Genomic DNA, 70,680 nt, shown 5'->3' on the forward strand with positions numbered 1-70,680 from the left:
TGTAGAAGTTGTATCGGTACTGCCATTATGCTGTACTTGGCTAAAAGGTTTTCATAATGGATGTGTTTATTATTGACTTTCTTTTTTTCATTCACTAAACACAAAGAAAGCAAAGCAATAATACTTACACCAGCAAATACTCCTTTGTTCTTATTGATCCTACGATGGTTGAGCTGCAAATGCGGTCATGCACAAGCTTTGATCCAAGCCAGGCATTCCGTTTCAGATTTTAGAAATCTGTGAATTTTAGTTCCACAAATACGATCAGAATACCTGACATCGCCTGTACAGATACCCCACTGACGGTGGAGAACCATTCTTTTTCGAGTCCTGACACAAAAACTTTCTGCCAGTCTGCTAGTCCACAATGTACATTAGCATGTGTTTACTTCTGTAGCTTGTGTTTGTGAGACGGTCATGCACGTGATAGCTGCGCTGTGACGTAAAATGGGCATTAGCCAATGAAACGTGGCCCCTGTGGTAAGGTCCATGGGCCGCGTTTCATTGGCTAATGCCCATTTTACTTCACAGCACAGCTATCACGTGCGTTACCGTCTCACAAACGCAAGCTAATGTCATTGTGGACTAGCAGACCGACAGAAAGTTTTTGCATCAGGACTCGAAAAAGAATGGTTCTCCACTGTCAGTGGGGTATCTGTACAGGCGATGTCAGATCCTGACAGATGCCTGATCGTGTTTGTGGAACTAAAATTCACAGATTTCCAAAATCTGAAACGGAATGTCTTGCTTGGATTAAAGCTTGTGCACAACCGCATTCTTATTGATCCAACCGCATTCTTATTGATCCAACCGTCGTAGGATCAATAAGAACAAAGGAGTGTCTGCTGGTGTAAGTATTATTGCTTTGCTTTCTTTGTGTTTAGTGAATGAAAAAATAAAGCCATAATCAACACATCCATTATGAAAACCTTTTAGCCAAGTACAGCATAATGGCAGTGCCGATACAACTTCTACACTGTGAAGCCTGTCTGATACAGCCTTATGTTAGCTCAACAGATCAATATGCAATGTGTACCGTATCTGAAATGCGTTAAAGATTTTATTTTACCTGAAAAGGCTTTTTACTAAACTGTAATCGTGTTAGCTACGCTAGCACCGAGTACCGTGTATCAGGCCTAGGCACACTCGAACCCTCAAAACCATGAATGTCCGACTTACCCAGCCTTGCAAGAACAATAGGCATCAGCGATCTTGTCCACAGCTATATTTATGCTTAGGGTGTGAGGATCTGCTGTTTTTCTCATCGACCGGTATTTAGCTGCAACGCGCACAATGTTGGAGGCATCGCGTGGCTAAAACACCTTGATGTTGTCCAAAAAGGATGACATGAACTTGTTGGTTCCCCTGTCCATTATCGTGGCTGATATTTTGTGAAAATCTGGCAGAAATGCTAAACTAATCGACTCAGAAATACTCTGCAGAGAGTCAGTCGAAATGAAAAATGCCATGTTCACACATAGAGGCTAAGCACTGCGAGGCTCTGCTTGTGAGACATGTAGTCAAGTGGGACTTTCGAGGGGCGTTTCTGGGCCGAGCTTGGTAAGGTCCATAAAACTCGAAAAGTGCTCCTTTTTTCCTCCTCCTAGCTTCGGCTAGCTGTTTAGCTTAGGAGTTACTCTATGGTTTTTATCTACATTCCTATTCCAGAGCACCCCCTGCCTGTAGATTCTTTAATAACGACCATCATTACAAATGTGTTACTAAAAAAAAAGAGGAAATACACAAGGAAAGTGGAATGCAGTGATTCTGACAAACAGTAAGTTTCCTTTTTCTCTCAATAAATAGATTTTAAAAATAGTAGAAGAAATAGAAGCTTGTTTTAAGTCAATATTTTTTTAATATCAATGAAAAAGCATTTGTTCCACTGGCAGATTATTTCACTTATAACTAGTAATTTTTCATCAGTATTAAAGAATTACTGACTTAAAACAAGCTCCTACTTCTTGCTGAAAAGTTACTTGTCAGTTTTGTTTTATTTCAAGTGTACTAAGATATTTGCACTAGAAACTGGACTAAAAATACTTTTTTGTGTTTTTAGTGAACAAGAGCCAATCCATAAGCTTTCATTGGAAGTTAAAAATCTTGCAATCTTAGTTTTTATTCATGCCATCACTCCTGATGCAATGAAAAAAAGCAATTTTTGGTTGTTTTTTTGCATCGTTATTTTATTTTGTCTGAATGTCTTGACATTTTTTCCGTACTTATCTAACAAGAACATATTTGTTTTTTCCCCCCTCAGTGCAGGGAGAAGTAATTTAATGTATTAAATGGTGGACACTAACCCAGTCTTTTTCTTATTTGCAGCTCACCGACAGCAGTCAGCAGTCAGAACAGGTTACTGGAGCCAGCTGGTGATTGGAGTGCTGCTCGGCCAAATTCCCCCAACACCCCAGTGGGGCGGGAGTCCAGAGGGAGAGAAAACCTCATCGAGTGATGCCCCTCCATCAGCGCAGGGTCCTGCACACACCAAACCTGCACACTTTAAGTACTTTTTGATAAGGATGTCTCATAAGGAAGGAAAACTACTTACACTCTTTACCCTGAGGTAATCACCTCTCTCTCTATCTCTCTCTGTACCTTCACTCAAGCAAGACTCCAAGAAAAAAGCAAGTGAGTTGAAGATTCTAGCAGTTAGAATCTAGCTGCTTCTCTGATCGCCTCCTTTTTTAGAGGTTTCATTAGTCATAGTTACTTGAAAAGCCTACACCTAGGTTAGTGCTTTCAAATGCAAAACAGAAATATTTTGACACTTTGTGTATCTAAGATAGATACATTTATTTTCTGCCAATCAGTATGTGTGTGATCTTCTAGTTGTGCATGTTACTGTTTTGATAACTGATTGCAAAGTTTTTTTGATTGTGGAATCCCAAAAAACCAAATAGATAAAATATTTGTTTCAGTGTCCAACATCTTAATTTTTTAACTTAACCACAAAGTAACCCAATTATTTTGTAGAATGAATAAAATAATCTCTTATTTCTCGAACCATTTAATTTAGTAACAACTGAAAGTCTTACAGTGTGTCTACCAGCTTTGCACATCTATATATTGAAGTACTGCCTATTATTTGTTACAAAACAACTCAAGCAGATTGGATTGAGAATGTACATGAACAAAAATGTTTAATTATTGCTATAGATTCTTCTATAGAAATAATTCTAGACTTTAACTAGGCCTTTCTGACACATGGGTTAAGCTTTGAACTCAACCATTGTAGTGTAGCTCTGGCCCTATGCTTAATATGCTAAAAAAAAAACAGGTGATTCAACTTTTTTTTTAATTAGTTAATGTGTCACAAGTAATAAAATCAAGTTATTGATGTAAACATAGTAAGTTTATTAGGTTGTCAAGTTAAACGAATGTAAAATTTGACTAATTTAATTTGATTACGTATAACAAATTAACTCTTTTTTTATTATTCAAGTTGGAGCGCCTTTCTCTCACACTCTCAAAAAAAAAATTTTATTTCACCCCAAGCGAAAAAAAAACACACCCTAATTTGCACAGCTAATTTTATTAGTTTTGCTCAGGTTATAATTCTGATTTGATTTCAAATCAACTTTGATTTCTTATGGATTTCTTTCTGCCATTCTTCAATAAAAACGCAGATTAACAGAGATAATAGTTTTCCAGTCAACAAGTCTTACAGCAACTCTTTTAGAGTTAGAGTTTTTTTCATGACCTAACTTTAAACTTATAACATCAATGATTAGCAAAGCCTTTTGTAATTGGCGACAAGTTATTTGACTTGAAAGGACTGTGCGTAATTTCGGATCTGGTTTTACTACATTACGTCAAAAAAAAAAAAAAAAGTAATAAAAAAGCTTATCTCTAAATTTATTACGCGGACATATCAGCTCTGCCAGCCCTAATAAACTTGGGAAAACAACATCATTCAGTGACATTTAACATCTGGCCTGAAATTAGTCAAACTGCAGGCAGACAGTCACGACCCCGGAGATGTGATGTCATCCTGTCAATTACAACAAGTAAAATAGTACATCAACTCCCCCAAATGTCCTAAACTAAAACCTCCAGCCCACCAAACTCTAATGGGTTCTGAAATGGTGTATAATAGAATTGACTTTAATGTCTGCGGTTTGCGGTGGGTTAGGGCCGCGGTTAGTGCTGTTTGGATGAGGGCGGCGGGGTTGGAGGTACGGGGAGCTAAACGCTGAGTCTTCAGCAGGAGACAGGGCGGATGGCTGAGGCCCTCATGATGCGGGCAACCATTACAGCGAACTCTATTAAGTTGATGGCTTTAACAGTTTTATATGCAGGAGCTCATTACTGAGGCATGCCAGAATGAATACATTTTCTTTTATGGGATGTTTTTGGAAAATTATGCAATAAAAAAAGGGCATAGTTTCCAAGCTAATGGTCTAAAAAAAAAAACCAAACAAACAAACAAACAAAAAAAAAACAATGTGACTGGTACGGTTAATGTCCTTTTTGAGATGAAAATTTTTTCACAAAAACACCGAAAAACTGCTAAGATGTGTGAAAAATTTATTTATATTTAAAAACATAAGTTGGTTTGCTTTAATCTTTAGCCAAATATGTTAAGAGGGTTTATAAAAGGACCAAAAAGTCACAGGTTGCTCTACAAATTATATTAATCAAACCACTAAAGCTGCAGCATGTAACTTTTATAATACTTTTTTTTTTACATATTTATTAAAAATATCACTTTGTCGTGAAAGCATAGTATGAGACAAATAGTCTGTGAAAAAAAATCAAGCTGCACTGCTTTCTCCCTGAGAAATACACTGCTTGGTCAGAAACAGCCAATCAGAGCCAGGAGGAGGGTCTTAGCACTGTTAAATCAGATTGTGTACACATCGCTCTCACTCCTCATGCTCTCTGCTACGCTACAGGTTAAGCTAAGCTAAGGCTAGCTAGCATGACCGCTGATGACGGTGGATAAACTGTTTTCCTGGAATGGTAAGTTATTTCTCTGTTTTTAGCACATTTAGCAGCATGAACACAGGTTGATTAACTGCGCTAAAACGCTTCATGACACTGATTGGTTGATTGTCACCGGAAGTGTTGCATTTTTGCAGACAGAAGGCAGAGAAGCGCAATCTTTTCACGTCTTTTCTGTCTCACACCATACTATCACGTTATAGTGACAGTTTTCAAAAATATGTACGTTATTTTTTTAAACGTTTACGTACAGTAGCTTCAACTGAACACAAATGCCTGCCACACTTTTCAGATTCTCATTTTGAAAAAAATAATAAAAGTCAGTCTCCTTCTACTTCACAACTATTGTTACTGTGTTTCACCTTCTCACAAAATCTCTATTAAATAAATGCAACTTTGCAGTTGTAATGTAACAAAACATAAAAGTTACACTACAAAACTAGACACAAGCCAGCGGAAAGCAGCGGCGGCTCCATCATCGACTCCTTCTGCATCGACTCATGAACCCGAGTGCTTCCTGGGTCCACGGTGTTCAATATGGAAGCTGCAGGAGTTTGTTTGGTTCGTCTCACACATCACTCAGACAGGATTATTTTAAGACCTGACTCTGATGTAAACAGCAGGTTAGAGGTTAGGAAACAGCTTTCCTGGTGGTAAAACCAAACGTATTTAACTGTATAACCGATTCACATATGTTCAGTCTGCAGCCGCTTTCAGCTCTTTTTACTAGGAATGTTGGATTAGAGCCTGTGGCTGACTGAACTCTGTGAAAAGCTTTGAATATGCACAGCTTTTTAAATTCTGCACATGGCTGTAGGAGAAACAGTTAAAAGAGGGAAAACACAATAGTATGAGTTGAATTTTAATGCTAAATGCTATCATTTTTATTTTCTTAGCATGGCCCTAATACTCTAAGATCTTCCAGTGATAAAGAATGATTTTAAGGTAATACTGTACTTAAAAAAACAAAACAAAAAAAACACAAACTGCTCTTTGGATTTCTTCTGGTTTTGTTCATTATTATAAATTTTTAATGGTGCTGTATATTTTCAGCCCTAAGTCTTGATTCTTTTGTTTTCTGTTGAATTCTCCAAATGTTGCAATCTGAAGGGCTGCACAGTGGCGCAGTTGGTAGAGCTGTTGACTTGCAGCACAAAGGTTCTGGGTTTGATTCCCAGCCCTGGTCTTTCTGCATGGAGTGTACATGTGTTGGTTTTCTCCGGGTACTCCGGTTTCCTCCCACAGTCCAAAAACATGACTGTTAGGTTAATTGGCCTTTCCAAATTGCCCCTAGGTGTGAGTGTGTGTGCATGGTTGTGTGTCTCTGTGTTGCCCTGCGACAGACTGGCAACCTGTCCAGGGTATACCCCGCCTCTTGCCCGGAACGTTAGCTGGAGATGGTCACCAGCAACCCTCCCGACCCCACTGAGGGACAAGGGTGAAAGAAAATGGATGGGTTGCAATATGAAGACAAAAAATGTAATAAACGAATTTGAAGGACAGACTGTACTTTCATCATGCTTTTTAAAGATAGCATCTTTGAAAAAGATACTTTTTCTAGTTTTTTTCTATAGTTGTGTCTTGCTTGGATTAAATAAACTCAGCTATTGGCTAAGCTTACTTTAAGTTTAACTATAAGAAAGCAACTTTTTTTTATAAAGTTTCAATTTCTTTTTTTGTTGGTTTGTGTGTGCTTTGTGTAAAAGGTGAAACTCGAGCCTGTACCAGCCAGAGACCTTCCTATTAATATTCTGCTGACCACAACTTTCAGGTTTACAGGCAGGAAAGCGGAGATGAGGGGACACGAATGAGGAGAATGAAGACAAATGAGAGCATAAAAAAAATAGATGAGCTCCCAGAGTCAGTAACGGATACTAAACAGACAGAAAATTATTTTATCATCAGATATGCCCTTCCGTCCCAGCCTCATATGTAAAAGGATGTAGATACACAAAATGATGACAAAACAGGAACATGTGCAGCGAGCCTTTTTCGAAAATGGCTGAATATTCAGCAGACCAAACAGATTAATTATCTACAACAGACTCCTGCAAAGATACCTTCACTATCTCCACAATGCTGCATGATTTCGACCTACATTCTCAAGTGGCTGTACATGGATGTGATTTTGTGATTCAGGGTGTTTTCACACCAGTAGACTTGGTTGAATTAGGGACCAAAGTTGCAACATTTTCTACAGTTTCATTTGGTTCTGTGCTCTTTCACGCTGCACTATGTCAAACGATCTAAACTAAGTGAAAAACCTGTTCCCCTCCTTGCCTGTCGTGGCGCTGCAGCAAGAACGACTGAAGGAAGCAACATGAAAACCTCAACTTCCTTCTTCACAAAATGTAATCAAAAATGGAGTAGCGTCAGATTTTATCGGTTTTACGATTTCTCTTTTGCCTTTGGTTAAAGACCACGACCAATTTCTCCCGCTACTGCTAGACTTTTGTGTTTGTTTTGGTTGTTTTTACCCAGAACGCCTTGCGCTATAATTGACTTCCTGTGTTCGGAGCGGTCTCCGGTCCACTTCCTTTAGAACTGCAGAGTTCTTTGGACCTAGGTTTGTAGGCGGACCAGAGTTCGCTTTTGATTTGATTACGCATTCACACCTCAACAAACGAACCGGAGTTTCTAGGCAAACAGACCAGAGTTGGACTAAAGCGGACTAACCAGGTCTGGTGAATGCACCCTTTATCCGCTCCATTAAAAAAATGTTTGCACAACATAAAGTTCAGTCTTTGTAGATTCCTATGAAATGCTGCATTTTGAGACTTTTGTTCGAATTACTCTCGACATTATTTCAGCTGAAGAATCAAATCCCTTCTATAATTTCAGAGCCTTTTCACACTTTAGAGAGCGTTTATCCTTTTGATTAAGAGCTTTGTGCGACCCAGCAATTTCAGACAGCTGCAAAATGTGTTGCTTGGTTGTAAATTGACGAGTCTTCTGCATGTGTGTGTGTGTTTGTGGGAGAGTGAGAGAGAAAGCCCAGGCGGCTGAAGCGAAGCAACCAGGAAACACTGGTTGATAAAGTGTTTCTGTTCTCCGCTCGGCTGAATACCAATCACTTTCTCTTTCAGATAAAGCCTGGAGACGAATGGAAAACAGACTTGTCAGTGTATGTGTGCTTTTTTTTGTATGTAAGGATGTGTGACTGGGAAGCTTTTTTCCTCTGCATTTAAAGCTGAGTGTTAAACAGTTATGCAGCATCGCTGATCCAGCAGTCCTTGAGCCACGGTTCTCATCTTGGGTCTAACTGACCCAACAGGAGGGAGAAACGGCTCCAAACCACTGAGCTGGGCATCTCTCTGTCCCCGATGCTTTGACCTGCTGTCCTCCTCCTGCTTTCTTAGCTAATAGCTCTGACCTCTATTAGTGCCCCCTCCCCTACCCCAGCTCTAGCTTTCATCAGTGACTCACCTCCTCCATCCTCTTCCACAGATGGCTCTCACCTGTTCCTTCGCTTTCTGCTTCTAGAAAGGCTTCTTTTTCAACCCTCAAGTCATCACGGTGCACCGAAACTAATGACGATGTGAACAAAAAGAGCTTTTCTCTTCAATTTTCTTTTGTCAGTATGCCTGAAAAGAGAAACAGGCATGCATGATGTTAACCTTTAACAGTAGCTGCGTTTTCAATGATCGTATAATTGAGCAGTTTGACCATTTCGAAAATATATTTGCTTAATTAAGACACGCTAATTTAGAAAAAAATAAAGCATGTCTAAATTGGCTTATTTTGCAAAACTGCAACAAAAAAACTTTTTTGCAACACACGAGTCACATGATCAACAACCGGATGTTGCCACTGGCGCAAACCATGTAGAAGGCGACAGGAGTTAACAGGAGGATGACGACGTGGCATGTTTTCTAATGACTTGTCTGAGAAAAAAGACAATCTATTTTTTTTCAGTGGCCCTAATCCGCTTCCATTTTCTGTAAAAAAAATAAAATAAAATAAGAGAAAAAAATGGTACATTAATTAAAAGTGTTCTCTGAAATCCAAACCTATTAACGACAATTTATCTTTATAAGTGATAAAAACACAAAAACAAATCCTGTAACTGATACAGTTGAACTAATGTACTAATAGTATTGATAGTATTATTTGGTAGTAAAAACCTTTGTTTTACAGTCGAAACAAAGCAAATGTTTTTACAACGGACAGTATTCTTTGTAAAATAATTTCAAGAAGTCATGATATTGGTTTAAATTTGAGATAAAATGTAAAACATGACGTCATTTCAGTGCACAGATGGTTAACTGCAAGTTCTTCCAAAAATCAAGAATTTTACATTTTATTGGTATTTTTAGTTGTTGGCTGTGAATCCAGCTTAAATGCTTGGCCTTCCTTGGCCATGCTGGTTATGTTTTACATTTTTCCTTTTTTTACAGCTTTACCCCCACGCTGTTCTGAGTCATCGTGTGAGCACTTCGAGAGCAGACAAAAGAAGGAAAAGTGGACATGTCGAAGGTAAGAGGAAAATGATTCAAATCCAAGGTGAAGGCTACGAGCCAATTTCCACGCAACCTAATGTTCCTGAGACAGCAGCAGCTGCTGATACTGTTAGAAAGTTTGAGCTTTGCAGAGCCGTAGCCAATCTTCCTCGATGCAGCCTTCAGAGAGTAGCTGACCCCAGGTTGAGCAGAGGCATGGTCTCCATGGTGGAAAACGAATTAAGGAAAACTTTGAAATGCACACTAAAACAAGCTGTGACTGGTGCCACCAAGCGCAGCTTTTGGATTATAGTACAGGCCCAGAAGTACACCTCCTCTGAGAGGGAGATGTAGAAGATGAAAGCTTTTGGTCCAGCAGCTTTTGCAAAAAAATAAAAAATTCTAAAAGTCTAAAATTCCTAATGGACGAAAAACCAAACCTATGACCTTCTTGGATTAATTTAAAAACGAGCATGAAGCAAGATTATCAGTTGCAATTGTTGTGACATCCAAAAGGCTCGGCCCTAATCACTGATCTAAACATGCTTGGTTGGTTTATCATCCCCATGACATTCCCCACCATCCGGTCTACTGTGCTTTGCTTCGGTGGTTTATTTGTCTAGTTTGCAGACTGCGACCATTAAGATTATTTTCACAGATTTCCTCAAATATGACAAACTCAAAGCTCACATGCCTGCAATAATGGCTGCATCTCCATTGACCATAATATTACGCGATTTGACGTTTTGAAAATAAATTTGCTCAGCGGAAACACTGCAATTTTGAATTGCAATTTTTCAATTAAAAGGCTTTGGCGCCTTGTGGTTTTTTTGGCCATTTTTTAACCCAGAGTCCTTTCACATCGCTTCTATGTAAAAAAAACAAATGTCCACCTGGTTTCCCAGCATGTTGATTCAGACACTCGGCTCCATCAATGATTTATTTCCAGAAGCTGCCAGCTGTCCGGACGTTGACAGAACACACCTTATCCTGCATTAATCTCGAATGGGTTTTGAACCGGTGTGTATTTACTCTTAATTTTCTCTATTTCTTCCATTCATCTTGCTTTTTCCATCACTGTTCCACTAAACAGGTATTGGGCAGATTATTGATGCTAACCATAGCCCACCACATCAGTTCTGGCTATGAGTCATTCCTATTCTGCCCAATCGCAGCGCCACCCTGGCTCTCTTTCACGATTAAGAAGATTAGATGCAGTGACCCATAGGGCTGAAGTTATGGAGGAATATATTTATTCAATCACTTCCTCATAAGTTGGAGCTGATGCGGCCGTCACCACGGAGCTTTTAGTGGCTAATAAATCAGCCAGTGTGGTGGAGGTGTGATTGAAGCCTAATTGGATCCAACTTGAATGTCTGCTGCTAAATGAAGCTGATGACGTTGAGGGAGGCTCCTACTAAAGCTAGCAGTGGAGATCATGAAAACAGACATCCATCAAGCCTGTTTGAGATTTATAGAATAACTCAGTTGAACAGGAGCCGTCACTGTTGATTGCTATAAAGCCCTAAACCCGCTCACAGCATCATTAGGTAGGAGATGCCGACTGGTACCAAAGTCTTTTGTGTTTCAGTCATACCAGGTTTGATCTTGGTAAGACAGCTACAAAACTGCAGCCACCAGGTGGTGAAACTAAAAGACCAGAGTTATTTTGCTTAGTTTTCACTGGTTTAAGAACTGAACTGTATTTAAACACAGAGTGCTTTCTTACGATGGCAGTTGAACAAAACAATTTCTTCCTTCTCCGAGCGCACAGCAAGGAGGCACAACAGCACGAGGGACCTTCTCTTATAGAAAGTAATTAGGTTTTGTTGAAAAGGTCACAAAAATTATGTGAAACAAGAAGGAACATTGGTGGAAGTCTACGTCAGTATAAGCCACTGAGCAATTTAATGTTAGGGATACCTTCAACAAATAGTGTGATGAAACGCTAAAATATTTAAAACACTTCTAAAAAAATAACAGTCAAATGTCTGTAACTGTCATGGTTCGTATGTTTTTTTGATTCATTTGTGTGTGTGTGTGTGTGTGTGTGTGTGTGTGTGTGTGTGTGTGTGTGTGTGTGTGTGTGTGTGTGTGTGTGTGTGTGTGTGTGTGTGTGTNTGTGTGTGTGTGTGTGTGTGTGTGTGTGTGTGTGTGTGTGTGTGTGTGTGTGTGTGTGTGTGTGTGTGTGTGTGTGTGTGTGTGTGGGTGTGTGTTGGGTGCGTGCGTGCATGCGTGCGTGTGCGTGTATTTTTATGAGTTTTCTGTCTGGGGGACAAAAAAATGTACATTCACACGACATGTTTCCACTGTGCGCATTTTTATATGTTCAAGCTGGAGTATGCAAAAAAGAATGTTTTTTTTACATACTTGTTTACATTATCACCATATAGTGACAGTAAAGCATGACACAGATAATCTGTCCACTATTGCTGTCTAAAGAAATTAACCACTCCCAGCCAACAACAACCAATCAGAGCCAGGAGAAGAGTCTTAGCGCTGTCAATCAGCCTCAGGTATGCACTGCTCAATATGCTAATGGTTGAGAAATAGCGTACTGTTAGTGTAAAACCATTTATCTGCCATCATTTGTGGCCATGCTAACTAGCCTTAGCATCCATGGTAGGCTCCGTTGATGCGAAGAAGCATAGTGTAGGAGAGCACGGGGGAATGTGTGAATAGTGTGTACACAAGCATGATCGACAGAATAAAGACCCTCCTCCTGCTGTGATTGGTTGTTTCTGACTGAAATGTGCATTACTGTAGTTAGTACCGGAGAATGCAGAGAAACTCCATTTTTTTTCTCCCCCACAGATTATCTGTCTTATATTACACTTTCATAACATAGTCACAGTTTTAGCAAATATGTAAAAAACATATTTAAAAAAAATAAAAGTTATATACCCCAGCTTGAGGTTGTATTTGGTGTTCAAACTACTAAAATTGGTAGCTTTTTAGAGGAGGTCTCAAGTATTCATAGATTTTAGCTATTAGCAAATTATGGGGTTCCACTTCTGGAAGTTCCCTCTACTAATCTATTCTTAGATATAAACTATTCCCATTTGAATTGCTTTAAATTGAGTTAATATTAATGTCAGTTCAAACAGGAGTCAGGAGTTATTTACCCCATCTGTGATATTCCATCTACCTATTCTAGGTAAGATAATTATTACCAATAGTACCTTCACAGAACCTCACTTAAAACATCTGAACTATCCCTTTAAATTGATTTAAACTTTGCAAAGAGGCCTAGATGTGAAATCCTTGACGTGTACTCAGACATTGCGTGAAATCTAGTTCTGTTGTTTTAAAAAAGAACATCACTTCAAGAACATAATCCCTCATCACCCATTTCAGCTTTTCTTTCCATAATCACAACTGTGCTGCCATGTTACAGCAGACATCTGATTCATTTCAAACACTGTTGAGGACAGTTGAAGGCAATCCCCAACCATACCTTTTACAAAAAGGTATGATTACCAGCCTTTTACAACCAAATGGTTGTCGTGACACTGTCATCTTAAACAAATCTGTAAGTTTCGCCACAAAATAACATCTTTGTTTGTAAGGCCACATGCTCATACTTCCATATCCTCTCCTCTTATTGCAAAAAGAACTGGGCCAACCTTACCTCCCGGTACGATGGAGCCAAAACCAGGGCAAGTGGTGTTTGCTTGACACTCATTGTCCTGCTGCGGACTAAATTACTAACATTCCTAAAATATGCTGCTTACATTTCCAGTCCAGATGATGAAATGCCAGCATGGATGCTTGCTGGAAACGGAGAACATCAATTTTAGTATGACAAGCTGTTGCACTGCTCAGTCCACATAAACATTGTCAAATCATTTCAGATCCTCAGGCCCAAATAAATGACCAGACAGCCTCAGAATAAACAAATATATTATTGCAGTAGCACACTCTGTCACCAAGTTTGCATCTTGAGTGAAGACAGTGGAGATAAAAAAAAAAGACCCACAGCATCACAGTGCTTAATAGTGGGCATGAAATACTTTGCTTGACAAAATTTGCTGCCAAAAAGCAAATTTTGACTAAATCACACAATCCAGATTGAGTTCCATGTTTACATTTGCGATGGTAGGGCATCTTCCCAAACATCCTGCACATAATGGTTGCCATGGAGTCCTTAAGATGCCACTCTTCACTCGGATTGTCTAGGAATTGTCTATTTCTCTATGAAATAGTTAAATTCCGCAAAGGACGGCGGAGTCCTCTATAGTTAGTTAAATTCTGCAAAGGACAACGGGAGTTTGTTTATTTTTATTTTTATTTTTTAAATTTCTCTCTTTCTCACTGTTTATTTCTGTTTTTATTTTATTTATGTAAAGCACTTTGAAATGCCTTGCTGCTGAAATGTGCTATACAAATAAAATTTGATTGATTGATTGATTGAATGAACTTCTGAGAAATGTTTTCTTTTTTTTTACCTCCCTTACCATCCATCCTGCTTACTGTAAGCAGTAAGATAAATATGCATCAGAGTGCTTTCTTTCCATCGTAAGAAAGCACTCTGTGTTTAATTGGCCTCATAACCAAAGGTTAAGGATTAGAAGTTTCACCATACTAAGATCTATTTAAAAAAGTAAACCAATAATTGAAAAACAAATGCTTCACTTACAGCTATAAAGTGATTGCTAGAGTACTGCACCACCTCATATTTTATGAAAAATATTGATGTTTTTCTGAAGGTTTTCAGGTGAAAGGTGGGATTAGAAGCTCCTCCCTAAATAAATCCACGGAGCGTCAACAGATTGCGCCTCCATTTACCTGAGAAGATGGCAGCACACCAACTTTACTACATTTTGTCATGGTGTTAAACTTCAACAAGTCATTAATGATGCCCTACACCAACATCGACAAGGCCACGATCCTGGACTTGGAGCTTTGATTCTTGCCTCAAGGAGATGCTTCAGAATAAAAGTGATCTTTCCAAAGTTTTGAATCCCCTCAGACATACTTGCTCCCTGGTTTGAACTTTGCTCTTTAAAAATGAATAAAATTTTTCTTAATTCATATGTTTTACTATTATTTCATGAAGATGCATTTGTATGAGGGGAGAAATGTTAGCTAGGTGGTTATCAGTTTTAGTAGTACCCTATAGTTGGGTTGTTTTTAGCCCAGATGTGTCGGTGTGCTTTAAATAAGCATTTGGAGTGGGGGGTTTCTATGAACTAACACATGGTTGTGGCAGACGGTCCCCTCTGCCATCATCAGCTAAGACAGGAACGGGCGGCAGCAGTCGGCTGCATAGAGGAAAGGGGGCAGTCGCAGTAACCTTTTTGGCATGTCGGATGGAGGGAAAATGACATGTTCCCACATATTAGTGCATGAATCATGTCTGTGACATTTAGTCCATAAAGAGGTTTTCACCGGCAAACACAACTAAACAACATCATGGCACGGAGAAGAAAAGTTCAAGATAGTTTAGGATGGAGGAATTAGTCCTGCCAGTCAGCCAACGACCCATCAGGCTTGACATCGGATTGTAGATGCTTACGATAGGAGAAATGCTGGGAAAACAGAAAAACGAGGATGCATAGAGAAATAAGACAAAACTAACTTACAAGTAACTTTTCAGCAAGAAATAGGATATTATTTTAAGTCAATAATTTCTTAGTATTTATATTAAAAAATACTCATTAAATTGGCAGACCTTTTCACTTATAACAAGAAATTTTTTCCCATAAGTGAAATAATCTGCCAAGGGAGCGAGTATTTTTTTTAATCAATATTAAGGAACCAATTTGAAACAATCTATTTCTTTCTGAAAAGTTTCTTGTAAGTTAATTTTGTCTTACTTCAAGTGTACTGAGATATTTGCACTGGAAACTAGACCAAAAACACTTGGTAAGATTTTGTGTTTTTGCTGTGAGACAGTCCTATCAATCTTTCTCTTCAGCATAATTCTTCATGGGCATCTGGGCCTGTGACCCGTCTAAAAGAGCAGAAGCACAAGAGGCCCTGTTATTGCCTGGTGGTGAACCTGAGCATGAATGTAGCAGACACCAAGAGGCTTACCAGTGGCTTCCATCCATCCATCCATCCATCCATCCATCCATCCATCCATCCATCCATCCATCCATCCATCCATCCATCCGTCCATCCGTCCATCCGTCCATCCGTCCATCCGTCCATCCGTCCATCCATTTTCTGAACACCCTTGTCCCTCAGTGGGGTCGGGAGGGTTGCTGGTACTGGATGCCATACAACAGCAATTATATGAAAGTGTCTTGATGGAGCAGTAGGTGGGTTTGGGGTATCCATCTTGCTGAACCTCTTTGTAGAATAGAAAACATTTTCCTTTGCCTCAGGGTGGAGGAGTGGACAAAAAAAATAGGTTGAAACTCTCTCAAAACTCTCATTCTGAGTAAATCTCCTCTGTTGCACACAAATAAATGATTTTAAAAAGTGCATTGTTCCTTCAAGATGTTTACTTTGACAAAAAATAACACCAGGCCTCATCTATTCTGTCCTCCTTCTCCCTGGAGCCATTCCTTCAGGTGTAAAAGTCAATGAATTGTTTTAACCTGGTCTCGATTGGATCTGTTGTGTCGACGCCTGGTGGGGGGGAGATAAGGCCCGTTATCTCTTTCCGACAAATCTGCAACCTCTCGACGTCCTTTCTTTGACTGGACAGGAGGACGGGCAATAAGGAATAAAAAGAGGGGAAAACACAAAAATGGACACTTAGTGATGGAATGGTGGAAGTGTACTTCAAAACATAAAAGGCATGTTGTGACGTTACGTTTCCTAATAGGCCATACCGCGCATGCACAAGTTGCTGAATGGGAAGATGGAGCTGGAAGAGTGTTGTAAAAATGTATTGATCAGGGAATAAGTTGTTTTCTAATATAGTGATGCTGCTTCCCTCTTGTTTTAGGCAGAGACTCTGACTACAGGAAGATTACTGGTGTTACGTCGCCTCCACCCTCCCTTTCCTGGTTACATAATCATTGACTTCAGTTGAAATATCTGTCCAAAGCAAACACAATGACAGGTTAAAGGTTTGGAAAATAGCAGTGGGTTAAACCACTATGACGTTTTGTGAGAAGAGTGAGACAGTGGTAGTCTACTTTGACCTAGGCACTTCTCGAATTAGCCTTTAGCTTCAGCTTTCAAGACCAATAAACCAGTGCCCAAAACAATATCTACTGTACTGAATAGAAGTTTGAACAGTGCAAGCCTCATTCAAAATGCTGTGTAATGAAGTTCTCATCATGTTTGCTGCAGCCTTTGTGTGTTAATTGCCATTTTAAGTGGGAGTAAATGAGGGGGCGACTTAATTTATTCTTTGCCATAAATAGCTGTTGTATTATAACATTATTTCAAAATATATTCTTTCATATGGTGTCCTACTTTTATTATTAATATTTTTTTTTTTTTTTACAAATAATTGTGCTCAGATTTAGAGCAAAGTTGCATAATCATAATTATTATTATTTATATCCAAGAACAAGATTTTAAATACTAGCGAGAAAATTAGGGGCTTCTTTCTTTTCTTTTCCCTTAAATGTAAGTTCCATACATTTAAGGAACATACATTTCCTTAAATGTATGTTCCTTAAATGTTCCATTAAGTATGTAACATACTTAAATGTACATTTAAATGTACATTTTACGTTCCATACATACTTTTAAGTTGTTTTGATGCAGGCTAAAATAAGCATGTAATGTGGTCCTGACAAATGTTCTACTTAGCTACCAGCTATTTCCCACAGGAAAGGTCTTAACGAGCCTTTAATGAATGACAATGATCCATTAGATAGACAAAAATCTGTCCCCACCTGGCAGACACAGTGAACAATCTCCTTGTTTTTCAGTCCTCTTCTAAACGTCTCTGCTTGTTTCACACACACGCAAACACACACAACTATATTTGGTTCAATTTTCGGTTCAGTTTCCAAACTACTTCGCAGTGGAAGCACTTCTCCTTTAGCGGTGCTCTTTGGCTTCACCGGAACTCCGCTCGATGCGGTCGGCTTCACAATGCAGCCTAATTGCTCATTCTGCATTTTTTTGGGTCCCTTTTCAGATCTCCAAAACAGTAGAGTGCGTAATCAGGGTTGGACACTCGCGAGGCGAAGCAAATAAGGCGGTATTGTAAACCGTAATTACGGAGCGCGCGCTGCTCATCTGGTGCCGCGGAGGTTTATTTCCTCTTGTTTATTTTGGTCCGTGAGAACCGAGGCGCGTGCAGCTTTGAACTGATGAGATACGTTGACCCTGCCTCTGCTCTAATTATGACATGCTATCTGCCCTCTAATAATCTGATTTGCATGTGATCGGATGCCTTGTGATTTGATTTGAGCAAAGCTTGGCTCAGTTAAATCATGTCGAATTATTGTTATTTTTTTACTCTTTCTGGCACTTGTATGACAACCAACCAACCAGCCAGAGTTAATTGTGACAGACCTGTTTATGTTTTAAGATGAGAAATATTGTTAACTTACCCTTGATTATGCGGAATGGTAATCATGCAGGTCTATACAAAGTATTAAAAATCATAAGACACACCATGCCTGTAACCCACAGGGAAATTTTGTTGTGTGGCAGTTCATTAATGTGTCTTGTTTTGATATTTTAATGTTTAAATCTGTATTTTATGGTTAGTGTTTTTATTCTTTTTTTTTTTTTTTTTTTTAGATTTTTAAGAATATATAGTGTGTTGTCAATAAAATAGACTATTATTACTAAGAAAATAGATACGTTCTTGACATTTTACCCAGTGCTTTGGAGGTGCATCAAGTCGTGATGCATTGTGTGGCGAGCAGAATTGATGGGTGAGAGGCTCGGGAATCCGGAACGCCTTAATTATAAAGTCCGTCCATTGAATTATTTGACCCAGCCGCTGGCTTTCCTCTGATGGCTATCTGCTAATGAAGCATGCAGTAGAAAAGACAAACTCAATAACAGCCTATTGACCTCCAGAGGTTGTCTTCGCTTTTGCAAGAACCTCTGTTTACGGCCATTTCTTTTCTTGCAAGGCAGCGAAAGTCGCAGACTCATTTTATGCCAGATTAGTGAAATGATTTTGACTGCTGTCCTGATTTATATGAGGTACCGTTTGTAAAGTTGGAAAGAAAAACCATTAACAGCAATTATTTAGGTTATTTAGCTGGGTGTAAAACAAAAACAAAAAAAACGTGGGTGTTCATTTTTCAAAGTCATATTTTCACCATGTTATTTCCAATTGTCAACCTAAATATTTAATAATTAATCAGCTAAATATTTAGTTTGCAAACTAAATATGTCTCCATGTTTAATTTGCAAACTAAATATTTAGTTTATGGACTAAATTAAGTATTTAGTTTTTTTGTAAGCTAAATATTTAGACTAATAAATATTTAGCTTTCAAATTAAATATTTATTTCGAAAGCTAAAGATTTAGAACTAAATTATTTAGTTCCAAATAACTATTTAATCTGGAGCTGTCAATATTTAGCCCCATATTAAATATTTACCAACTAAATATTTAGCAGGCTAAATATTAACTCAGACCTAAGTTAAATGTTTAGTTTAGAAGATCTCTAGTTTGGAATTTGAACATTTTAGTAGTGTTAAAGTTTATATTAAATGTCAGCGTGTCCAGATATGTTAGCAGAAACATACAGGCTGTCATAGGGAGTTCTTGTTTTTTGTCTGACAATATTTCTAAGATGTTGAGGAAGAAACATATTTTCAAATTGATAAAGTTTAAACAGGCTAGGAAATCTTTTTCTGCAGCTGCTTTACTTTTTCCTTTTCAGAGTCATGGGCCATAGGTGGCGCTATTCCAGTAACTGACACCAGCATTGCTGCAGTGGAGATTCAAACTGGTGACCCTACAGCTGAGAGGTACTGGTACTTACCCCAACACACACAAAAATCATTTTAAGGTAAAGTATTTTTAATTAAAGACCTTAATTTTAAATATACTAGCATAAACATGTTTTACTTATGTAATTATAACATGGTGGATGGATAAAATACTCAAACTCATAAGTTTCTATTTTCTGCCCAAATGTGATTGTGAAAATGTATTGAAAAAAACTGTTAGTGCAGTCATGGCCATGGAAACTCCATCATTGGCCTAGAATTTCTCGCTGTGCAGGCTCACCATTTGCTGCTGCAGATAAAAGTTGGCTGTGACATGATTTTGCGTCCCAGTTTCCTTCCGTCTGCATGTAATTGAGAAGTGGGTCTTTGTGTGTTGTGATTGTTTGGGGTTTGCTTTCAACAGATTGGCTATTTCTAAGCTTCCAAACATAAAGACAGAAAGGACAAGTGTCAGCTGCAGTCAGCATGATGCTGGTTGAACAATCGCCCCGGTGACAGCAAAGGGTTAACAAGAGCTAGTCATGTATAAACGTTTTATTACTAAATGATCAAACTGAGCTGAAATGCCTCTATATGTTTATGAAAGATTTTGTCCTTTACTTCCTGTCAGCCCTGACAACAACACTCCAAACTTTCTGTCTGACTCATAATACCGACTTGTGTGTTTCACTGTGTTTGCCGTTGCTTCCCATTGGATAAAGATACAGCAACTTTAATCAGGGAGAAGCAGGCAGCATGCTCGTAATAATGAAGTCCCGGCGGACACACAATGAGAAACTCTTGAATTGATGCTTGTCGTGATTCTTTTGTTTGCAGCGCAGAGTTTTTTGGGGGTTTTTTTTTTAGCAGAGTGACAGTAATACAGTCCTGCCACTTCTAGAAAAGGTTGGAGAACATCTTACTGTCACTCCTACTAACTGGCGGAGGAGTGACATGGTTGTCCTCCAACCTCCCCTCATAAACTTCCCCAAACACTAAATTAGACATAATTACAGGCAGTAACAGGACATATGGCGCATCGAAAAAGTACACATTTCCTCTGTCTTTGCTTTTTTGTCACACTTTCAACATGTCGGAACGCTGTTGTGTTTTTGTTTAGTTTTCTGACACTTGCAGATAGAAAGCAGGACTCTGACATGGTTGTAGTGCAAAATTCTGTTTTCTACTTCCTGTTGGGTCTCTAACAGCTTCTAAAAACAACTCATGTAATTTAAAAACAAAAAACATCCAGTCTTTTTTTTAAAATAAGTTAATGTGTTTTGGTGCAGGCTGCACAGTGGTGCAGTTGGTAGAGCTGTTGTCTTGCAGCAAGAAGGTTCTGGGTTCTATTCCCGGCCCCGGTCTTTCTGCATGGAGTTTGCATGTTCTCCCTGTGCATGTGTGGGTTTTCTCCGGGTACTCCGGTTTCCTCCCACAGTCCAAAAACATGACTGTCAGGTTGATTAGTCTCTCTAAATTCCCCCCAGGTGTGAGTGTGTGTGCATGGTTGTGTGTCTCTGTGTTGCCCTGCGACAGACTGGCGATCTGTCCAGGGTGAACCCCGCCTCTCGTCCGGAACATTAGCTGGAGATAGGCACCAGCAACCCTCCCGACCCCACTGAGGGACAAAGGTGTAAGAAAATGGATGGATGGATGTTTTTGTGCTCCAGCAGGTTTGGTCAGCTAGTTTTACCGCTGCACGCGCTGTACAACGGCTGCTGGAAGAGACAAGTGTTTTGACGTTGAATCAACATGTTGGTTGTGCAGGAAGCTCCATTTCTGCTTTTCAAAGATGTACGGTTATATAATTGTGCATCTGTTTGCAGCCATTTTCACGTGCGAGTGAAAACGTTAAGTTGAGGAGGCGTGACCAGCGACAGCTGATTTGGATTTAAAGTGACAGAGGCCCTAAAATAGCTCATTCTGAGAGGAGCTTAAAATAGGCAGAACTGACCAGACTGAAATCTCATCATCTAAGAATGATTTTGTGTAATAAACATGTTTTTTATTGCCCATAAACTTATTCTAACCTGTACAATTAAACATAGCAAGTCAGCTTTAACGTATGCAGTCAAACATGATCCAAAAATCCAACTTTTATAGGCTGAAAATAAAAATAAAAACAATAGTAAAGTTTTACACTTGTGGCATAGTCAAAGCCTGAACTTAAATCTGGTGGTCACTGATCTGAAACAAGCCATTTATGCTCAGAAATGTCATGCCTACATGCCTAGGTAACACAAACACTCGATGGCAGCTGGTTTGAATAGTTTTTTTTTTCCTACAACAAATTAAACCACTTGAAAACTACTTGTGTTATTTTCGTCTGATATTAAAATGTGTTTGAAGATCTAAGACATGCCACCAAACGCAAAAACAGAGGAAGTCTCTAAAGGGGCAAACACTTTTGTTCCACAGCCCTGCTTTGACTACGTTAATGAGAATAATTTCTTTTGGTAATAAAAAACTTTTAATACTTTGCGATTCATTTACAGTGACAAGTTGACTTGCGTTTTTCTTGATGTGAACAATATTTGTGATGTTTTGTTATTTTTTGCCATCGGGGATCACGGGGTAAAAAAAAAATTAAAGCATCCCTATTTTTAAACCCGTCTTCCTTCACGCTCATTCTGCGCCCGCCCATGCTCTCGCACTTTTATCTTTCCCTCCCTCCATTCCTCAATCCTTCAATATTTTGTCATCATACTGACTTTCACTCCTCCTTGCACGCTCCCTCTCTCCCTCCCACCTGCATCACTCATTCCCCCCCACCACCACCAACACCCCCTCCATCTTTACCTCCACCCTTCCAGGCTGCATCTCGGTCCTCCCTCCCTCATGAAAAAGGGGGGAGTTCAGAAAGGGGGAATGAGGGAGAAGGGGAGGAGGAGGAAGATGAAGGGGTGGGACTGTATAAGAGCAGCTGTCTCCATCCTCCATGTAGCCAGAGAAACCACGCTGAGACTGAGGCACGGGAACGTAAGCTGAGGAATCTGAAAGGACCTCCACAATCTCACACAGGTAAGTGGAGCCTCAGGGGAGGAGGAGGAGGAGTAGTCTGACCTTTGACCTTTGATCCAAAATCTTTAAAGAAGCTTTTTTTTTGACACTTTGGTTCTTTGGGAAGCTCATGAAAAACTACAAAACACGTCTTATCGTTTTCAGCTTTGACACACAAGAGGCTTCAAGTGAAGAGTTTCTTATTTACTAGTTAAAAAGGAATCCACGTCATTTTTAGATGTTTTACTGGTTTCCAGGAACGGTGCCTTCACTGGAAGGCGTCTTGACTGAAATGGGTGCTGATGTAGTTTTCGTTGCCTGGAAATGATGTCGTCTGATACGGGATGCTTGATGCTGATCGTGCTTCACCACACACAGGTTGTCTACCAACCCTGACAACTGATGAGTTAAAGTAAACTCCTGTTACTTTAACTCAGTCCACATTTTATTTTGTAAAACAAAATAAAATAAAACATTTTATTTTGTCTGACAAAATAAAATATTGTCAGACAAAAACTGTGATGTCTCTCAGGAGTTATTTTGATCAGAAGTTGTAATGCTGAGAGTTTGCTGGCTAAAACAAAGGAAAGAAGCAAAATAAATTTAAATTGTGCCTCTTTTATGACTATCTCAGTAAGTCATAAAAATACTTCTAAAAAAATAGGAAAAGGAAATGAAAATAAACTGTTATGCATCTGAACTAGTTAGTTCCCAAATACTAAATGGTACAAAATACGCACAACAAAAATGACAAAATGTGATTATGAATCAGTGAAAGGATCAATTAATACAGAACCGACAAAAACACAGCTTAGATTTATAGGTGGAGCTGTGTGTGCAGCAGACACTATTACCTCTCCCTGTCTAAATTAGTAAAAATGATTATTATTTTGTGATTGCTTTGTCACTGTTCTTTTCGGTTTATGTGTAATGAGCCAATTAATGACAATTGTAACTCATGGAATTTTACAAAACAACAATTCCTGTTCATATTGAGACATGTAAAGCGATACAACCAGCTCAGTCAGGTCTAGTTTAATTACATGAAGAGATTAAAATCCTCTTACATGAAATCTGGTTTGATCTTTGTTACGCAAACAACGCAAATTGAGTTTAAGCCAGTCGGTAGAAAGTTATGTATCTAAGGAAGCCAAGGTGATTGCATCAGATCATTAACTTTACAGCAATCTCTCCTCCTGAGCAAGCATGTGGTGACAGTGGAAAAATGACTGCTATTCCTGGTGCCCTGTCCTCTTTTTTCATTCTGTCTCTATCTTTTGTCATCTTGGAATCTTTATAATTGTTAACTTGATTGACCAGATGTGGTCTTTGGTGTATTTGATGCAGCAGAGTCAGGAGGAATATCTCATTTTCCTCTGTTTCCTCTGCAAGGCAACCAGCCCCACTATACAGTTTTTAATTTTTTAATTTTTTATTATTTTTTGTTCTGGCAGCAAATTTGATTGCGAGACTGTTATTAACTTTGATTCGTTGCATAAAATGCAGTTTATGTTTTTTAAGATCCAGCTGGTTTGACGGTGCAGATAATGGACGTACTTGTACATGTGGATTTAACTCCTTTTCCTACACAGTTCAAATTCTAAATGGTTGAATTTAAGAATTTTTATTTAAAATTTGTCACAAAAAAAACCCAGCTTAAGCTTCGTGTAGTTCATCCTTTTCTGCTGTGAACCTCAGTGACCCAGAGAGAGCTAAAACAATAACTCATATCACAAAGTCAGCATGATGAAATCAGCATGTCGGTTCTAATCAAGCAAATAACACACCCTGAGCTCTGTCATCGTCCCTTTTGGTAAGAATTCCTGTTTCTGATTCTTGTGGAAAGGCGGTGACGATTTACACAAGTATCTCAAAGAAGGACGAAAAGGTCAGAGATTAGTCATAGTCGTTAAGGTCTGATTTAGTGATGCAGTTTCCTCCATGAACGGTCGGATGGATGGATGGATGGATGGTTGGATGGTTGGATGGATGGGGGGAGGGGGTTCGCAGAAAAAGGTGCTGTTTGCTTTTGCACTGTGGCTCAAGTAGCACAATAATGAAAGGTTGTTTGGGTGAGATCATGGCTGCTGATGAGGGTACAATGCTGTCATGGTCACTTTAGGCAATTATTTTAGGATGTGCCTTGAAGACTTCTACGTTTTTGAATGACGATTTCCGGCCAAACTGCTTATTAGGTAAAAAAATAAATAAATAAAAAAATGTGTAAGGATTGTTGCCCAAAAGTGATATGAGTCAACATTTAACTTTGTGCGCTGTAATGTTAAAAGGTGTTTGGAATGGAGCAGGATTTGTTCACCCATTAGGTTCAAAGCCCTGTAAGGGCTCCAGGGGAGACACTATTGATCACAGATGATTTGGCACATCTGGCTCATTGTTTTCAGTGGACCCCTGTGTAGTTAATGAGCCTGAACAGTTCAGGGGCTTGGCTGACAGAGAGGAAATCAAATGGATGGAAATAAGATGCACAAGCTGCACAGTGGAGCAATTGGAGGCACCGTTGCCTTGCGGTCTGTGGTCTTTATATGTGGAGCTTGTTCTCTCCCACATTCTCAAAATATGGTTGACTGGTGGCTCAAAATTCCCTGTAGGTTCGAGTTTGTGTGTGCGTGAATCTTGCCCTCTGGCGAACAGGTGACGTGTCCAGGGTGAACCCCGCCTCCCGTCCAGCGACTGCTGGAGATGGGCACCAACCCCTGCAATCTCACACTCCTAAATATATTGTAATTCTTTCTTTTTTTGTTCTTATGTTTTTTTAATAGCTGTTGAGATCAACTTTAAACAAACCTTTTCTAGATTTAAAGTAGCTGTATCAAGTTCAAACAATCAAATTTATTGATGTTGCACATTTCAACAACAAGCCAGTTCAAAGTGTTTTACAATAAGACATCATAAAAACATCATAAACACATCCTACAATCAACAACAGTGAAAACTAGCAACAGACATAGCATTTTGTCAAGTGCCATCGTTAAAATCGTCAATACACATCAAATATGTTGGTCAATGTTCCATTTGTTTTGGTCCAAAAGCAACTCTACACAGGTGGGTTTTTAGTCTTGATTTATTGCTATACTTTCACTATATCTTAAGATCTTTGTGTCTTAACAGGAACATGACAAAACATCTCACCTCTGACACCAGAAATGAGTCAGAAAATGCAGTTTTGCAAAGCTCTTTGAAGTTTGTCTGCATCATGAGTGGTCACAAGGCATGACCTCTTACCATCAGATGATACACCTCAATACGCCCTACTCATAAAAGTCAATTAAAAGTTTTTGCAACTAAACTTAGTTGACAAACTAAAAACCTCCATAACACGAAACTTTTCTGCACCACATAATGAACTTCACCAGTGTTTACACCCAAGCTCCAGTGCATTTTCCAAAGACTTGAAGAGGAACTCGGATGAATACAAAGCATTTATTCCCCTTCCCTTTTGGAAGATTAAATGAAAGAGATCGATGTGCAGTGCAGGGACTCTGACTGTTCCATTTTACAGCTACAAACCTCCAGTATTTAAGAAGACCTGGTCCTTCTTGACACCAGGTGTGGGTCAAACAATTTTTGCACAGAGCTCGGTGAGGTGTGTTGTGTGATTGGACGCTTGTGGGCACATTTCACTCGGACAGCAGTGCTGATATTTTGCTTCAACAAGACTACTTCTATTGTCAGGCACAGTGAGAAATGAGAAACATGTGTACAATTCCTCACAAAATACCTACAGGGCCAGTCACATGGCTAGCAGTTGCTTGAAAGAAATTGCTAAATCGTTGCGGATGAAGGAGACTATGTAGAAAAGGGTGGTACACAAAAAGGTGTAAGGTGTTGACTGTTCAACTTCACATGTAAGAGCCCTTAGTTCTCCGTGGTTTAATCTGTGTTTAGTGCCATCTATTATTAAATCAACTTTGTCCAGCATGCCAAACATTAAGCTACAATCATACCCCCGCATGGCGCTACCAACACCACCATGTTCCACCATGAGGATAGCGTGTTCGAGGAGACATCTATTGTTAGTGTACCATCTGGGCACCTTCTTTCAAGTATTGGCTATATCCACTACATGGCTTGAAAAATGGCTTCTTATGGGTCTTTTCAAGTTTCCATAAACAGCCAGATTGTCCTGACTTACCCCACTTGAGTTGAGAATCTGCAGCTTCGACACGGTTACCTTGGTTTTGTTTGTTTCTGATTAATATGGGATTTACTGGTATGTGGTGAGTCGTGTCTTGGTAGGTATCCTCTATCAAATTTCTTGAAGATGGATTGAACCATCGTCTCTAACAAAAACCCAGACAATACGTTCCAAGAACTTTCTCCCTAAGCTGTCTGCTGTGTTCCTGTTTCTTCCACCCAACTAGACATTAAACATTACAGCAAACATCATGATATGGCCTTTAGATTTTTTAATGTACAACCCAAAGTTTATCAAAGCTTTCTGGAGGCAGCCCTGACACAGGTAGCAGATGGTACCAGTTGACCAAACTTATGATGTAACTCTTGATGTTTCCACCCCCCCGGCAGGTATGTGTGGAAGTCATTAACTAGATGTGAATGCTGTCATCCGTCCTCTGTCAATAGCAATCTTTAAGATGGGAATAATTAAATTATTGCTTCTGTGTTTACCCCGGGGCTTCAATTTTCACTTCACCTTGAGAGAAACAAAGACGTTCCAGTTTCCCTCGCATATTTACAAGGAAGTTAGATCATTTTAGCCCAATAGGAGAAGCAGAAATGTGCCTCTTTTCTCACATTTTAAGGCAATATTGCTTTAAGATTTACATTTATTTATAGAGAGATTAAGAAATATGTCCTTTACCGTGTCTGGAACACTTAGCCTCAACACCATTCCTCATGTATCTCATGCCCCTTAAAAAATCTCTGTTAATCCTTCTCCTCTTTTTAGTATCTTCGTTGGCTCCAAGCCACACCCCATTAGCTTTATGAATATACTTCCCTATCCCCCTCTAAACATTTTCACCCACAAGCTTTATGGGGAAAACGAAAAGAGGGCAAAGAGTAGAAAACCAAGGGACACACCCCATAGAGTCGGCTCAGTTCTGCTAAATTGGGTTTGAACGTGTGGTGTTAATCCATGGATACAATGTTCCCAACGCAGCAGGGCCCAACTACATTTATTTGTGCTGCACCGACTGCACAGCTCCTTCCTTTATGTCTGTTTGCTGCCCGCTCTTTGTGGTCCTCTTGTCCCCTGTGATTTTACATTAATAAGCAGCCGATCCTTGGCACAGGAGGTTGTTTGAGCTGAAAGTCGCAGATCTTTCTCCAGGCTCCCTTATTTGTTCATGGCTAATGTTGGTAATCTGGAGACCAAACCAGAGGATGCGTTTAGTTATATTATCTATGTAATTATAGTGTATCTATATAGTTTCAATTATTTCAGAGTTCAATGTTGGGATTTTGTCTGACAGATCAACTCCAAGTATTGCATGAATGTAAAATGAAAGGTCAAAGTTACATTGATTTATTTATTTTTCCTGGAAAGGAAATTTGGAAAGGTGTGCATTTGTCCTCAATAATTTTATTTTGTCATTTTACAAAAAAAACAAAAACAAAACATATCATTATTGATGATATGGTTATGAATCTTATAGTGATTGAACTGACTTCGGCAGAACCAAAATGCTTTTAATAATGTAACTACTCATCAATCAAGGCTACTAATTAAAATATCTGAAAATTTTAAAATTGAAAAAACCAACAGAAAACCATTTATAATTACAATTATGTTCAAAAATAACTTTACTGAGTAATCTTTTTTATACAAGTAAATGACTTATTTTTCAATGTATGCTTCTTTTAGATATCTCTTTTTATTGTAACTAAAATGCTGTTTCCTCAATAATTTAAATAATCTAAAAAACAAGTTTTGTTCTTCTTGAACAACTCTCTACATCAGTGCAACAGTTTGATCTACAAAATAAATAAAACCTATACTTTTCACGTCTAACAGACACCTTAGCTCCTCACTTAACTCAGTCTCACTTTCCAGCTCTGCATTCAGTAACTTACCAAACATGAGCCATAAAAAACACTGAGGCAAAAAATCGAAATGTTTTTATTCTCCTGTAATTTTCAGCCGCAAACATTTAACTAAAATATCTATGGATATGTGTTTTTGTCTCTGCCTCCCTCTGACTCTCTGCAGTCTGATGTTCCTGCATGGATTCATGGATTTACAACAGACACTACAGTAATGTACAGTGTCAGAATGTGAATTAAATATAAAAAGCATGTTTTTATTATACAGAATGAGAATTTAAACAACTTCATTTTTAGATGTATACATTATTATACATCTCAACTCTATTTACTGTGTAGCTAAAATTTTCCATATTTTTAAACCTCTCCTCAAGCACTTTTCTTATTGTCTCCTAACCATTACCCTTATAGTGTGTAAATAATGAAAAAAATATTGAAACGTTGAAAGAAATCAACCTGACATCAGTCTTCACCTGTTCTCCTTTCTGGTTTTATTGAAATTAATATAATTTATATATCTTCACACTCTGAAACTCCATCTGGCTCTCCTATGTCTTCCCTGACCTGCTCATTTCATAATAACATAGTTTAGTTTATTTAAAAATTAAAAACAGTTAAAACATATTTCAATAAACTAAATGAAGACCTCACCAGAGCTTTTTCACCTTTCTTCAACAGCATTCTAGCAGTGCTGTTCTCCTAAATATCAAAATCAATATAATATAATATAATATAATATAATATAATATAATATAATATAATATAATATAAATACATGTTAAGTGGTCGAGTATGATCAGGTGTTGCTCACTTTAAATAATAAAAAGGCTCATTTCACTGCTGTTTCAGTCTCATTCTAAATAATTGGGACTAGACTAGCTAACTTTCGAACAAAGTTAGCAGCAAAATTTTGGACATGTGACTATTCCAGAATCAAAACGGCTTACCAAAAAAGATTTAGTTCTATATATGAAAGTAAACTGACAACAAGATGTTATAAACGAGCGATATTCATGGCAACATTCCTGACAGACAGTTTACCTCATTCAAACTTAGTTTCTCTGACTCTGTCTGCTGCTGCTTTTACTATGAGCCGTTCAGAGGGGGGAGAGGGAGGAAGCGCTCTGCTGAAGGCGCTGTTATGCGCCTTCAAATAAAAACACGCGAGTGGAAGATTTTAAAATTCTTCGCGACTGCAGTGAAATTATTGGGGGGGATGAATGTGACTGTCTCCAATATTGGGGGGGACATGTCCCCCCGTCCCCCCGCTTCCTACGCCAACGGTCCTGGCCATCCATCTGATTGTCCAGTTGGTCCGACCAACATCTGGGTCAACAGCCCAATAGTCTTGGGTGACTCTCTGGCAACCTTTGGGTCTCACTCCTGAACTCCTGAACTAACAGGACTTTGTTTTAGACTTAGCTCCTATTTCCTTTTTTGTTATTTCTCTATTTGGCTGTTTTGTGAAAGTTTTTTTTCTACTTTCTTTTGAGACCCACATTCCCATCCACCGTATGGTTTCGGTTGTTCGTTTTGTTTCTCCTCTGGTTTGTTGGCTGCAGTAAATTCATTCTAGCTGGTCTCACCTGGTACTGGTAAGCATCTCACCACCATCTGAATACTCATTGAATCAGGCTGTTCCATTCCAGATCCTGTTATTATCTATATGTTTAACTGAATAATCCTCCTCATGTGCCTCTATGCTCTCTGTTTCTTTCATGTTTCCTTCTAAACCTCCAAGGTTTTATTTTCCTCTCAATAGTCTCCTCAAGATGAGACTATTGTTGTCTTTCTACTGCTTTGTGCCCAAATTATAACATTCTGCTTGGATAATAATAAAATGCTCCACAAAGTTACACAATCTCAAAAAAAAAAGTGACCTAGGTTATTACTTTAGGAAGGTTAGGAAATATTCTGTCATCATAAACAACATTTCAGGATGCCACCAGACATTTGACAGGAAAATCTAGAAATGAATGAACAAAAGTTAAGGAGCATTAACTGATGGACTGCCGGCAAAAACAAAGAGTATCAAATCAGAACATCTCTAAATGAGCACTAAGAGAAGGAAAACAGAGGAAAAACAAACATAAATCCTTAAGGATAAGTCCAAAAACAAAACTAACATCAAAGTTTAGTGGATTATGAGAACCAGCTGTAGCTTGTACAAAACAAAAGCCATTTGCTGAATGAAAAAAGAACAGTTCAAATGAATTATTAGAAAACCAAAATTATGTCAATGAGGAACTTAATGACTATTTTAGATAGTTGTGTTTTAATTTCTGTTCATTTTTTTTCTCAATTATTTACATAAAAAGCACATTTAACTCAAATGTGTTCATTATGTTTGTTATTTTTGGGACAAAAACACAGATGGAGAGCAAAAAGTTGCACAAAAGAAGATACATTCTGGATTTGCAGTAAGGGACTTTGGTTGGTCTTTTTGTCCTGGGGGAACCCGAGGAATATGTTTGCAGAAAATCTTCACATAGATCTCCCCCTTTCGTGGCTGACAGAACAGATCCCTATTCATGAAATGTGTCAAGTGAACGAGCTGTATGTGATTTTACCAGGTAGACATCAATTTCACAACAAAGAGCTGCATGTACTTTGAGGGGGCAGGAGAGGAGCTGTCGCTCAAAGTGATTTTTTCTAACAGACGGCTGCCAGCAGAAGGCCTGTCAGAGTTACTCATCAAGTGACAATACAGACTTCAGGAGTCCGCTAAATAACAGATGTTTTTCTTTTTTCAACATGTTATTTCCACTTTGCAAACCAAAAAGAGTTAATTTTAAAGGGGCAGTATTATGCGTTTTCTATGCTATGTAGTGCCGTTTTCTACCACAATCAAGTTACTACGCTACTTTCAGTCGTACTGAAAGTACATAGAATATCGTACTTGATATCCTACGTATATCAAGTACGACTTAAAAGAAATTTGACTTTGTAATTTAACACCTTGAAATTGAGGCTCTGTCTCTTTAAGAAACTCCTGATATTTCTGAAGTTCTGCCTTCAGGAAGTCATCACAACATGGCTCCTCTATTAACCCTTTAATAATGTTTCTACCAGCGTTTCACTGAGAAGGTGCGCCATTCCAACAGGTGTTTGCTAATTGCTTCCGGCCTGGGCCGCTCTGTGAGGCGGAAGCTTGGAAACTACAGCTCAGAGGAGGAGCTGCGTCTCAAAGGCGGAGCTAAGTCCACCCAGGTGTTATGCACAGCTGAATGGTTGCCATGGGAGATTAAAGGATTTCTTGAGAAAGCAAAGCAACACTCCAGATGTGTTTTTGTTGAGGGAAAAACATTACAACATGATGTAAAGTTTAAAAAAAAAAGTCAATTTTACATAATACTGCCCCTTTAAACTAAGTTAATTGTCAGATTAGAAACTTATCTGCTGACTTTCAGTCTGCGTTCCTAGATGTAAAATTTGCTGATATCTCTGTTGTGTGTTTTGTTGTCACCTGTCTGCAGACTCTGCGATCGATCACAGTAAATCACTCAGAGACTCGGGTTTGGCTGCATGGGCAAAAATTAGTTAAGCTTCAGTCGAGCAGAGAGACGTTAAGTGTTGTGGTTCTTATACAAGTCATATGATAAACTGCAGTCCTGCCGTAAAGTGCCAAGAAAAAAAACACACACTTCTCAGAACAGATACACGACGTTTCTCTGCTCGGCCGGGCGTGAATAATCCGGCTTTAAGTCGCGCTCTGGGCTGGGAGTAATTTATTTTATGTTTCCCAGTTCTTGATGAGAAATTGGCAATAATGGAGGGGAAAAATGGTGGAAACTGTTGATAAATCAGCGTGAGACACTGGGAGAATTTGTGAGGCTCGTGCTTTGTGTGTATTTGTGTCTGTTTGGATCAAGTGAGCGGAGAGGAAGCCGGAGCAGCACTTCTTTAACGTTAACTGTACTTATTCAGGTTTGACAGGAGCAGCTTGTTTTTTAGCTGCTTCAGCAGCTTTAGCAGGGACTACATTTTTTTTTTTTTTTGCACTTTATGTCCCAAAGTAAAATACCTTGGTTATGTATTTAAAAGCATCTATGGCAATGCAGTCATTTCCAAAATTATTTAAACACCTTGAACTTTCTCATATTTTCTCAAAATGTGACGCATTTTGAAATGAAAGGAAAATTATATTAGATTTAAATGGGACAGAGCAGAGGCTAAACGTTATCATCCGTTCCTCTTGTAGAGCCACCTTTTGTCCCGCTGTCGGTCAACCTCTGTCCAGTTTCAAGTCTTTTTCAGGTATTAAATTCTTTGAAAAGAAATGCAAAACTATTTATTACCTAAAAAAATGTATGTGCTTTTTTTAAATCATAATCTTTATTGTTATCGCAATAGTGCCACAAAATATTGCGATGAAATAAGTCTCAATCGCCCACCCACAAACCACATTTTATTTTCCTTCCACATGACACTTTATATTGGCCGAATACGAGTAAAAGAATCGTGGAAGTTCTTCCAGGCTGTTTTAAAAAAAATTATTATTCATTACTCTGTGAGCTCAACACCAATGCTGACTCTGTGCAGGCCTCACAGCAAGGACTTAATTACCTTGTTTATTGAGTGGCTAATTAGCAAATTGAAAGCAGAATAATTGAGTTTCAAGGGCTCTCATGAGAACCTAATAGGCCTCAGTAGTTGACCCCTTCTGTAGATTTGTTGAGAGGTCTGCTCTTAACAAGAGAGGACTTCGCAGACTGAAGAGGAAGACGACAGCTATGTTGTTTCTAGTGGAATCCCGCCCTGCTTTAAAACTCAACCTAGTGAGGCATGAATGACATGCATTCCTGTATATCACCAGCATCGCGGTGACAATGATTACTTCTTATTCATGAAAAGAAAGGAGATTAAAAAAAAACCTGTGTCCCAGAGATGGCTTATTGTTTGCATGGACTTACATACGTTTTATTTGTATTTTATGTGACAAACTTGTGAAGTGAAATGAAATTTTAAAAAATCCATTCCGTAAACTTAAAGTAAAATTCAAAGCAACCAGTTGTCTTCACAAATCTCATAAGTAGCAATTATAATGTGTGTAATAAAAAACGAGTTGCAATGAAACAGTTTAAATCAAAGCAGCAGAGGTGGGCGAATCGGTCCAAACTTTTGATAATATCAGTATCAAGTCGGTATCAGTAAATATCAATACTAGCTTGGTAAGATCGATACTTTCAGCAGATGCTTTATTTTTACATCGTAGTTTCCCAGCCCTCCCTCAAAAAAGATTTTGATATGATTTGTAAAAACGCACGCAACTATGTTTTGTTTTTTCTGTTATTTCTATGTATCACGTTAATAGGTTATCAAAGTATATTTTTGTGGACAAATATACACTTTATCCAGGTTCCATCTTAGGTTTTAACCAAGTAATTAAAAGAAAAACCACAAAAACACATAATGGTCGAAGGTTTGATGATATATCAAACTTAAATAAGAAAAATAATCGATATCAATATTTATATATGTATCTGTACTCACTTATCAGATTAATAGTTAATTTGGCGTTATCGCACTTGAAAACTGACGTTCGCACAACTTCTCCATCTAACGTGTGTGAGCTTGGATAGAAACTTAAACCTCTAGATGGACACGACCTCACTTTTCACCTTTCCATTTTTCCGTCCAATCTTACTGAGCTGTTCTGCAAAGACGTGTCGTTTTCCTTCCACTTAACAAGTCTGCTGTTCTTTGACTTGATAAAATCTTCTGTCTCGGATAAAATCCATCTTATTTTTCACATCCTTGTCCATCCAAACACAAAAACAACTGCATACGGAAATCCAGACGCGTTTTTAAATATAAAACTACAAAAGCACAGAGGTGACTCTCGGTTTTAACAGGTGACTCGGTCCTTACGAGACGGATACAGGAGGAGATGTGTTGTCCCTCCCAGAGTTCACACCCCCCAGGCTGTTTGCCTGTATTCGACGCCTCGTGTCAATTACCTCCCGCCTCTTCATTTCTCCACATATCAGTTCGACCTTTCTTTGTCCTTCCCTGTCAAACACCTTGTCGTTATCAGACTGCAGAAATGTAAGTCTCTTGCATTAACATTAATTAATTTAGCGGCGTTACGTCAGTGTGAGCAAGTCAGGATCAGGAATGAACTTTTTTAATTAAAACTTTTGTCTTTTTTTTTTTTTTTAATTAGTCTTTGTTAACTTCTTTAGACATTGTCGACATATTTGACAGAGGACAAATTTACTTTCAGCCGTCCCTTTTTTTACAGAGTGTCCCCTCTGTGTTTCGGTGTCCTGTGGTCGGGGGGAGAAATTCTCAAGTCGATGTTTACATTTGTTGTGCTAAATATATGAACACTGTGCGTGGGTGTTTCCTGCGCTTTGCGGGTGCGAGTTGAGTGTGTTTGTCAGCAAGAAACATTGACTCAGTTTGGTGCCAGAGGCATTAATTGAGGCATCAATTAAAGGAGTTAACGAGTTTGTTTAATGAGACGAAAACTCTGCTTGTGTTTCTGACGTCAGACTCGCCAGACGGGGGATGCTACGAGAAAAAGGTCAGCCTTTTTCTCATGGCGTCTCCTTCTAGTCGCTGTGCTCATCGTCTCATCTTCTGTCCCTCAATCTGAGTTCTTCTTCTGCCATCGTTTGTTTCCCCTTCTTCTCTGAAAAGCAACATAAAAAAACTAAATAAATGCAGTAAAGTGGTGGTCTTAGTGACTAAATGGGACACTTTTGGCTTGTTTCCACTGAGCAGCAGAGCATGCTATTATGTCTAATTCGATTATAAAAGCATCCCGCACTTTCACTGCTGGTGACAAGCACAAGAGACACTAGCATTGTCACACCAGTATGATGTAACATTTGACTTTTGGGTTTAAAAGAGTCCAACTAATGGTGGAAACTCTCTCCGAAATACAACCAAATCAAAAATTTAGCATCAAAATTATTTTACTGTTGTAGATAGCATCGATTTACATGCAGTTGTTCACTACTGAAGCAGCAATATGCCGCTTTGAATAAATGCTTAGGAGACCCAAATGGCTAGCAGCATCCTTGAACATTTTAGAGGTGTTGTAATGCTCCAGAACCTGAGCTAGTGGTCCAATAAATTGAAGCCTGAGAATGGAGCCTTGTGGTACACCACGTCTGATCTTTGTTTGCTTTGATTTATAATGACCAAGTGACACAAAGTACCTCCGGTTTGTCAAATAAGATCTGACGCAGTTTAGCACAGTAACAGACAATCCTTTCCAAAATGTCAATCAGGATGGCATGGTAAACTATACCAGTGAAACCAAGACCAAGAAGTGTTTTTATGCATTCATTTTAAAATGTATGTCATTGATAACTGTTACCCATCAACACCTAAAAATTATTATTTTTTTCATTTTTTTTTTCAAATAAAACAAAAAAATTAAGCCTGTTGACAAATTGCTGTTTTAATTATCTTTGCCAGAAATGTTGGGTTAGATATCTAGTCACAATTATTGAGTAGTGATCAGTTGTGAAACCAGATTAGGTTTCTTTAAAATGACCCCTGAGGTTTTAAGGACAAAACCAGGAGAGAGAAGAAACTATCATCTGAAATGTTTCAGGTGGAACGGAGTTGAGGATGTTTCTGAAAAAAACTGTACCTGCATTTCCGTTCTGTTATCCAACTTATGTTACCTTCTTCCAAGATTACTTTTTCTTCTATTATTGAACTAAATTAATGTTAAAATATCCCACTGTTTTGGTGACAATACGGGAAATGTCGTCTTCCGGTGGCTTGTATTGTGTCCTAATTTCCCTCATAGTGCTCATATAGTTAGGATGGGGTTTTAATTAAAAAGCATAAATGAGATTAACAACAGAAGGAAATTGAGTCATGTTGTTGTTTTTTTTAATGTTTACAAATTACCAAAAAAAATAAATCAACTTCTCAAATTTCAAAAACTATGAGAAGTTTCCATTTACATTAACAAGACCTTTTGGGCTCCTGTCTGAAATTTTGTTTACAGTAATTTTTCAAGTCTTGCCATATATTCTCAAATGTATTTGGAGCTGTGCTTTGACTGGACCGTTATAACTCGTAAAATGCATTTTGATGAGTGTCATTTGTGTCCAAGTGTAAAGCTGCCATTAGGTTGGCCTACAGGTCAAAAATTACTTTAGTATGTAATATGCAAGTTCATAAGACTTAGAAATATCTTAGCCAACAATTATTATGCTCCAGTCCTTTGCATTAGAAATATTACACACACAAATGTCACAATGAACATATATTTATATATGTTGACCAGTATCACTTTTAAGATGATTTCTGAAGGCAGATGGTTGCACTGCATTTTATTTAGGAATATTTGTGTACGTTATGCTCATTTTTCAGATTTTATTTTGCAAAAAATGTAACAATACCGGGGTTTTTTTAGGTTCACTTTGTGATTATGTGCTGTGTTCCTTTTAATTTATTGTGACAGTACAGATTTCTGAGTTTTAAAACTTGAAAATTTGCTAGAAAAAAAAATCCAAAATTTTGATGTTAATCTAAAAGAAATGTATAAACAACTTTTCTGACTTTCAAAAGTGGAAATTTTGCAAAAGTAAAACATTTTCAACTTTTTAAATATTCTCTTTTTTCCCCCCAGAAAATGTCTAAGATTAAGCTCAAAATTTCTGCATTTTCCTTTTTTTTTTCCAAGAAAATTTTCCACTCAGGAATTTTTGCATTTTTTTCTAGAAGATTTCTGAAATTAGTCTAAAAATTTTAGGGTTTTTTGTTGTAAATTTTCCACTTTAGAAACTCTGAAATTTCCAAATTTTTTCTCAAATATTTTTAAGATTAATCTGAAAATGTCAGCGTTTTTCTTGCAAATTTTCCACTTTTCAAAATCAGAAATTTCCATGTTTTTTTAAATTTTTTTTTAGAAAATGTATGCAATTAACCTCTAAATTAAATAAATATTTTTTGGGGGGGGGGGGCATTAATTTACACCTCCTTTTGTTTTTTCCTTAATTCGTCCTCGTGGATAAATGATGACACTGACCTTGTGCTTCCTTTCTGCCCTGTGTCACGCAGCAGACGGTGAGACCATGAGGACCGTAGTGGCTCTGCTGCTTCTCTGTCTGTGCGATCCAGGACGGAGTGACTGCCAGACTGACTGCCTGTCCTGCAGCAAAATCCTGCCTAAACAGCTCAGTTTCAACACTGTGGTAAGACACGCACGCACGCACACACACACGCACGCACGCACACACACGCACAGTCTCAGTCACTGGGTGTTATCATTCTGAAAGCTCTGTTCAAAGTCCAAGAAGCATCTTTCAACATAATGGTGGTTGCAGACATTTTACTTGTAGAGAATTGAACGCCACTTAACATGAATGAACTCGTGCGAAACTTAGTGTTCCCTTCCAACTTGAAACTCTTCACCCCAGCATCTCGTATTTATTATGCACTCCCAGCCTGACTCAACGAATTATCCTTTTGGCATTTGAGTTTTAATTTGTTGAAGCTAATTGATTCCCGGGGACAGATGTGTGTTTCTTCCCTCTGTGCCTGCTGGTGGTTTCTGTCTGGATAAAGACATGTCTGCGTCTCAGAAGAGTTTTTGTAGGTGGCACACCAGAAGACGTTTAAATTTTGACTGTTAAACTCTGTTCTGTTAGTGTTTGACGCCGGGATCACGGGATCATTTGTGGCCCGTTACAGCAGGACAACGCTTTCATTGCCTTAACTAGGACAATAAAAGTAGGTAAATTACCATTCATTTAGAAATAATTATTTAATTTGAAAGTGTTATGTTCATGTACATCATAATAACCGTAGACAAGAAATTTAGCTTGGATTCGGCTGTGAAGTTAATTTTACTTTTTTTATATAGTGTAAACATGGATCTGGTTCATAGCAGAAGCTCTGTTCAATTTTTGGTGTCGTCTTTTAAGATTAACTAAAAAAACGACAGGACAGGTTGTTCCCCGTTTACATCCCTCAGAAGAATAAAATTTCTCCACAGTGTTTTTACTTTGGTCTATGTTTCTCCAAAAACGTTTTTAAAAATCTTTTCTCCAGACATGCTTGCCATGTTAGAGGAGTTTTAAACTTCCAGCAGTAGATCACTGTTTTAGTGCTGATCCATGGATGTTCATGGGAGCTGATCTCTGAAGGCTACGTCTCTGTGTGCCTGCAAAGCTGCTGTGAAAACTTGAGTAGATTAACTATTATTTTTTGGCATTGATTATATTTTTTAAAAAATTATCAATTTAACTTTAACTTTTTTTGTAGGAGCTCACCGATTGCAATTTTCTGCCCGATAACCAATCTTTAAAAAGCCTAAACTGCCGATTACGATTTTTGCCAATACTGATTTTTTTTCATCTGAAAAGTTTCTAAATATAGCCAGAAAGTAGCTAAGTTGGCAACAGAGGGGTGACTATAATTAACGGCACACTTACTGATTATACCGGTCAAGTCTCCCGTTTTGGCCAAGAAACTATAATTTTTTTTACCCCCCTCTCCCTCTGTGCTCCCGTATTATTATTTTCCTATAAATATCCCGTATTGTGCTGCCCCTGCTCTCACGTTAAGTGCTCCACCTCCCTGCTCTTACAGCAGTATATCCCTTACCTTAGTACCACTTTGACAGTAGTACGTATTGCCAAGTCCAAAACTTGACAGGTATGAAAACTTGATGGGTATGAAAACTTGACAGGTATGTTGCTGCTGTGACCTGGTGGGCTGGGCTGTGTCAATCAGCCATCTCTCATTACAGAGCAAAAAGGGACACAGGCTGATTTTCAGATAAAAGTCGGTGGATAAGATTGTTTTCTCATATAAGTATTGGCCATTCGCCTTGATTTAACTGATTTCATAAAATCAGTTAAATCAAGGCCTACTTTTCAGTTATTCGTATGAAATCGATTTTGAAAACCATTTTCCTTCCACTTCACAGAACAGCTCATCATATAGTGCTGCTTTGCAGTGACTTGTTATATGAACCTATAATGATTAATTCGTCTTATTCCTCTTAACTCGGCTCATAAAAGTAAGAGGATGATCTCTTGTCTCCATCTCCAACAGGTGTGTTTGATTGGATGCAAAAGCAGCGCCTCTCCTTCCTCCTCCTGGGACATCTGCCGTAAAGCGCTATCTTCTTCTTCCCCCGATGGCACCGTCAGAAGAAGATCTCAAGAGGAAGCTGATGTCCTACTTCCTGAGGAAGAGGAGCAAATGGATGGGGGTCTGCTCCTCCCCATTTCTTTGCAGAGATTCAACCACGTGACCCGCGCACTCGACCTGAGCGACAGGGGCCTGGTCAGCCAGAGCAGCCAGCTGAGCTCCCTCTACGGCTCCCAGGACGCCCTGTCGCTCGCCAACGAGTACGATGAGGAGGAGGAGGCAGGGCAGGAAGAGGAGGACGCCGCCGAGGCAGCGAGACAGCAGGACGACCCGGAGCTGAGCATCGCCAAGAGGTTCGGCGGCTTCGTCAAAGGGAGGCACGGCTACCGGAAGTTGGTCTCTCCGGGAAGGTCGTACCAGAAGAGGTACGGGGGCTTCATCGGGGTTCGGAAGTCGGCCCGCAAGTGGAACAACCAGAAACGCGTCAGCGAGTTCCTGAAGCAGTACCTGGGCATGAGCACCCGGTCCACCGAGTTCAACAGCGTCTCAGGAGAGCTCACCCAACAGAACGAGGTGTGAGGGAGCGTGCCTCCATAAGGCCATGACAGACATACCAGATGTGCTTTCAGTTGTCTTCTATTAGAGCAGAAAACATTTCACAGTTAATCTGGCTCCATCTCCAACAGGAGATGGAGCCAGGAGATGAACCCCATCACAGCTTCTGGTTGTATGAATAGCCTTTTATGTGTATTTTCTTAAACAGGAATCCTTCTTACAGTGGAAGGAACCTAAATTACGTTAGAAGTTACTTTTCATGTCTTAAAAAAGCATAATGAAGGATTCGAAAAGTGGAATTGTATTTAAACATTTTCCAAGTTATGAACATAAAAGCAAACCATGCATAAGAAAGTATTTCGTTCCCCCCACCCCCATTTGTTCTGTTGTATCCATTTCATACTTTAAGGAAGGACAGGGAAATCTGAAAAGTGCCATGGAAGTGTGTTGGAACCCTATAAACCTTCTACCCTGTTGAAATTCGCAAAGAAACGAAATCTGAAATCCTTGCTCTTTGAAAAATTCTGTGGCCCCTTGCAAAAATACCGCTAGTTTTTGTTTACATCTCGTCTGCTTCGGGCCTTTTTAAGGATGAAAATTTGAGCACTTTCGTTTTCGTGTGTCGCCATCTAGTGGACAAATACTTATAGCAGTCCAATATGAAATGTAATGTCTCTTTTTTTTTTTTTGTTCCTTCCTCTGTTTTTCATGTTCTACTCTCTTGATGATAAAAACTTCAGCAGCACTGTATCTGTGTGTGATTTATGTTGAATAAACTAAAATGCATTTACGTTTTTCTGGTCAGTATCTCCTGCATCATACTCCCGATACAGATATATTAAAATCATTTAACTTAAACAACTCCAGACAGCATGCAGCATTCATTCAGACTTTATGACAGTAATCAGTCTTGATTATGTTGTACACAGCTGAGCATAAGCTTTGATGGCTTGTTGTGTTTGAACACTTGTGTGAAAAATTGTCTCTGAACTGTTACAGATGTAAAATGTTTTGTCTTGTAAATAACTGAATTGAAACATGCCAATAAATATAGTTTACTATTTCCTTCGTGGCTTGTCATGCAGAAACCGAGTCTGCGTCTTGGAAGTATTTTGTTCCTAAGAGTCATTATTGCTTGTTATGGTGCCATTTGAATTTTTAGTTGTGTTTTCAAGTCATTTCAGGGAGGATGACTTTCTAACTTTTCTTTATACTGTCTTCATTTGGTATTTCTTTATACGTTTTAAAACAGAATAAGCACTTATTGGTTTCTTACTCTCTTGCAAACAAGTTGAAAAAGGTACAAATGATAAACGATTGAAAACTAAGATTGTTATTCTTTACTCACACTGGCATCAGGAAATCAGTCTCCGAATGATCCAACACCATCAGTTTTTCATTTACCAATTTCAAATATAAGAAAATAGCACCAAATATAATATTAAAACAGGACACTGCAATACATACCAGAGTAATACAGTTTTGGTGTGTCAGCATTGACACAAAATACTGTCAGTACTGAGTGTTTTCAGATTTTGTTTGAATTTTAGTTCATTTTTTCACAGTAAATGGAAGAAGGGAGACACGCTAGAGTAAGGATGAAAAACACTTTCATTTCACTCTACAAATTTCACTTGAGATATGATTATCTCAAGAATGTCACTTTCCTAAAGTTTTGTGCCAAGTTTTGTGAGTGTATTTTGGAAATCCATTTCCCCCCTCAAAACAGTTTTCACATTTTATAACAAAATGTGCAATGAATAAAAACAAAAGACACAAATCAAGAATAACAAAATAAAGAAGACTCTCACAGCAGATGATTACGAGGGTGCAGCAAAATGCCGTTATAATGGCTTCATAAAACAATATGTTAACAGTGTAACACCCTAAGTGAACACCCTCTCCATGGGTCTAGTTGTAAATATGCCACTAATGTGCTGAGTGGAGAATATACAGTTTGATCACAACAGATGAAAGTTAATTTAGATTAAAAAGAGCTTGAGGAGCTTAAACAAAGCACCATGGTTTCTTATTACAGCCTTCAAAATGTGTCATGTTGTTAGAAAGGCGGATCTCAGGATAAGTTTGTTGGTGACTGTAATTACACAGATAGTGGGCCTGTTCTGCAGAATACCCTGGGCTGTTTTATTTTTGCCCCTGGATCTGAAGTATTCATAAAAATAAACCCAGTGTAATCAAAGTAAAATACACTTTTCTATAGAAAAACATTTTGCTATTTAAAAAAAAAAAATCCATTTGTATTTTAAATGTATTGAGGGAAAAGCGGACCCGAAGTCAAATTCCTTGTTTGTTTGAACTAACAAGGAGAATAAAACTGATTCTTACATTTTTATACGTGTAGATTCTATCCTACGTCGCACGTACACATTTGGTTGGAAATTCAAATAGGTTGGGTTAACTGGTGTGGTGGCTGACATTACTTTCCAGTTGTGAAATACAGTTTTGACTATGTTGGAATGGCATAAATGTTTAAAAATGAGTGATATACAGACGGGATATTATCAAAACTGACCCCGAATCAAATTGTGTTTAGTGGTCCTTACTGCTCTAATTATCTCAGTTCCGACTTGTTTATTAACGGAGTGAAACGGAAATAAGAAAATAAATGACAAAGCGTGGGAATAAAATGGGGCGTGTGACTTTAATTTGAAGTTCCACCCCGGAAGTTGCGCTTCCAATTGAAGCTAGCTTGATTCATGTTGAGACTTTCACTCAAAACAGTCCTTGCTCTTCCCCACTTTGTTTGTAAACCTATAGCTACGGCCGGACTTGGTTGACTAGGTGAGTTTAAGGCAGTCTTGAACAAATTAAATGTCAGTCATGTGTTTTTATATTCTGTCATTCGGCCGAGTTAATATACAAAGTAGTGAACATTAGCTAGCGTCTGCTACAAGCTACGCAGTGTAGCTCCAGTCAACCCTGATAAGTTAAACCCAGCCACCATAAAGCCTCGCAATGTCAGGGCGGCATTTATGTAACTTTAAAAAATGATGCTTGCTTCGGCCGTTTTAACTGACTTCGCAGAACAATTTATGTGTTAAAAGTGTCGTCAGCTAAAGCTAGCGGTCCAGCTATAGGGAAGCTTTAAGAACAGTGCTGTCTTCATGTAACTCAGAGACTTGTTTTCACCTTGATACTCTTCCAAGACTCTTGCTGCTCTTTAAATGTGGACCACTGAGCTTTTCAGTAAAATAACCCGTGTTTCTTATGAAGGCTATAACCGTATAATGACTGTCACGCTTGCTTAACCAGCATTTAAACTATAAGAAACACTTCCCGTTGTCTTAATCGCCTTTGCGTCGTTGACCAAACCTCCCTCCCTGAAGCTCTGTGTCTGTGTTTTTGTTTCTTTGCTACAGAAAGCACAGCCATGTGCAGCTGTGTGCGGAGCTCCAGGGCCATGGCCCCTGCGCTGCTCCCCAGGCTGCTGCTCCCTCAGATAGGCTTCAGGCTGGCGGGCAGGGGGCTCTGGACCTCCCCGCAGTGTCTGGCTGTCAGCGGGGAGTCCCAACTCCCTCCTGTGCCAGGCCAGGCCCGGGTGGTGATCTGTGGAGGCGGGATTGTTGGAACATCAGTGGCCTATCACCTGGCCAAACTGGGCTGGACGGACATCGTTCTGCTTGAGCAGGGCAGGTGAGATGAAAACTCTGTTATATTTAAAGGGGCACGATTATGTATTTACCAGGGACAGAGTGTTGTTTTACTGCACCAACTCCATTAACTAACTAGCTAAGTTGCTTTCAGATTATTTAAATATACTTCACAGTTTAAAATCTGGAAATTGGGCCTCTCTCTTAAGAAGCTTTTGGTCTGAGGAGCTTTGCACTGAGAAGTAGATGTGAAGCTCTACCAGGTGCTTGCTAATTGCTGCTGGCTAGTCTGAAGGAGCTAAGTAGGGGAGTCGCAGGGAAGGAGTGCTCTGTAATGTAGAAGTTCACCTGGAGACAAAGAAAAGGTGTTCTTTGGTGATAGCAAGGATTCTGCATTTGCAAATGGTTGCCACGGGAACCATTTGGAGCCAAAATGATTTCTTAAACGTGTATAAACGAGTCAAAGCAACACTCCAGGGATCTTTTTGATGAGGGAATAACATTACAACATGATGTAAAACTCAAAAAAGTTGATTTTACATCACACTGCCCGTTTAATAATTTAGGAATATAATTCAGGATTAAACTTTCAGTTCTCCAGTCAAACTGTTTTCTTGTGTTGAACTGTGCTCCAGCCTTAAATTGGTTCATTTTGGTCTCCAGGAGGAGATCATAAAGTTGAATATTATGTTCTATTCATGTTTTGCTTTTCGCCCAGGCTTGGTGCAGGAACAACCAGACTCTGCGCTGGCATTCTCAGCATGGCTAAACCGATCTCCATCGAGTCTCAGATGGCCAACTACTCCAGCAGTCTTTACCAGCAGCTAGAGGAGGAGACCGGTGTTAAAACAGGTTAGATGCTTTCACAGCCTTTACTCATATTCAGCTTTTGGTGCTGGAAATAAAGGGAAAATTACAATGTGTAACTTCATCATCATTAACTTGAACTGATGGATACAAATAGCATTTTGCACCACCTATCTTTCCTCTGCATCTGTGTCAGGTATGATTAATTACATTTGTGCTAGACATCCATAAAGGAATACAATGTGCCTCTAAAATAGTTTTTTGCATTAATATCTTCCCGTTTGCATTTTATATTGACCATAAAAAATCCTTTTTGGGAAAGTTATGCGCTGCAATTTTATATTTTTGTAAGTCTGTGTTATTGCAAAAATAAAGCTGGTAAAAATGTGCAACTTTGACCCCAGCTTTTGGAAAAAGTTGCCGCAAAGTCAGCCATTTTAGGTCGCAAAAATCACAAAAAAAAACATTGCAAAAATTCTAGAGGGACTAAATGCAGCACTATACACAGGAGGTTTAGCACATTCATGAGTTGTAATCAGTCCAGATTGAAATCCCGACCCTCTCATCAAATCCGACGAAGCAAAAACAAAGAGAAATGGTTGGAAGTCTTCGTGTCTAGATGTATAAAACTAGTAGGGACGCCATTTTTCTTCCACTTCTTTGGCATTTTCTGTCTTGTGTTGGCCTGTCATGTAAAATCAAAATAAAAAACAATAAATTTGTGGTTTCTAACTTGATAAAGTACAACAACAAAAAAAAAGAATCTATAAGCATTTCTGACTCAATACTTATGTGTGTGTTGGATTTCTTATTATTTTCCAGGTTATGTGAAGACTGGTTCTTTGTGTCTGGCACAAAATCAGGATCGCTTCATTTCACTTAAGCGCCTGGCAACGAGACTCAAGTAAGACAGGCGGTTGAACTCAATAGGCTACATGGGTGTAGGCGGATGCCATCGATTTGCTTGATTTAAAGACGGTAAAGAACATTGAAGTTCCTAATTTCTCCACAGAGTGTTGGGGATCAACTGTAACATTATTAAACCCAAAGAGATCGCCAAACTCCACCCCCTAGTCAACATTCATGACCTGGTGGGGGCGCTCCATCTCCCTGATGACGCTGTGGTGTCCTCGCCTGACGTTAACCATGCGCTGGCCGTGGCTGCCGCCCGACAAGGTAACTTCAGAGGGAACCCTGACTTCACCCCGTTTTTGTCTCTCTCTCTTTATCTTTCTCCTCATGGTCCATTTCTGTTGGTTTTCAGGAGTCCAGATTCTGGACCGGACCGCCGTTCAGCAGGTGGTGGTGGAAAAGGGCCACGTTATGGCCGTGGAGACTGATCGCGGCTCCATTGAGTGTGAATACTTTGTCAACTGTGCCGGTCAGGTAAAACTCACGCTTTCGGGACCTGGTGCCTTGTTTACTTCAGGAAGTTAGCTGCATATTATTTTCAATCACATTCAACAATATTTCTACGCATTCTTATAAAGCCTTAAATTCATGTATTTAAAATGGAGGCCTTAAAATGTATTAAATCCATCGGAAGATATGTAAGTTGGCCTTAAATATGTTAACCACCAGTCTTAAATTAATCTTTAATCTTGTATATTCTATATAGTTTTCTCGTGGGACTTTTCTGTCAGGCTAAAGTTTGAGTCGCCATAATGTTCTGTGACTCAAGGCGATTGAGGCTACCGTTAGCTAGCCGCTAATAAAACCTTGCTAGCTAACTAGCTTTACTGCGAATATCTTTGGCAGATTGTGGTGGGTCTGGTTTGTTAGGTTCATGCAGTCATCTGGTGCTTCTTCTCCGTGTGTCTCCGCTCCAGTGGGCTTATGAACTGGGCCAGGCTAGTGAAGTGAAAGTGTCGGTCCCGCTCCATGGCTGTGAGCACTTCTACCTCCTCACCAAACCTCTCCAGGAGCCACTGGTGCCCAACACTCCAGGTCTCTAAAATAAAGTACACTGATTTAAAATTTTTTTGCCGTAGCTTCTAATCCATTGCAAAGTCTGATTTTACTTGAAACTGCAGTTTTGGGTAGTATTTTAATACATAATCCTCCTTTGCTCTGTTAGTCGCAAAATAACGTCAGAGGCTCTGAGACCACAAGTTGCAAAACCAGAGATTGGGAACCACAAACATTCTTCTTGGTGGATCTCGGTTCTTGTGTATGAATTGTTAAAGTTGTGGACTTGTGTTTGTGATTTTTTTTAAACATTTTATTTTATTTTCCAGTTATAATTGATATGGATGGTAGGATGTACGCGAGGCCGTGGCAGGGAGGCCTTTTGTCTGGTGGCTTCGAGAAGAACCCCAAACCAATCTTCACCGAGGGCCGCAACCAGCTGGAGATCCAGAACATGCAGGAGGATTGGGATCACTTCGGTAATGAGGACCGACTGCTATTTCTGAGCACTTTATTTGACTGCATATCAATATGTTACAGGGCTGCAGCTCATACTTATTTTAATAATCAATTATTCTATCAATTGAGTGAAAAATTGGCAAATCCTGTAGATTTTTCATTTAATCACTTAAGCCCTTTTTATATTATATTAGAAATACATTAAAAGATGGAAATAAGCACATTTTTTATTGCCCAAAATGCAATAACGCAGCATTCCTTTAGTGAATGATTTGTAGCAATGGATGTATCTGCAGCTAAAAAAATACTTCTAACATCAACATGTGAGAAGCTCAGTGTTCAATAAAGTGTAGAATGGATCTACTGACTATTTTTATTAGTAATCGCATAGAAAAAGGTGCCCTGGGGAATATTTTTCTTTTTCTTTTTTTCCCCAGAATTTAAACCAGGTAAAGCTAAATCTGACACTTGAGGAGTTCTGGGTAGAACAGATTTACAGACAAATGTTTGTTTCTATCATAAATGCAAAATGCATATAATTTTGTACAGTTTTGGCTTAATTACTGCCCTGAATATATTATTTGAGAAAATGGCATTTTTTGAGTTTGCATACTCCTGTTTAATTATACACTAAATTGACGATTATTTCAGTAATCGATTCATCACAGTTAATCGTTTCAGCCCTAATAGATTACACTGGCAATAAATTAGGCTGTGATGGATTTTGAATTCTCCCACTTTCAACACAGACGGAAATTAAATAAAAATGAGTTAAATCATTCTCTTTTTAAATACAAAAATATACTTTTATCCAAAATGATTGTCTTGGTTTATTGTTTTTGACTCTGTGGGTCATTGTACATATGTCCAAACACACACGTGTGCTTCAATCTTTTGTCCTTGGCCTCATAGTAGTAATTTGAGAGTCTTCATGTAAGCTGACAGGTTGTCATAACTCTCGTCAACCTTATGGGGAGGACACAAGTTCTCAGCCAAACCTGAACCACAGCAACACGCAACTAAAATACCTCGGCTAAATTCTCACCAAGGGGCCACTTTGGCGTAACAACATGCCTTCCGAAATCCGAACGCACCAATCTGGATTATTAGAACATGGAAATATTTGTCGGAGAGCAAACTCCTTACCGTTGTGCTCTTCTGCTTGCAGAGCCGATGCTTAGCGCCCTGCTGAGAAGAATGCCGCACATCGAAACGGCCGAGGTCCACCAGCTGGTCAACTGTCCAGAGTCCTTCACGCCCGACATGCGCTGCCTGATGGGGGAGACGCCAGGTGTGTCTGGCTACTACGTGCTGGCAGGGATGAACTCCTCGGGTCTGGCCTTCGCCGGAGGAGCTGGGAAGTAAGCAATAAATCATTAAATGGGGGAGAAACTCTACTTTTTAAAATATTGTTTTTAGTTTTACATGCATTATTTACTTTTTCCATGTATGTTGAATGGAAAGAAATGTTTTTCATACATCGGCGCTCTGCTGTGATGTTGACTTGTTCAGTGAAGCTCAAACAGCCTCTTCCTGCTGTGTGCAGGTACCTGGCAGAGTGGATGACCTACGGCTACCCCACCGCCAACGTCTGGCCTCTGGACATCAAACGCTTTGGCAACCTGCAGAGCAGCCGAACCTTCCTGAGACACCGAGTCATGGAAGTCATGCGTGAGTAGCGGCCGCTCCTTTAATTACAAGTTAGTGGTGGCACTCAATTAAAATTTTTAATCGAGTTATTTGCAGAGTCTGTATTTAATTAATTGGAAACGGCATATTAACAAAATTAGCAAAAATCTTTTATTTATCTATGTGATAATATATATATATATATATATATATATATATAGTTTTGGATTCTTTTTCTCAATCCTCATATCTCCTCCTAGCCATTCATCCACCAAACATTCATCAGTTTATCAGTTTCCTAACAGTTGTTTATGTGAGACACTCGTATTGAATTCTTTGTGTGTATATATAGTGATAAGTTTCTTTAATGTTTTTTATTATTGTGCTTGTGCATCGCATGCTTAGCCCTGCTGTATGAGCTGAAGGTTCCTCGGTGGGACTTTCAGACCGGCCGGCAGCTCAGGACCAGTCCCCTGTATGACCGCCTGGACACCCAGGGGGCTCGCTGGATGGAAAAACATGGCTTCGAAAGACCCAAATACTTTGTTCCCCCTGGAAAAGGTGCATACTGCTCAGCATCCACACCAAACCTTCTCAACTTCCTAACAGATTTTTTTACTAGCCAGTCTGAGAATCAACAACAGAGAGTGAAGTAGAGCGAAGAGGAGTCATTGCAGGTGCTGTTCTAAGAATACACCTAATATACTTAATTCTCAGTAAAGATGAAACATCTACAGAAATGCAGTGATTTTTACTGCAGATTTCCCAGAATTCGTTAGCAGAAACTAACTTTTACGACCGCTACCAAGAAACTGAATTCATAGAAACACATTGTTTATGGAGCGATGTTATCGATTTGAACCAAGGGTTCAAACTCATTCTTTTGAGTTTCTACAGTGTGATTTCTGGAGATGTTTCATGAATAAAGCCCCTGCTGTTCCTTTCTTTTCAGATCTGCTGTCCCTGGATCAGAGTAAGACCTTCTACAAGCCCGACTGGTTTGATATTGTCGGAGCAGAAGTGAAGTGCTGCAAAGAGGCCGTCTGTGTCATCGACATGTCCTCCTTCACCAAGTTTGAGTTGACTGTGAGTCACGTCTGACATTCGGCATCAAATTAGGTAGAAGAAACCCAGTTCCCCTCATCTGTAGCAGTTTAACTATCATCTTTGTCATCAATGTTGCATTGATTTGTAACAAATCATTGGCTCTTTTTAAAGACGCCAGCTAGACTTTTCTGTAGAATCAATAAAACACTATTTATTTATACATATATAGTTCGTCACCAAAAGAACATGACAAGGTCAAGCTTTCTATTTGTGTTGCCATTTTGTTGTTCTTTCATTCAGTGTTTGTATGGGTGCTTGAAATCCTTGAAAATGCTTTTCAAACTGCTCAGCTTTGTAATAAAATGCAATCTAACGTTTGATTAGACGCCTCAATTTGGAAAACGTTAATTCCAAGTGAGCCCAGAAGTTTTCATACAACAAATAAAAATAGATTTTTTTTTTTTGTGGGTAGGCATTTAATTTGAGCAGGAATCTAACATTTTATTTTAATTGTTTCAGTGTAGAATGTTACCACAAGATGTCATTAATAACAGTAACAAATGATATGCAATATTAAATTTAAACTCCCTTTTTTAGTTTTTTATTATTTTTTTAATTTTACATTTAAGTTGTTTGAAAAGTGCTTGAATTTTACTGGGGAAAAGTATGCACACCCTGTTCATAACAAAATCAAGATTTCTGCCAAATACAGGCCTCCACATGCCTCTTAAAGCAATTCACTAGAGTTCTTCTGCACTCGTCTCTTGTACATTTCCTCCCCTACTTCTCTGTTTTTGATTAAACTCAAACATTTGGGTTGGATAAAGCACAACGGAAGTGATTTGTGAACTTTTGTCTCAGTCTACAGGCGACCAGGCTTTGGAGCTGCTGCAGTATCTGTGCGCCAACGACCTGGACGTTCCCGTCGGACACATCGTCCACACTGGCATGCTGAACAAGAGGGGTGGCTACGAGAACGACTGCAGCGTGGTCCGCCTCAGCAAGAACAGGTTGGAGCCAAGGAACGGCACCGTGGACCTGAGGTCTATGGCATGAAAAACTCATCTAAAACAAAAAACGATGTCCGTTTGCCTCCAGTTTCTTCATCATCTCTCCGACGGACCAGCAGGTCCACTGTTGGTCTTGGATAAAGAAGCACATGCCCAACGACCCACACCTCCACCTAGAGGATGTGAGCTGGAAGTACACAGGTGAGCCTCAATGTCCTATTACCCTCTCTGTGTCTCTTGAAAAGGTTACTTATCAAACTTTTCTCATTCAGCTCTGAATCTGATTGGTCCACGAGCAATGGACGTCCTGGCTGAGCTGTCGTACGTCTCCATGACGCCCGAGCACTTCCCCTCCATGTTCTGCAAGGTGAGAGACGAGTTGAAGCAAAGCTAACGATAAGCGGCTTGTTTGTTCTGTGCTCTTGCCCTCATGTTGCCCTGTTTGTATTTGCAGGAGATGAGTGTGGGCTACGCCAACGGGATCAGAGTGATGAGCATGACTCATACTGGAGAACCAGGTTTCATGCTCTACATCCCCATAGAGGTGCAAACGAGTTGTATTTAGACAACAGGACAGGGTGTTTGAGAAAATGCTCTCAATTTTCTGATCACTTTTGACCTCTACTCATTTGCATTTAACAACTTCGATTCATTTTTAAAAGAAATCTGACTGCCCAGATTTTGAATTACTTGGATTTTCTGTAATGCACATTGTATTCTGGGTCAAAATGTTTTTTCCTCGCACAGCCCACAGTTTTATGCACATTCTTTGCATTGTTATTTATTTTTATTCATGATAGTTCAGGATTTCCCCCAGTGTATTATGAGCCTGGCAGGCCACCAGGGTGAACTTGCCCCACCACCAGGTTACGCGTTATTTAAAATACTTTTTATACAGCAGTAACAGTGAAGGTAAAGACGGATTAAGCTAGGTTTATAGTTGACATGTTGAACTGGGCCCTAGAAGGAGCGGACCAATTGCGCCCTCCCTGCACCAGTCCGTTGGCCTCACATGCTAGTATTTCCAAAACCTTGATATTGGCCTGCTTTGTCCATTCCCTACCAGTTTTGATGCATCATTTTGGAGCACTCATTTTGAGTTAGTCCTTCTTTAGTATTCCACACACTTTGTGAGCTGTACCAGAACCACTCGTAGTCAAACTGTCTCTAAAAGAGTTTCCTAGAGGACATTTGACTTCAAATATGAGACACGAGTTTGATTTTTAAAGTACTCTTTTCTTCTTTTTTTTTTTCAGGGTGCACCAGTAAATCATCTCGTTTCCTTAATTTTGTGCGATAACCCAGTAATTGCATGGCTGATCGCAAAATTAAATAAATTTATTGTGTAACCAACCTTCATAGAATGGTTTGGAGGTTCTCCATTAAAGCCTAACATGAGACAATAGGTTAACATCAACTTCTTATTGCCACTGCACATCAGGTCACATCTTCTCTGTGTGATGATTTATACCGGTAGGGATTTCAGGAAAAACACAGATTCCTGTGAAGTCTAACTCTGATGTCATCCATCCACTCCCTCCAGTACGCTCTGCATGTATACAACGAGGTGATGTCAGTGGGGCAGAAGTACGGCATCCGTAACGCCGGGTACTACGCTCTGAGGAGCCTTCGCATCGAAAAGTTCTTTGCCTTCTGGGGTCAGGACCTCGACACGTTCACCACGCCGCTGGAGTGCGGACGGGAGTTCAGGGTCAAGTTCGACAAGGTCGGTCCGGCCGCTGGGGAAATGTTCTCTCACTGCACACCAACGGCATTTATATTGGAACGTGAAGCTTCGTTTCAGTCAGTTTGCCATCTGCTTTGCTCTAAATGTTCTGACTGCAGCTGCAGACACAACAGGCAACTCTTTAAATAAACAAGTTTACTGTTGAGCTCAGAACCAGAACCTCTGGTGAGTCGCAGCTGTTGTGGCGGTGCAGTATTGCTAAAACGGGCTGCACGGTTAATAATCCGTTCCAACACACTGAGAGAGAACATGGCTCTGCAGGCGCCACAGCTTGGGCTCTGGCTGCCTTTTTCTATAGAGCAATTATTTGTTTGTAAACGCAAAGGACACACACACTTTGCCTTTAAACTGTCACTGGTTGCTATGGTTACTTTCCATAGTCTTGTTTTAACATTAGTCTGTGCACTACAAGTGTTTATTACAGCATGAGAAAACAAGTCATTCTTCAACATTGGTGAATGAGATACTAAATAAGGAGGAAAGAGGCGGATCTGAGCTCACTGCGATTTGTAAATAATTTAATAATTGTAAATAGTTTGAATAGTTACAATATATTCTGCAGTTGACATGCACAGCGACAGTGAGTGTGTACACAGCGTGACGTCCACTGATAATCCCTCTGTGTCTCTCTTCCACAGGACACTAACTTCCTGGGCCGCGAGGCGTTGCTGCAGCAGCGCCAGGAGGGCGTGTTCCGCCGCTTCATCATGCTTGTCCTGGAGGACCACGACACGGAGCTGGACCTGTGGCCGTGGTGGGGCGAGCCTGTCTACCGCAGCGGCCAGCTGGCTGGGACCACCACCAGCAGCGCCTACAGCTACACGCTGGAGCGCCATGTCTGCCTGGGCTTCGTGTCTCCACCGCCGGGTCCTGAGGGCCTCCCCACGCCCATCACCCCCGACTTCATCAACCGTGGCGACTATGAGGTGAACATCGCCGGACAGCGCTACCCGGCCAAGGCCAAGCTGTACCCCTTCAGCTCCCTCTTCACCCAGCAGAAGCGGCGCAAGGAGGACATGGAGCTCAGCAACCTCCAGGGGAAGTGAGGCCTCCCCAGACGACACTCCTTCAGTTCACCCCTCCTGACCCAACCCAGTGTCTGGTGTGAGGGCTGAATGTACAAGCACTTCTTGTTGGTACTCTAAAAATCAGTTTTGGGGTTTCATCCTCTGCTTTTAAAGTGCAATATTTAGAAAAGCACCTAAGGCTTGACCTTTCATCTCATTGAAATCCAGTTCTTCATCCCATCATTCCCACCCTGACTACCCCGACTGCTGTGCCGCTGCAGTCTGTGGTTATGTGGCTTTATCAAGGCGATATCAACACTAGCTGCTGCAGACTTTACCAGTTTGTTGACTTAAACCCAGGGGTGTCCAAATGAAGATTAAAAAAAAAGAAGTATGCAACTTTTATAAAACATTTTTTTTTACATATTTGTTAAAATTCTCACAGTATAACTTGAGACAGATAATCTGTGAAAAGGTCTTTCTTCTTCACCTCCTGCCTAAAGAAATGCACTGTTCCTGGTCATCATCCTTGTGAACGTGCTGCTAAACGAGCTAAAAGTGGAGAAAAACAACTCGCCGTTTCAGGACAACAGTTTATCCGCTGTCATCGGTGGCCATGCTAACTAGCATTAGCAACAGTGACGAGATGTGCTGCAGCAGTATCGAAGGGGGAGGAGGAAAGTGGCATACAGCCTTGATTGACAGCGCTAAGACCCTCCTCCTGGCTCTGATTGGGTGTTTCTAGTTAGATCTTCTGCCTTCTCCCAGTTTTCTTTTTTTTTTTTTTCTTCACAGATTGTCTCATGCTGTCACAACATGGTGACAGTTTGAACAAATATGTAAGAAAAGTATTTTTTATTTTATTTTATAAAAGTTACATTCTGGAGTTTTAAGGAGAAACACAAACTATCTTAAATCCATTTTTGGCTTTCATCTTAATTTGATAGTACACAGCACCACAAGCATCCAGTAACTTTTGCTTGAATGTAGACTTGGGTGCATCCATTTATTAAACTAGGCTAAACAAGTATTTGTTTTTGTTCAAAAGGGACCCATATCATGTTTTTGTAGCCTAGAATACGTCTAAAATTATATACAGATACTTCCTGTTTAAATCAGGCTGGTACATTTCATTAAAAAACTGCAGTTTTTTTTTTTACACAAGAATTGTTTTTGCATTTTTAGAACAAAAGGCATTATTTTAGTTGTGCTCCCCCCTCATTGGAAAATGTTTGGACACCCCTGTTTTGACCCGTCCTGAAGGATTTCACTCTGGCAGCCTTCTCCACCTCATGAGCTGTTAATGCATTGTGAAGGAAACACAAGCTGATGTTGCACTTCTGAACACAAAGTTCTCAGCCGTAAATCGGCTGACAAGGAGGCCTATTTCAGAAATTTTCTACTCCCAGCCTTATAACAATTTGTCAGAAATCATCTTTCTGTAAAAGGGGGGGAAGAAAATAAAAAGCCTCGGATAATTACTGATAACCCAGTTATTTTTCGTCCACTACACTTCATCCTGTTGCAAACACTTCCTGAAACTCCAAAGCAAATCAGAACAGCTTCTTCCGCTCTCTGTGCTGGTGTTATCTGCTGAGAACTGGTGTAGTGTTGTTTTCATGTATGCCGCACTCGTGGAAAAGATATTTATGTTTTCTTTTTTCCTTTTTCTCTTGAAACGTTGATGCACTTTTGATGTTTTTGATTTAGATTTATTGAATGTGAGGCTGAGAGGAGAGCAAATCTTGTAGTCATACTGTTTTCAGTCCTCCATATCTAATTGTTTTGACTTGTGTGTAAAGGAAAGAATTCATTTCAGTTTGAAATAAAAATGTATTTTTGTATAGCTGTGTATAGAAATCTTTTTTTGTTGTATTTTGTATCAGTTGAGTTTGCATTGTCGCATAAAGAATTTCTTGATCAGTTGCAGCCGCTCTTATTTTGAATCTTTAAACGTCTATCACATATGAGATGTCAAAACTCGGGTAGTTTGAAACCTGTAAATGTAAAAACATTGAGGTGCAGCAAAAGCAAATGTGATTAGCAGTACCTGCTAACAAGTGATTGTGTAATTCAGGACATGTTGATGTGGAATGTTTTCCTCTTAGATATCAATTCATGACACTCACTGCTGAGGTCTTCAGTCAGAGGTCTCTTTTGATTTGTCGCAAGACTGACTGCTACCAGAGATCCTTCCTGCTCATAGCATCACCATCTACAACAACTCCATGAAGTTATGACATTTCATCTCCCTTTTATGTAAAGTATTTTAGATGAATTGAATACTAAGATTATATAGATTGCATCTTTTTAGCCTGTAAATTGATGGGGCTCTTACAGTGAAGGCAAAAAGCTGAATTTGTTTGAAATATAACAGTGAATCTGTGCTGCTGTTCATTCAACAGTTCATTTCATCAAAAAAAAAAAACACATTTAACCAATTCCCACATGAGAACTTACAGAACATTCTTCTGTGGTGATAAAAGTTTATTGCAAAACCACCATAGTTTGGGAACCATGCTTCAGTGTACTTTAGGCATTTATCAGCCCCCCAAAAAGATCAGTCAGTACTAAACAATTCAGTGTGCTTGTATTTTATTTGAAGTAAAATCAAATACAAGTCTTAAAGCTGCCCTTTATTACTCTGAACCAGCTGAACTCATTCACATTGACCAGCAGGACTGAACTGTTTGGTTCTGATGTGTTGACGGATACAAGAACGAATCAGAATAGAAGAAAAGACAGGAGTTACTTTTCTTTGAGTTGGTGAATGTTTGATACAGTTCTGTGCTGACACATTCCACCAAAACTAGGTAAACTTCAATGGTTATACCAAAAGAAAAGAATCATCTGAACGATTCTGCAAATGCAATATTTACAACACTGCTTAGCTTGAAACTAAGAGAGATGGGAGAGCACATTGCTTCTTTTCCAGAGTGAAAACTAAAGCCAATGAAGCTCTCTGCAGTGATGCTTTATGCACAAGTCAACAGGAACAGCAATTGCTTATTAACATCTGTTGTTTCCCCTCAAACACAATATGCAAAGTGAGCTCAGAGGCAGCAGAGATACATAACAAAACTCTTTATTAGCATAGTCCAAGTTAACAGCTTCCATACTAAGCACTGCGGCATCGAGGCGTAATCAGATCCTTCTGGCTTTACGTGGGCGGCATCCGTTGTGTGGCACGGGGGTGTCGTCTGTGATCGATACCACCTGCAGGCCTCCCATCGTCAGGCCTTTGATTGCAGACTGCAAAACAGACAAGGACACTTTCAGTCAGGAAACGGATCAAGAAGTCTCTGGTTGATTTAATTATCCCTGTCAAGAAGGGCCCTGAACGCTTCAGAAGGACGTCTACTCACTTATGCTGTGTTCCCAAAAAAAAAAAAAAAAAAAAAGTATATTAGCAGCTGGACATCTTGGCTTTGCAAAGCAGATGTAAACAAATTGCAGTGGCTTTAAATATTCTGAAGGCTCACTCTGTTTTTCCACTAGCAACATTGCTTCAAAGATTATGGTTCACCAGTGCCCTTCCACATTCCAAAACATTTGTGTTTTTTAATTTGCTTAAGTAAGAGGAAGCTGCTCAATACATCGGGCTTCTTTAAATCCCGATAGAACTATCCTCTCGACCAACATGAGGTATACCAATATATATTAGTGTTTACCACTGAGCCCTTTCACATGTTCTAATTTTATAACCACATTCAAGTTTTAAGTAGTTACATCAACACAAAGTAGTGCATAATTGTGAAGTGGAAGGGATTTTACACTTTGGGATGGAAGAAAGTCACAATAAATCACATTTAAAGTTTAAAGACATGTGAAAAACGACACCAGAGCCAAAGGCCAAGACCTTGTGAAGATGCTATTGGTAAGGCAGCGTCATTATCCAAAGAAATGTACCCTGTACCAACATTGGCTGAAAGGCCACTCAGCAAGAAGGAAGCAATTACTCTAAAGAAAACAAAAAAAAAGCCAGATTGCTGCTTGCCAATGCACAAAGACCTTCATTTTTGGAGACATGTACTGTGGTCTAATGAAACTTAGGTGAAACTGTTTTACCACAACTACAACCAATTTGGAGGAAAAAAGGGGACGCTTGTACCAGGTGGTAGCATCATGGGGCCGTTTTGCTGCAAACAGCTGGTGTAACTCAGCTGTTGGAGGAACTGGTGCAATTCATAAAATCTATGGTGTCATGAGGAGAGAACATCTACAGACAGTCAGAAACCTAAAAGTTTGGGTACAAATTGGTCTTTCAAATGGACAGCGACCTGAAGCAAACAGTCATAGTGGCTACAAAGTGGCTTAAGGACAACAAAGTCAATATTTTGGTGTGGCCACCACAAAGTTCTGATCTCAGTCATATGAATAATTTGAGAGCAGATCTGAAAAGGGAGGTGGCTAAAAAAGAACCATCAAGAATCCCATCACAAACTCCAAAATACTTGCTGCTGTTATTCCAGTGAAAGAGGATTCCACTTCACAATTATACTCTGTGTAAAGTCTATCACATAAAAATGCATTGGCGTCAACAAAATGTGAAAAAGTAAAATGGGTATGGGCGCTTTATAAAAGCGCATGAACTGCTCACCAGACGTCCAGGACCAAGACCTTTGACTACAACACGAACAAACGTAACTCCTTTTACTGTGGCTTTCTGTTTGGAAGAACAACAACAACAAAAAATACAGATAAATATACTGTGTTTATATAGAGGACATATTAGTCTTCCAACAGGTCGACAGTACAAATCATACTGTACTCATTAACCAGGAGTGGTGAACCAGCAGAATCATGGGAGGCTTCACTAATACCAAAAACATTCTGCAGACATAATCAGCTCCACTGGTCAGGGACCACAGATCTGACAGACAGACGTCCTGCTCTGCCCGAGCATCAGAGGAGAAAACTCACCGCGGCAGCAGAGATGCCAGCAGTCTGCGCGGCGATGGGCGTCGACTTCTTGCTGTTCTTGAAGCCTTCTGTGCCACAGGACGTCCGGACCAAAGACTGTCCTGAGCTGTCTGTAAGCTGGATGTGTGTGCTGGTGAAGGATGGAAAAGCTTACTCCGTGAACTGCTCTCAAAGTATTTATTTTTAACACAGTAATACAGACTTTTGACTGTATTTGGGCAGCCAGGTAAAAGAAAACATTGTGCTTCCTTCATGAAAATACGTTAGAGGTAGGTCGACCCTCACCCCTGGAAAATTCAATGGACAAACGGCATGACAAACAGGTTCCGCATGGTAAATTAGATTGATGCTCACCAATAGCCAAAGATTTGCCTCAGTTTCAGATTAGTGAGATGGGAGTCAAATAGCAACCTGCGGGCAGACATTGTCTTTGATTCCACAGGTGGTCAGCCCAATCTCTTTGATTTTATAAAGTCACTAGAATATGTTTCTCCCATCTCATTTTAAAGAGACACAACTGTTTGTAATTGGAGTTTAGATTTGGCCTAAAAAATGTCAAACTAACCTGGCCTGAGCCTGTAAGTGTCGTCTCTGTTCTAACTAATCAACTTGAATTTTAAGCCTGGTAAACGATACATATTACTTTAAGACTTTACTGAGTTTGATTTTAAGACCTTCATTTTAGTAACTAGTGTAACTTCTGCTGTTTTTAACTGAATTTAATTAGTAACTCCACTTACTTGTTGTATGTTGCTTTTATGTGAATAATTGGTAACTCTTCAAACTTCTTCCCAGCCCATCTCAGTGGACTGTCTTCACCAGGCATCGGGGGAAAATAGCTGAAAGATTGAAAATGGAATGAGCAAAGCAACATCGAAAGACAACATCGAAAGACAACACATCAGTAACCACAACTACTCAATTTGTTTACGTCTGCTTTGCAAAGCCAAGATGTCCAGCTGCTAATATACTTTTTTGGGGGGGGGAACACAGCATAAGTGAGTAGACATCCTTCTGAAGCATTATGACGGACTGATGGACTACAGTGTGCAGACCTGAAGTCTTTCCCCGTGCTAGCTTCCGCCTCCTGATGTCTCACAGAGCTGAGGAACAACGGCCTCTGCTGCGGCAGCCTTCTGCTTCCACACCTGAACACACACCTTATGATTAGCACAATTTGTAAGGCGCTGGTTCTGTTAGAAGTTGTACGGTTTTTGTGTCGCACAGTGCACGTGAAGCTTCAAAACCTAGCAAACACTTCATCAGCGTTAGCCGTTAGCTAACAGGAACCGCCAACAGCCAACAGGAGCACTTACTGTGAGATGGTGCCGTTGACATTCAGCGGGGTGAGCAGCTGTCGGCATAAAGCGCTCGCTGAATTAAACACACACCTGAAATTAAACATACTTCACATGTATATACACACGTTCAATGTTCCTGTCTGTACAAGCGTGACATTGAAGGTGAAGGACGAGACCATTAATCGGGAAATAGGGGGGAGGGATTAATGAAAAACGTCACTGTCGATATTTGCATTGCAGCTGAGCGTTGAATAACATGTTACTTTTTTCTAAAACTACATAAATGTTAACAAGGAAGTTGTGTGGCATTTCATTCTTATGGATTTTTGTTTTCATAAACTGAAGTAACTCCCCCCGCCTTGAGTCCAAACCATTTGTTCAGTGTTACGTATGCTCTCAACCAACACCACACACAAGCCCCGACTCCACTGTGAGGCCCAAACCTCTTCCGGTTCATGGATACCTGCGGACAGGGTTAAAAAACACTGCAATTTCAACAAATCATCAGTTTATTTGTCTTTAATGTTAGGGATAGGTGTCAAGTATGACAACTGACAATTAAAAATAAAAGCATACATATGTATATATTTTGTTTTTCATTTTCCTTATACGTGCGTTTTTGTGAAGAAATGTATACATTTTCTTTTATGTTTTCCTTGAACATAAGCAAACTAACCGGCTGCTAGAGACCTGGGGCCTCTATGGAGCGCCCAGGTGGAACAGATTTTTTTGTTTGTAATGATTTTTATTTTTATATTATATTAACAAAAACACAATTTCTTTATAAAGCTGTGCTTTTTTTGTTACAATAATATATATCTGATCATGTATAAATCATTCAATCAATTTTCATGATTCAAAAAGAAAAACAAAATTGCTCTTGGGCGCCCCCTGGTGACCGGTAAAATGAGCTGCCGTGCAATGTGCAGTGTTAATCCAAACCTCCACAGCACCGGTGGAAGAGAAGTAAGCAAAACAATGTCGCAAAAAATAACTTGTCCTTCAGAGACAGATAAAAGAAAGAGGAAGAATAGAAAAAAGCCAAGACAAAGGTATGTTTGCATGTGTCTTGGTAATGTTCAAGTCTATCAATAAGATTTAATAGAAAATTAGCTTGAACTGTCCAGTTCAAGCTAAACATTTATGCGAGCAAATTTGTATTTGTGTGAAACTGATTTTTAATTTTAAATGAATTGATTCTCGTGGTTGGCCCTAAGATTTTTTTGACTTCAGAACAACGTGTTTGGTAATGTTTGACAACAGTAGTTAAAACTTTTCATGCTCAGTGTTGAACATTTTCCAGCAAAATGTTTTTACATCAGGCTACTACATTGGTATGATGATGCCAATGTAGTAGCATCATCATACCAATGACAAACTAGACTGTTCAGCGTTCAGACTAACGCTGAACAGACTAACTGTTCAGCGTTAGTCTGCGTTATATTGTTTACTATTGAGGTTGTGGCGAAAACAAATGATTTTTAACACCAATTTATAAGTTATGTGAAACTTCTCCAGGAGTACTGTTAACATTTTTTGGAGACACGGAATCAGCCCAGTACCGGTCCAGATGTTCAGGCTCAGGAAAGGCATCAGGTGAGAGAAACACTTGCTTAGTATAAATAAAATTTTTATATCTAGAAATTACGGCATCTTAATCCCATCTCCATCCTCTGTAGACATAAATCTGGCTCTCCCATCCTCTGTATCCACTGTCTCATCTGTGTCTGCAACCACTGCTGATCTTCCTTTTAAGCTGATAGAAAATCAGAAGACCACTGTTATTTAAGGAGAACGTTTCCTTCTCCAAAAGGCCTTTTTTGAAACACTCAGGAGTTTCTGTATGCTTTGCGAAAGAAATACTTCTCTGTGGTGATCTCTCTGCCTCTAGCAAATAGAGGCTGGTAACGAGAAACCACTTCTTAGGCCGGCCATAAGTTAATGTTCAACCATATTCGACTCCTTTTGAAGGTTGAGTCAAGCAGACAAAAAAATGTTTCATTGCTGAAGGATGTAACCTGCGCTGTTTGCATCTTTGAAGAAGAAAGAAGCCGTATCACATCCGTCAGCTTTATTCAAGTCAAGATACAACTACTATGGTACAGCTAATTTACACCGGTCTATATGTACAACAGCAAATACAGTAACGATATTGAGTCTCAGTAAATTTACAGACATGCCGATAACATCCAGAATCACACACACACTCTCTCTCTCACACTCACGCACACATAAACTCACATGCATAAATCAGTCATGCCAAATACGTACAATGCTCCCAAAAAAAATCTTGACACACGTTGTCAGAAATGTAGCAAAGTTCTGCAAATCAGTTCTTCATCAGAGCATTGAAAGGAGAGCGTCATATGAAAACATCTAGTCTTACAGTTTTGCATTGTTCTCTCTCCCTTTAGAAAAAGACAAAAACAAATATATAGACAGTTCCTTACACTTTGTCATGGCAAGATGTGACAGATAAAGACCCTAATGCTACATGTTACAATACAGATTAAAACACTACAATGGGGAACAAACGGGACGCATCAGAGACACAGAACCTGGTCAAGTTGCATCCAGATCTTTCGGAAACCCGAGGAGAGCTAAAATCGTTTTTAGAAAATGAGATCTACATTTCATAAATTGGTTTTACCTAAAGAGAACAAACTGGGCAACACAAACTAGACACCACGAGGTTGCTCCGAACAAACATTGGGTGAATGTTCAAGGTGTTTGGTTGTTTTTTTTTTTATTTATTAAATTAGAGCAATATTGCTGCAGAGACTTAGCAGCGAGTCTCGCCGTTTTCAAGTTATCACTAAAAATCCTCTCTCTTTCATTAAGAGGGAATGAAACCAAAGCACAACATGGTAACATGATCGCTACACAACCATTCAAACACAGACACATTGTTTTAATCTTTTACACCAACCTCAGACAGAGTGTGTGTGAACGGATAGTGGGGGAGACAAAGACAGGACTGACATGATGTGACAGAAAAACGCTGGGCAGCCTGAGGAGCTTTCCTGTAGCGGAGAGCAACCGCAGGTCGATGTAGGCCACCATACAGGTTTCGTAACTATTTCAAAAACACGTAACCACATAAATACAAATCGCACAGTTTGCCGTTTGTGTCTGAAGATCTGAAGCAGCAGAAAGTTTGGCTTTTCAAGAAAGGATTTTCTCCCGTGTCTCAGGCAGCTTCAGGGCCACCAGGCCTCCACAGACGAGGGCGGCGAAGGCCAGGAAGATGGGGATGATTTTTGTGATGCCGATGAAGGCTGCGAAGATGAAGCTGGCAACGATGGCTGCAAACTTACAGATCCCGTTCAGGATGCCGAACGCTGTCCCTCTGTGCAGTGAGAAAAAGTGCAGGTTTAAGCTCGACGATTGGCTACAACGTGTCGAACAAGGCTGCGCTGCACAAAATGCATATTGTTGCGGAGCTTAGATGTGAATTAACATTTTTTTGCAAATCAAAATTTTAACCGTAAGGTATGCAGGTGGCATTTAGCCCCCCTACATCAGCACCGCAATCAGCCAAACATTCAGTTTCAATTTTGCTGTCTGATTTTACCACGTTATTACTTTAAAATTGTATGAGTAGGGCAACCATAGTCAAAAACAAATGATGTGACATACCACAGTATCCACAGTTGAAATATTTTATAGTAATATATCTCTAGCACTATATCTCTCTATCAGTTTTGTACATCTGGAAACTGAAGGACTGGACTTTGACTAGGTCATTCGAAAATGTCACTAAGCTTTAGTCTGATCCAATCCAATAAAATCGCTCAGTTTAATTTTGTCGTCCTTCTGGAAGACGGACATCTACCTGATAGTCAAATATGTTGCAGCCTCTGACTGGTTTTCTTTCAGGATTACCTTAGATTTAGCTCAGTTCATTTTTCCTCCTAGTCTGTCCAGTTTGTCGGCCGCTGCTAGAGAAAGATGTCTGCACAGTGTGATGCTGCCACCAGATACCAGTGTGTTAGAGAGTTTGTGCAGTTTGTGAAAAGCGGAAGACAGCAGATTAAGTGATTAATGTTTCAGATTTTCATTTGAGTCATTTTTCTTCCATTCTGTTGGTTTACTGCGTAAAATCCATATAAAATCCATTTAATTTTGAAGTGGAAACGTGGCAAAATGTGAAGTTCTAGGGGTAAGGCTTTAGGAGTCCAAAGTCCACTAATAAATGCAAACGTCGAGAATGAGATGGGAAAAACAATCTTTTAGACTTATTTGTGCTCACACATTTGTGCTTTTACTGAATGAAAAGCCTTTGAGGGTGCAACAGACGCCATTAATGTCTACATCATTATCTGGGATAATGAGTTTTGGCTGGAGCAGCTGGAGAGCACACTGACAAGTTTCAGTCATTAGACTAATTTATGTTTTAAGAGGGTGAAACAGCAGAGGTTTCAGTTCTCCTCGTGGTTCCCTTAAATCTCACAATTAGGACATAACATGGCTTGTGAAAGAAATGGGACTTTGCTCGGCACACACAGTGCCCTCCAAAAGTATTCACGCTCCATGAACTTTTGTCACCTCACCACTACAAACCTCCATGTTTTCTATTGCAAGTTTACGAGCCATACCAACACAAAGTAGCAGATTACTGTGAAGTGAAAGTAAAGAGGTACATGCTTTTTATTTCATATTTTTACCAATGAACATCTGTAGGGTGGGATGTGCTTTTGTGTTCTGCCCCCTTTACTCTGATGCCCCTAAACAAGGTCCAGTCTGCAATGTAATAGTTAAGGTTCAAGACTTGACCTTAACCTGTTAACTGTTACAATGGTGTAATTATTTCCAGATCTAAATTAAGTTGAAAATCTTTGGCAAAACTTGGAAATTAATGTTGATCTAGCAAGTCTTGGCTTTTTGGAGATCAGAACACAGAAGATTGAACATTTAGAAACTGCTCATTTTCTAAATGTGCAAAACATAAAAGACTTGCAGCTGTAATTGTATCAAAAGGTGATCCTATAAGCTTCTGAGTCAAGAGGCATCAATACTAATATGCGGCTCAATGTAAGTACTTTATATCACAGTTGAATCAACTATTGAGATGGTTGATTTATCTAAATAGTTTTGATCAGTTTCAAACAGTTGATCAGCACTTTTCAGTTGTCACTGAATATATTTAAAGGGGCAGTGTTAGGTATTTTCTAGGCACATAGTGCCTTTTTATATTACAATTCAGTTGTTAGAAAAATTCTATATACATCAAATATGACGAAAAGTTTTACGTCCCGATTTAATGCCGTGCAATTGGGGATCTGTTTCTTTAAAAGCTCCTGCTCTTTCTGAAACTCCGCCTTCAGGAAGTCATCACAACCTGGCTGCTCTAGTGACCCTGTAACAACCTTAACCAGCGATTCATTGAGAAGTAACTCTTATTATGAGCTCAGTAGATGCGGCAAACATTGAAACAGCAGCTCCAAGGAAGAGCTACATCTTGAAGGCAGGGCTAGGTCCCCCCAGGCATTTTGCAGAGCTGAATGGTGACGTAAAGCTTAAACAAAATACCAATAGCAAAATAATTTTATATAATACTGCCACTTTAATTCCACTGTGCGATGCATTCTGCTTCCACTTGTGGCAAAATTCACCTTCAACAGGCATATGAAGGTCATTTTCTGTTGCATCTGTTAAAGAACCAGAGGTGAACTATACCTTTTAGAAGAGGGGTAAAGCTCCACAGAAATGACTTCCAGCCCATTCCAGGCGGCCACACTGACAGCATAAAAGAGACACTGCCAACAGATTACTGCTCCTTGACTGAAGCTCAGGAGCAGCAGGAAAGTACAGGCTGACGATGCCAGCATAGAACCGCCTGGGAGAAACAAAAGAGACAAATAATCACTGAGCTAATTGCTACAAAATTTGACTTTTGTTCTGTTTCTTTAACCAATTTGCAGCCTTGGACATCATTGTATCATCAATAAACACCCAGATGCAGACACTAAGGAGGATGGTTAATAGTCATCTGCTCTGATGTTCTGCTAAACATATCACCTATTATTCGGATCCTTCCTATCTTGTCCATGAAAAGTGCCGAGATGATGTTGCCAGGTAGCACAGCCAAGCTTCCCAAGAAGCTGACCAGATAGATTACTATGTCGTTCTCCTCCTGGAAGTTTAGATGACAGCCTTTCTTTGGATGGAGGAAGGTGGTGTTTTCCATTCGACAGTTTTTGAACTTTTCCTGCCACAGGTCTGGACAGAAAACACACGCTATTTGAGACGAGACAAAAAACCCCAAAGGTTTTACTTTGAGTAAAGATAACGCTACGTCAGGCTGTGGCAGCACCTGTGTTGTAGAAGACCGTGTTTTTGATCGTGCAGTTCTCGAAGAATGTGTTGGTCGACCTGATGTCCTCAAAGTAGCAGTTCTCAAAGAGCGAATCCTCAAACTTTACGGATTTAATCTCAATGTTCGCAAATCTTAAAAAAAAACAAAAAAAAAAACAGAGAGACAGAAATGGCAAAAAGCTGAACCTTAACTTTGTGGATCTCTGGGTTTATGAAGAACAGTGATAAACGTACTTGTCATGGATGTACTCTCCCTCGCGGTGGACTTGGTTGACGAGGGAAAAATTAAAGTGGAATCGCTCCACGCGTTCCCGATGAAACACTCGGACCTTAGACTCGTACTCCTCATACTGCATGTACTTTATCATGTCAGGGAACCACACTCCCAATCCATGGTAGCTATTACACACACAGAAAAGAAATGTCACACCTAAGCACCTATGTCATTCATGTACCTGAACTGAAAATCTCGGAAAGGCATGAACCTGTCATTGGTGTCTTGCATACCAGTGACAGGAAGAAATGTTCAGTTTAATAAAACAATGTAAATATTTCAATCAAAAGTTAAGGTTAAATTTTAAAAAAATATTCTTCTTATCAGACTTTGAAGGGTTAAAAAATAATTTCAGCTTGTACATTTTTATTTTATATTTTTGTGTTGACACCATGAAGCCTCAAAGTGACCATGTGATGCGAATCTCAAACCGGTCCATGTCGTCCCCTATGCTGTTATTCTACCTGAAAGCCATGCAGAACCACACGATGATCAGGAAAAGGCCCTGCAGCCTGAGCTCTGGAGCAGATAAAGACATCACATTGGCCATCACCTTCAGGAAAGAGACACAGAACATTAAGCCAGTCATCGAGTCGTGCTTTTCATACAAGCAACATTGTGTCGGGATAAAAACAACCGAAAGCAAAGCAAAGGTTTCTGTTTGACCTTTTCACATCTATTGAATTGTAAAACAGAGAGGCTTTGAAACCTGCTGCAGCATGGTCATTTTCCGAACCGTCCAGCGCTGAAAGGCGGTTCCAGTGTCACTCTGGATCTCTATGAATTCGTCCTCCTGGGTTTGTGGAGTTTTAATATTCGTCACCTGTAATAAAGAGACACAAAATGTGTTTTTATTTCTCTCAATGATTGCTTTCATTCTTAGACCTCCGACTAAGTGAATAAACCTGGAATGATTGGTGGGGAGGTGGGGGTTCCCCACCAATCATTGGTGGGGAAGTGGGGGTTGTTCCATCAAACCGTCAATTCCCGAAACAACACATGCGCAAAAAAAAAAAACCCTTCTAAAAGTGGTACATTTTACAAGGTTGACATTTTACAACCTGGACTCTGGAGCCACACAGAGTAAAAACCTTGTGGGGTCTAAATGACCTCTTGTCTTAAGACCGCTGGAAGGTTATTGCTATGCACATGTTTGTGTTGGTCTAAGTAATTAAAATACATTTAAAATACATAGAGAAGTTACACAGGATGTAATGTGAGGTAATGTAAAAATATTCAAGGGTTGTAAATACTTTTGCAAAGCACTATAACCCAACTGAAAGGAGTTACTTATCAGTCTACACCATTCCACCGAAGAATTAGGCGCTTGATTAGTACTTTCTCTCAAGACCTGATAATAAAGATGTAACCATCTTCTTTCATTATCCTTTTAAATTAGTGGTGAAATGTGTTTGGCCGGCCATGCGTGTTGGTGTAAATGAAGGCTTACGGTGAAGACTCGCTCTGGCTCCCCCTTGGCCTTCCAGTTGGTGTCGTGAACCTGTCTCAAGATCATCCATGCCTCATCGTGTCTGGCGTTCTGGAATCCACAAACACATAGACTGTAAAATGACTCTTTAGGTTTCAAGGTCGCTGGTGGAAACCACAAATTGTGTAGTGAATGTGTAGTTTAAATTCCACACACAGTCTACTAAGCATAATGTGGCTGCATGCTGATGACTCATCTGTGCAAGATGTGGATGCTTTACATATACCGCTAACCCCAAAGCTATTTAAAACCCAGGCAGACTTAGGTTTAAAGCAAGCTTTTAGTTTTAGCATTATTTTATTTTTTGGACTGGTAGTGATGTTAATGCTTTGGAGTGACCCAGATAAAAGTACCAACCTGAATCTGTGAAGCAAAATTAGAAATTAAGGTGAAAGCAAGGAGGCCTCCAAATCTTAAAGATTTGTTGTCAACAAAGATAAGTCATCAAAATGCCAGTGAAAACATGCAAATAGTTGGTGAATGTTAGGCTCATATAAGCAGTTGCAGGCTATAAAACGTTAAAATAGATTAAAATATAAAAATAGGCTAAAAAAAAAAACCTGTTCAGAATAATTCACAAAATACATTTCAATGTAAAGAACAATATTATGGGATATTGCCATGTTGATACAGATGTGGTAGTATAAGCTAATATGCTAAGTTAGCAGAAGCTACTAGTATGCTTCCGTAGCAGTAGTTATTCCTGGTCACATGTTAGGAAACTTTTAGCTAAATTTGTCAGGATATAGATATATTAAATAATAATGGCATGTATATTCGTTTGTGCATGTTATGATATTAATACGTTCTGGATATACTATAAGTTTTATACAGATTAAAGTTTGGGTCAAGGGTAGTAGGACTGGCCACAGATTTTCAAGAAGCCATTTTTTGTTTGTTGTGACATTGTGATATATTTATCTGTATAAATAATTTTGCTGTTGTGATTCAGATACATATAATTGAATATTGCACAACAATTAATAAAGTCGAATGTTGTCATTTTGGATTTGTTATGAGCTCACAGTAATACCAGATGTATTTGTCGGCTTTATTGAATAAAGCCGACTTTGGTGCCACGGCTCTAAATAGATGTGAAACAACTGATTGAACCAGATGTTGGTTGTTTAATATGTTATGGCAGAACAAACCCTGCAGCCAAGCGATGCAGCAGCTTTCTACATCCGCCTCTTTACTAATATTTTTCAGGGTTACCGTTCCAACCCCAACTCCAGATGGAGAGGGACAAAACCAGCAATTTGAAGAATGGTTTGTTTGCTGTAATACTAACAAAGAATTGTGTGTTGATCACTGACAAGAGTATAAATTATCTAATCTCTGAGCCGATTAATTATCCATCTTGCCATGTGACACGGTGCTCCATCACAGTGGGAGAAAAGGCACTATTCATCACCAAATTGCTCAGGCATTATTGGGCAGCTTTGCTCCTGGAGGAAGTTTTGAGCCCATTCTTTATTTACGGCAGTGTTTCTTGGCAAAATTGTGAGCCCACCCCCATGGAAAACAGCCAACCCTACGGATAAATGGTCTCAGGAGACCTTAGTTCTTTTTAAGTGCTCACCTTTTTGTTTAAGGATGCTCCTCGTTCCCGATACTCCCAAGCAGTTTAAAAAGGTTTTAATCAAAGAAAATGGGGTTATCCCACTCCTCTGTAGTCCAGTCCTGGTACTTCTTGCAGAACACAAGTCTATCCTTGATGTTTTTGAGAGAAGTGCCTCTAGAGAAGTGCTTAGGAGACAGTCCTAGAACTTGCTCTACTTTATTGGACGCCCTAGAGATTTTGATTCTCCTTTAAGTTATGGATAATGCTTAATTCAGGTGCAATTTTGCTTGCAGGAATATCCGTGAAGATTCCTTGTCACAAGGTGATTATGATAGGACGTACTTTCTCTTAGTGACCATGGTTGAAGAATGATTTCACTCTACCTTATCCTCATTATAAAACTTTCCCCTAAGATTGTAATGATGTGAACAGTTGTTTTCTGTGCCGGGGCTAAGATTTATAACAGGTTTCAAAGGTTTGATGTTCCTTGGCCATCGGTAGACTCAACCATTGGTATATTTTTATTTATAAGGCTATACTAGGACTTCGTCCTTCGTATGTGTTGACCTACATAAATAAAAAGTCCAATGTATGATATTTGCTTCATTTTTACTCTCAGTGCCTAAAGTCCAATCTGAAGTTGGAAAGAAATCTTTTCAGTTTTCTGCTCCGTCTTCTTGGAACCAGTTTCAGAAATGCATGAACCTAAAGGGGCTGTTGCTACTAAATGGTTTTACAGATGTTCTTACTGATTTTGGGAGGGAATCAGCTGTCGGTGAATGTTTTGACCGAGGAATCTTTTAACTATTTTATTTGTGATGCTGTCAACTTTTTCTGCTTTGTTTGCTATAAATGATCTGTAAACTCTGTGTGATGCTCCCAGTTTTGGCCAGGCTTCTCTTGCAAAAGAGATTTTTAATTTCAATGGGATTTTAAGTTTTAATAATAATGCAAAGAAGACTGTGTGATTAATTATTTTTACATCAATATTCATGACTTTTTAATTTTTTTATCTGACTGCTCTTTTAGAAAAACTAGACCCTAATTGCCCCATAAAACCAAAACCTGCAGTGACTGTAAAGAATGAGATTCTTTTCAGCCCTACAGTTGCTAAAAGTGTAAAAGCTTTTAGCAACGACATTCATTCCTAAGATCATATTCTTTTGTTCATCTGGCCCTGGGATCTAACCTCCAGCAGGAAACGTGGACTCTCGGGCATGAACACGACTCCGATGAGTGCAGCCAGGGCCGGGAAGAGACACACAAACATAAACAGTCTCCAGCTGTGTATCTGAAACTGGGTTCCAATGGCGAAGCCCCAGCCTGAAACAAACAAAAAACAAACAAAAATACAAAGTTAAAATTTCAAAAATATATCAGACCCCGATCAGACAAAAGCTGCTAGGATTGTTGTTCAGAAGGAAGGCAGTGTTAGCTTGTCGGGTTAGAGAACAGTCTTGAAGGAGCCTCATTGCTCCTCATAGTCGGCCATTTTGACCTGAGCAAACTTAACTGAACTTCTCCCACTGGATGAAATATATACTGACCTAGTGGAACTCTGTTATAATATTGGTACTGTTAGCTTGTAAAATATGCAAAGTATGTTAATGACTTTAACGCTAGAAAACCTTTTTATTTTTTCAGTGTTAGCTGCAAAATTGTTTGGGCTAGCTAGCTCTAGCTCTGTTCGACACATTCTTTGACCATATCATATATATATATATATATATAT

The 70,680-nt window shown here is 39.4% G+C and overlaps 4 protein-coding genes and 1 long non-coding RNA gene across 8 annotated transcripts in view; 3 read left to right on the plus strand and 2 right to left on the minus strand.

The window, feature by feature from the left end:
* Window positions 1–4,884: 4,884 nt before the first annotated feature.
* Window positions 4,885–19,269, plus strand: LOC103462191 (uncharacterized). Of its 2 annotated transcripts, none has more exons than XR_533292.2 (3): window positions 4,885–4,965; window positions 9,345–9,423; window positions 19,154–19,269. It is a non-coding gene; the product is annotated as an uncharacterized LOC103462191 (long non-coding RNA). The 2 variants fall into 2 exon arrangements; XR_533293.2 differs by lacking the exon at window positions 19,154–19,269 and adding an exon at window positions 14,096–14,492.
* Window positions 19,270–22,126: 2,857 nt separating this feature from the next.
* Window positions 22,127–40,946, plus strand: pnoca (prepronociceptin a). Of its 3 annotated transcripts, none has more exons than XM_008404833.2 (3): window positions 22,127–22,223; window positions 37,260–37,393; window positions 39,261–40,946. In XM_008404833.2, exons 2-3 carry the CDS (start codon window positions 37,274–37,276, stop codon window positions 39,876–39,878), a joined length of 738 nt encoding a protein of 245 aa, XP_008403055.1. In that variant the 5' UTR covers window positions 22,127–22,223; window positions 37,260–37,273; the 3' UTR covers window positions 39,879–40,946. The 3 variants fall into 3 exon arrangements, with proteins under 3 accessions (XP_008403055.1, XP_008403056.1, XP_017159309.1); XM_008404834.2 differs by having other exon boundaries at window positions 22,141–22,223; window positions 37,263–37,393; XM_017303820.1 differs by lacking the exon at window positions 22,127–22,223 and adding an exon at window positions 34,727–34,755 and having other exon boundaries at window positions 37,263–37,393.
* A 1,598-nt stretch (window positions 40,947–42,544) lies between these two features.
* Window positions 42,545–53,467, plus strand: pdpr (pyruvate dehydrogenase phosphatase regulatory subunit). The gene is made up of 18 exons (XM_008404831.2): window positions 42,545–42,656; window positions 43,235–43,508; window positions 44,184–44,317; window positions 45,095–45,176; window positions 45,285–45,448; window positions 45,537–45,658; window positions 46,102–46,219; window positions 46,510–46,659; window positions 47,808–48,000; window positions 48,186–48,310; window positions 48,674–48,829; window positions 49,221–49,354; window positions 50,177–50,325; window positions 50,414–50,526; window positions 50,598–50,692; window positions 50,780–50,869; window positions 51,869–52,051; window positions 52,711–53,467. The coding sequence occupies exons 2-18, from the start codon at window positions 43,246–43,248 to the stop codon at window positions 53,116–53,118; spliced, it is 2,679 nt and encodes an 892-aa protein (XP_008403053.1). The 5' UTR covers window positions 42,545–42,656; window positions 43,235–43,245; the 3' UTR covers window positions 53,119–53,467.
* A 2,190-nt stretch (window positions 53,468–55,657) lies between these two features.
* Window positions 55,658–59,581, minus strand: mrps11 (mitochondrial ribosomal protein S11). Its single transcript, XM_008404830.2, has 6 exons — window positions 59,319–59,581; window positions 59,058–59,150; window positions 58,743–58,841; window positions 58,003–58,132; window positions 57,680–57,745; window positions 55,658–56,331 (listed from the first exon to the last, which is right to left on the minus strand). The coding sequence occupies exons 1-6, from the start codon at window positions 59,405–59,407 to the stop codon at window positions 56,224–56,226; spliced, it is 585 nt and encodes a 194-aa protein (XP_008403052.1). The 5' UTR covers window positions 59,408–59,581; the 3' UTR covers window positions 55,658–56,223.
* Window positions 59,582–61,359: 1,778 nt separating this feature from the next.
* Window positions 61,360–70,680, minus strand: part of sv2ba (synaptic vesicle glycoprotein 2Ba) — a 26,596-nt gene continuing 17,275 nt past the window's right edge. The window contains exons 5-13 of the mRNA XM_008404829.2: window positions 70,138–70,271; window positions 67,346–67,435; window positions 66,605–66,718; window positions 66,360–66,448; window positions 65,856–66,020; window positions 65,620–65,753; window positions 65,325–65,525; window positions 64,983–65,142; window positions 61,360–62,652 (exon numbers count right to left, since the gene is read on the minus strand). Of these exons, the coding sequence (XP_008403051.1) occupies window positions 62,469–62,652; window positions 64,983–65,142; window positions 65,325–65,525; window positions 65,620–65,753; window positions 65,856–66,020; window positions 66,360–66,448; window positions 66,605–66,718; window positions 67,346–67,435; window positions 70,138–70,271 (1,271 nt within the window). The 3' untranslated portion in view covers window positions 61,360–62,468. The remainder of the gene's footprint in view (window positions 62,653–64,982; window positions 65,143–65,324; window positions 65,526–65,619; window positions 65,754–65,855; window positions 66,021–66,359; window positions 66,449–66,604; window positions 66,719–67,345; window positions 67,436–70,137; window positions 70,272–70,680) is intronic.

This window comes from Poecilia reticulata, linkage group LG3 (assembly GCF_000633615.1).
Source record: "Poecilia reticulata strain Guanapo linkage group LG3, Guppy_female_1.0+MT, whole genome shotgun sequence".
NCBI lineage: Eukaryota > Metazoa > Chordata > Actinopteri > Cyprinodontiformes > Poeciliidae > Poecilia > Poecilia reticulata.

What these genes read in the sequence shown, in the direction of transcription:
- mrps11 (XM_008404830.2), bottom strand. Translation starts at nt 59,407, where the DNA reads ATGTTTAATTTCAGGTGTGTGTTTAATTCAGCGAGCGCTTTATGCCGA. An exon ending in ATAAAAGCAACATACAACAA is followed by an intron (nt 58,133 to 58,742) that starts GTAAGTGGAGTT and finishes ATCCTTCACCAG; the next exon opens with CACACACATCCAGCTTACAG. An exon ending in CTGGCATCTCTGCTGCCGCG is followed by an intron (nt 57,746 to 58,002) that starts GTGAGTTTTCTC and finishes TCTTCCAAACAG; the next exon opens with AAAGCCACAGTAAAAGGAGT.
- pdpr (XM_008404831.2), top strand. Translation starts at nt 43,246, where the DNA reads ATGTGCAGCTGTGTGCGGAGCTCCAGGGCCATGGCCCCTGCGCTGCTC. An exon ending in ACTGGTGCCCAACACTCCAG is followed by an intron (nt 46,220 to 46,509) that starts GTCTCTAAAATA and finishes TTTATTTTCCAG; the next exon opens with TTATAATTGATATGGATGGT. An exon ending in TGTGAGCTGGAAGTACACAG is followed by an intron (nt 50,527 to 50,597) that starts GTGAGCCTCAAT and finishes TTTCTCATTCAG; the next exon opens with CTCTGAATCTGATTGGTCCA.
- pnoca (XM_017303820.1), top strand. An exon ending in AGCTCAGTTTCAACACTGTG is followed by an intron (nt 37,394 to 39,260) that starts GTAAGACACGCA and finishes CATCTCCAACAG; the next exon opens with GTGTGTTTGATTGGATGCAA.